Source organism: Copidosoma floridanum, unplaced genomic scaffold (genome assembly GCF_036245765.1).
Source record: "Copidosoma floridanum isolate Cflo_tuat_1 unplaced genomic scaffold, Cflo_Japanese_pri ptg000014l, whole genome shotgun sequence".
Classification (NCBI taxonomy): domain Eukaryota; kingdom Metazoa; phylum Arthropoda; class Insecta; order Hymenoptera; family Encyrtidae; genus Copidosoma; species Copidosoma floridanum.
Window position 1 is genome coordinate 6,851,162 of NW_028321891.1, and position 70,398 is coordinate 6,921,559.

A 70,398-nucleotide genomic window follows, 5' to 3' on the forward strand; every position below is an offset into this window, starting at 1 on the left:
TTTTCAATTAGAGAAGGAGAAAGAAAAAGGGCGCGTGTTTCAGATTCAATTTCTTAAAAGTCGAATACGCATCGATAGATCGTTCACCTCCCCGTGTATCCGGATATGCAATTTATGCTAACGCGCTTCTCTGAAAGCGACAACTTTTGGGTTCTGTATATAATATCTATGCATACGTGCGGAGGCACCACTTGCATTCGTGATAAGAGAACCTTGTGTAGAGAGAAAATTGTCCCAAAGAAATGGAAAATCGCCGATTGAACAAATACTGTTTTATTGTTTCTTGTCAATATCCTTTTTTTTTTGTTTTTGTTTATTTAACTAAACATATACAATAATGCACAGTCACTTCATACTTTTAATAAGTCTATATTACATATCTTTCGTTTCTTATATTGTATATAAGGTTGCCGATTCTTTGTCCTAAAATGAGTGACCTCTTTAGTATCGAGTACTAAGTATATAGTTTAAGGATTTATCATACCGTTAACGATGCTATGCTTTTTTTTTTTTTTTTTAAATTGGCATTTAAGAAATACTTCGCAAAGTGTACACGAGCTTCTAATTTTTTTCATTTTCCATGTCACACATGAGAATGAGTATTGTTGAATAATCATTATTTTCAAAGTTCATGATGATTTTACACGTGTGTGTTATATTTACAATTAGGGAGAAATAATTTTCATTATTTCACAAATTGTTTACAAGACTTATTGGACATTTTCCGTCTGTTACCTTGTAATTCAGCTCAAATTGTCTCATTTACATTCAAGTAATACTTGTACATCCTTATAGTATTTATTTATTAAGTTGCGAAATACGATACGAATTAATGTTTTGAATCGTTTGGCAAAAATTACCAGAAAATCAAAAAAATTAAATTATCAATTTAACGTTTTAAAAAATGAATACTATAATAAAAGTAGTTATCGTTGATCATGATGTTCTACCTCAAGAGAAAAAAAAAAAAACGAGATCCACGCGGTTTGTATCACAATAGTTAGATGTCATGAAATAAAAAAAAATAAGCTGCCGTAATAACGTGCTATTTCACCGAGGTAAAAAATAATACTTGAAAAAAAAAAACAATGAATAAAAAATCATTGCATTAAAAAAAATTGATCATTTTATACTATACAGGGAACGATTTGTTCGATTTAATTATTGAGTTAAGTACTAAAATTTCTCTTATCTTTGCCGACTTGAGAGAAAAAACGTGAACGTTTTCACTAATGTGAAAAAGTTGAAGGCGTTGATGATTCGTCTGTAAAAAAACTTATATACACAAATGTTGAGAAAGAGTTTTTGCCCAAGACAAAGTTCAAAATTTCACTTTAGGCATTGGTTCGATGTATCCGAAGTGCTATACAGTCCAAATTTTACCGACACTTTGATTTATCAGCACATGTGTATCGTTATTCTGACAACTTTGCTCATTGATTATCAGTTCCACTTTGGTCGTCAATTAAAACATTTCTTGTTTCACAACGTGCGGCGATTACACGTGATTCCTCATCCTTCACTGGCTACTCCTTCATTCAAATCAACGATTCATCAAAATGTTCAGATCAACGACAAGCAATCACGCCAGTGTATTTATAAATCAAAGGGCCGGTAAAGTCGGACTTTGGCGCTCACTTAGCTCTGCTATTGCCGCTCCTTCGTCAAATCGAGCGACTCTCCGGAGTCAATTGTCTGGTGATGTTTGCTCTTTGTCGACATATTCAACGAAGTGCCATAATCAGTCTTTGAGCTGGACATTGACAGATCCTCCGAGGTATCCATCGCCTCCGCCACAGATAGCGAAATTTTGCATTTCTTTTCCGGCACGGAGTAATCTTCGGAGGAAATACTGATGGTTGACGAGTTCCTCGACTCCTTTATCGGAGCTGGTGAGGAAGCGTTTGGCGGCTTGAACGCTATTATTTCCGGATAGTCATTAGACGCGGATCTTCGGTCGTTTCTTTCCGGCGGTGGCGGGGGTGGAGGCAAGGGTGGCTCTGACATGCCTTTGCTGCCACCGAGCAGTGGACTGCCGCCAAACAAGTTTGCGATGTTGCGCATGTATGCGGACGAGGTCGCGGCTGCAGCGGCTTTAGTGAAGTCGTTCAGCGAAAAATCGGTGAGCTTGGCGAATTCGGCTGGAGAGAAGTTCGCTAGTTTGGCGAGGTCTGGGAACTTCATTGGCTGCGCTAGATCGGCGAGCGTGTAGTCGTTTCGACCCTTACCCATTGATTCGACTTTTGTAAAGTCCGTATGACTGTAGTCGTAATCGTTCTTCGAGTTCTTGAGCGACACGGTCAGTTCGCCAGTACGGAAGGTTGGGATGCTCTCCGGTGTGCTGATTAGGTGAGGCGAAGTTTTCGCCGAAGAATTCGTTTCCTTAACGTGGTTGTTCTCGGAAGCATTCTCGGCTTGCTGCTGCAGAGCGTAAGCCTTTTGAACGGCCGATATGGAGTTTTCCGGCTTGAAGTTGACTGGCGTAAGGAAGACGTTAGTTGCTGGAGCTGCGCTGATGGTTTGCGAGACAGGATCGTTGATCAATGGGAACTTCATGTTCGTGAACGTAGATTCCGTACCATCATTGAAGCCCGGCGCAACCATTTCTTTGATTAGTTCCCAGTACGAGTCGTTTGTTCGGTTGTTTCGGCCTGGAAGCTTGGCTGCTAGCGAATTCTGAAAATTATAGCACGTTTAAAATAAAGTATTTTAGAGCCCACTGTGACATTTCTTACCTTTAATCTCTCCAAGTAAGTAACGTTTTCATTGAATTTCGAGGTAAAATCAATTCCGCCGTCCAACTTGTAGTATTCAATGCACTTTTTCTAAAAACAGAGTCATTTTTGTAGGTAATTTTTGGAAATACGTTTTAATTATTCTTTCAAGTCACTGACTTACGATTTCTTCAAGAACATCTTGTGAAATAAATTGTTCTTGCGTTAAAGTATAACTAAGAAGCATTGGCCTAGGGTATTCGTGAGGCCTATTCTCTGGTGGTGGCATAGACCAAAATACATTAAAATTTGACTCGTAACAGTGGACATCTGTATTGTAAGGGGCTGAAAAAAAAAATTTATTTTTTTATTTTTAAAATGTCTAAATTTTTACTGATATTTCTACAAAATTTTTACGTACAACATATGAGACCAACACAGGGAGTATAGCCATTATCGCTAGCTCCCTTCATTTTAATTTGATAATCAAGCTGAGCATCTACGTCCCTCAAGGATGGAGATGCATGTGAACGTGGATGAGAGTGATACCATCCAACTAGAGTCATTTTTTTCCACTCCATAGCTTTCGATATTTCTGTTTCAACTGCTGCAGCTGCTGACTTGTCCTTACCGGCATAGCGACAGGGATAAGCACCAAGTATACTCAAATCTGTATTTACATGTGTTAGTTTGTAGGCAAAGACGATTTTTTCTATAAAATCAAAAAGTAAAAATCATACTGTGCGTATTAATGTCCCAATATCCACCCAAGTACCCACAAACTTCTTTATCCATAAGATGACAGTGGAGATCAACGAGGAGAGCGGCAGTTGCAGAAATAGTGACAAGAAAAGGCTGGATTTTGCCTAAATTACTGAAAGACGTCAATTCTACCATGGTGCTCATGTCCCTGAAAAAACAAAATCCCTGTAAAATTGCAATGATAAGAAAAAAACATCTTTTTAACGTACATAGCAGGACTTCTAATGCCCAGGTTGGTATGTTTAACGGGCACCCTAACTATTGGCAAAGGAGCCTGTGGCGTGGGTTCCTTTTTAGCCTCCTGATTCTCCTCGGCTGGAGCAGTTTCGCTGCTCACCTCCATCACCTCTTTTTCCATAATTGTCAATTACTCGCGTTAGTCAGCAAAAAAACGTAGCTCTCGCATCGGTTAGCGCCGTAGCACTGCACAATCAACTCGATAATGTTTACTTAAAAATATCACTCAACGTACATGTCACTCTAAAGTAACCTCACGAATTATGTTACTTTTTCATTGAAATCGGAGTTTTTTTTTTATAAAAGCGTACCGATCGACGTTGAGGTATATCTCGTGGAGAAACGAACATTAGAAAATCTATTTGTTTATTCCAATGAGTGAATTAATGACAGACGACGACGACGCTTACTGCTTTGTTAGAAAGCCAAAGCCTGTACCGCAGCGTTACGCTGGCCTGTATACACTACTAACTATAGGTAATATTACTATATATACATGCTGTACTATAATTCCTATTTAATCGGCCGACTGACCGGTCAGTCGGTATCGGTACTATCTATCATTACCGACTCAGTATTTTATAGTCAGCGCCATCTACTGGGTATTCATTTTCCCCCGACCCCGACTTATTCTGAGTTATTCCCCCACCCACACAACTCTTTTACTAGCGCTAGTGATGTAGTGATAGTACTGCAAAAATTCCCTAGCCTGCTAGTGGCACTGTATATTCTATACGTATCTCAATGACCTTCTTTAGGACGTACAAAGAAAGGGTGTATAAAAACGAAGATTGAAGTTGATTTCAACAATATATTTTTTCAATTATATACAAAATCAATTTATCATTTACAGGCAGCATATAATACAAACTTAAAAAACTTGTGTGCTTTACGCGCAATGTTTTTTTTCTTTTCATAAACGTTTGTTGAATATGTTTAGTACTTTGAAATATTTTTTACAGTTAATTTACGTACTGAGATGCTTGTCTGACATTCAAAACTAATTGATCATTTAAATTATTTCGCGACTGGGTGCACTCAAACTTGACATTATGCGGCTTTTTTTAAAAATGTGTATACATACATTTGCGTAACTAGGAGCCTAAATTAGAAAGGTTAATGTTCTTCGTTTGCGTTAACATTATACTTACGACAATAGTTCAATAACTGGTGCTCGCTAATTCTACGACCCAAATTTTTTTCTAATTTGGTTTAGCACAGCTTTACTTGTTTTGTTACAATGTGATTGACTTTTTTTTTTACTGAACACAGATTCACATTAGCTAGTGGTATACATGCATATTTTAATTCTCTCATTCTTTTAAGCAAGATTTTGGCATTACGATTATTACATAATTACAATAGTTTAATCACACAAGATTGAAGCTGTTTTATAAACAAAGATCCTTTGGTGAAATTTTCAAGACACAGATGTTTTGACATCAGGAATGATTTTACAAACACAAATAACGAAAGTATTGATCGAAAGAATTTATAAAATTCATCTAAAAATCAACAATTCGAATGGAAATAATAACAGTAAAAAAATAATAACATATAAAATTAAATAAAGACCTTTATAAAAATATATGTATATGCTTAAATAATAGTTTGTTATTCCAGTAAAATCTAATGACAGTCTAAAATTTCACCACGAGAACACATGTGCATTCTTCTTATGTCTGTACACTGGTTAGATGTTAAATTAGCCGTTTCTTGAGTCATCAATTCATTAAATTCCTCAAACCTTGTTAATAAACTCTAACAAGACAACTATGAGCAGAACACGTACCAAGAAGTTAAACATTTTTTTCTAAAAAAAAAAAATTGACAGTGGTATGTAATTGAAAATGTTTTAAGGAGTATGTCACCATATGTCATCACAGTAAATAAATTTGATAAAAAGACAAAGTAAAGTATTTAAACGAGATTTGAGAAGGTTGAAATAAAATTCTTTTTTCACAAGATAATAAGAATCAACAAACTGGACAAAATTTTAAAATCAATACTAAATTACAGTCAAAGACAAATGCACTTTTTTTAAGAGTTCATCGACGTAAACGATGGCTATACGTCTTTAGCGTCTTCAAAAAGTTTGTGTTATCGCGGATACACGCACGTGCACGCGCACGACCAAAACTGTGCACAGCAGTCCAACCAGCAAATATTAAATGATGCTCATCGATCGTCTGTAACGCTTCCTCGTGTTGGTTGAGTTATTGGGCTGCAGAGGAGCCGATATCGGTGCGGGCGGTGTCACAGGTGTAACTGGGGTCACAGGCGTCGTGAGAGGTGTCGTTGCTGCCGTGGTCGTGATTATTTCAGCCGAGCAGGAGCCACCAGCTGAACTGGGGGGCCTGAGCTACCAAAGATAATTTTCTGTCTGAGGCGCTCGCATCACGCCAACGCCACCGCCAAGACGTCTGTAGTTCATGCAGCCGCACAATCGCCACTGATTCTGTTCTGGATCGTAAACCTCGATCGTCTTTAAGTAGGCTGTGCCATCGAAACCACCCACTGCGTATAGCTGACCATTCACGACTGCCAGACCAACCTGCGAGACAGAGCAATTAATTTTTAATTTTATTTTTAATTACAACTAAGAAAAAGCATATACACATATTCGCGAAAAATTATAAAGTACTTACTCCGCTCCTCCTAGAGGTCATAGCGACAATCGGGCTCCAGGAGTTTGTATGTGGATTGTAACGCTCTGCACTAGATAATTCCATGCAGTCATCTCTGCCGCCCACTGCGTAGATTAAGTTATTAAAGACAGCGCAGCCCAGGTGCTTTCGTCTCGTTGACATCGGCGAAACCTGGGACCACTTATTCTGCCGCGGGTCGTATCGCTCGACCGTGTTGAGTGGTGATTGGCCATCAGATCCACCAATGGCGTAAAGGAAACCACCGAGTACGGCTACGGCAACGCCTAGACGTCTCGTCGTCATGGGCGACACTTTGGACCATTTGTTTTCTTTTGGATCGTATCTGCAAAAAAACATTGATAGATTTCAATTTTTCGGACATAAAGTAAACAGGGATTATTTGTTGCACAAAAATTCTTCATCTACCTCTCGACATGGTTCAGGCATTGAACACCGTCCTGTCCACCCACGGCGTACAAAAAACCATCAAGTACAGCAACACCAACGCTCGTCCGGCAGGAAGTCGTTGGTGCTACGTCGCAAGACCATTGATTCGTCTGTGGGTCGTACCTCTCGATGCTATTCAAATAACTTTGGCCATCATGCCCACCAACAGCGTAAAGCAGGTCGTTTAGAACTGCTACTCCAACCCCACACCTGCGTTTACTCATCGGTGCGACCATTTTCCAGTCTGACGTATTGGGATCGAATCGTTCGACGCTTGCGATTGCGTCACCCGAGCACCAGCCACCCACCGCAAATAATACCTGAAATTCATCAAGTACCATTGCAGATGATGTTATGAGATAATGAAATCATGAAAAGTAATGATAGTTTTTAACAGTGCAAAGGAAAAAATTGCAAGCACGTACCTCCCCCCGGCGAGTGGGCTTCCGAGGCCGCGTCCTTGGGCCCTGCATGAGCGGCCGTTCCTGAGGCAGTAGCAGGTAGTTCTTAGCCTCGTCAACGAGATCCCGACACGCGTCGTCCGAGCGCACCAGTAGATCCGAGCCTACCGTGCCCACGAGAAATTTTGGACTCAGCAAAGGCAGACGCACGTGTTGGAGAACCTGAGCCAAGTGCTGTCGGCGCTCCGAGACATTGTACTTGACCCAGTTCATCACGGCGTTGAAAACCTGCTCCTCGGTGCGGACATTCAGCTCGTCCGACGATATTATGTCGACGAGCTGGCTGACAGGTAGAAGCAAGAACTCCTCGCTCTCCATGACCTCCTGGAAGTTGTGCTGCGTGAACTTGTCGGCGATGCGTAAAAGCTCCCGGCAGGCGTGCGTGTCGGCGAACGCGCGGATGCCCAGGCAGTTGGACGGGTCGAGCTGCCGCTTGAGGAACTCGCAGCACATGTCCTGGATCTCGGCGAGCTGTAGCAGACAGGCAGCGGGCAAGAGTGTTTGGACGTTTGCCTCCTCGATGTCGATGCGGGCCGTGTAGCAAAAGTCGATCAACAGCTCCATAGCGATCTCGTCGATATCACGAATGGTCACCTCGGTCTGGCGTGACTCAGCCAGCTCGCCCGTGAACATGGCTCTGCAAAAACACGAGTAGTTAAAGAACGTTGTATCTCGTCGATTTTATTCATGCGCCACTTTTGCGCACTCACGTTTTTTCTTTTATTACAATAATTGCAGAGAAATTTTAATACGTAATCAGAAGGTACAAAAACAATTGACACTCTATATTCAAGTTAGTGTGGTGGCCATTATTTTTACAATTGAGCGTGCTTACCGATCCGAAATTTTGATTGTAATTTTGTTAGGTGTACCATAAAACTGCTTGAAATACCAACCTGAAGTACGGACTGCACGCGGAGAGTATGACCCGGTGACAAAAGATCTTTCTGTTGCCGACGTTGAGGACGACATCGCAGAGCTCGCGGTGTCGTCGGAGAGCCGCGAGCTCGCCCAGAAGGCCGCGTGGATGCTTCTCCGAGGTGTGACTGAGCCTTGCCGGCGAGGGAGCGCGATCAACAACCATCTCGCCCATCCTCTGCTGCGACGAGGTGGCAGACTGGTGATGGGCCGCGCTCCCCGGCCCCAGTGCTCCACGAGCCCCCCCGGCGGCGGCTACCTGGAGGCGCAGCGGGGGCGACGCCCAACCCCACACTGAGTCTATCTGTTGAATAATACAAGATCTTTTCATACGTTTTACACATTCTTTATTTTCAGTTTTAGCTTTATTGTATCCTATGATCATCAGTTTATTTCAAAGATTTTGATGTTCAAGTGCCATGTAGTTTAACACTTGGTATAGCTTTAACTAATAAAATCTAATCTTGAAGAGAACGCAATTGTACTTGTTTGACGTGTTGTTATCAGAGTTTAGTGAACCCATTATATCAGCTGAACTGTGATAGCATTGATTGTGACAGTTTGCAAAATAAGTTATTAAGTTTACTATTTATATTTGTATTTATGATTTATTATAATGAACGCACTTAATTTTTATATTTTCAATATTAATTAAATTATTTCAAAAGAGTGATTTTGAAAGAGATCTTCCATTTAAAAATAGAAGTATATTCTAATTTATGCATCACAGTTGGATTATTCTACACTGACGACCTACTTTGCAAAAATTTTGGCAAGATCATTCACAGTAATACTGCATGAAAACTTGGACTTTAAAAATCAAATACCACATCTTTGTACTCTAAAACAAAACAAAAAAGTTTTAACTATTGAAAAACATGTTCTGAAGCAACTAATGGAGCACAAAAAAAAAAAAAAAAAAAAAAAAAGTGCAATAAAACATAAACAAGTAAGAATGTAATCACTCCTAAAGTGTAAATAAGAAAGAAGAAAGTGCTGCCCTAAAGTACTGACAAGAGAGACAGATAATAAATGTATGAAAAAAGTGGCTATAAAACAGCATTGATAAATATTTCCAAGAGCTGCTTACTCATCTAAAAGATAAATATTAGGCCCAAGGTGAATGCAAAGAGGCTTAAAACTGCACACGCGAAATCCATCGCTGAAGCTGTACCTATATATGTATACAATATACATGTAGGCTCTCTTGGCATTAAAAACAACGTTTTTGGGTCAAACAAAAATTTTGCAATGCACGCGTAATCGAGGAGATTTTGTATGTATACATGATAGGTACTCATTGCATAACGCGGGTACCCCAAGTATTCATGACACTGACCTTTGACACTTTTCTAAACGAGCGTGCGAGAAACGAGGGTAGTCCACGTAGGAGATGTCGACTACCGTGGCTACTGCTGCTGTTCTCGTGCTGCTGCAGGCTTTCCTCGTATTCCTCACCGGGAGCCTCAATCACCACCTCTTGCTCCGAAGCATAATAATTTTCTCGACGACGACGACAGCGGCGACGGGAACGGTGGAGTGGTGGACGGCATCCATAAGAGTCCTCCTCGAGTATCGTACACCTTTACTTTGTTTTCAGGTTGTGCAGCTATAGTTGACTTTTTTGTTTATCAATATTACGACCACTTGTGTAAAAATACGGCTCTTTTCATTGACTCGACAAACATTGGGTCGGGGGTTTGTGCGATCGTTGAAGATATGTCTATATAAATATACGCAATACACCACGAATCACAAACAGCGAGGGTCACCTCAAATCATATCTGGAGCACAGTTATCAAGTACACTTTTGCCACGTGGAAATCACTGGCATCATTGTATCTACTCTTCGTATGATCAGCAACAACCAGAGTATTTGTTACCGTGGCTTAATTAGCCTAGATGAAGAAGATCGAAGCGTCCATCGTGTAATTGTTTCTTAGTTTTCGTGTGCCACTGCTTCCGCTAAAAATAGGTTTTTTTGCGTTCTACGACTACTAACACTGCAATTGTTTATGTTTCCGAAAATGAGTTAATTTGAGACATTGTCTATCTATTTGAAAAGCTCTAATTTTTACACATGCACTGATGGTTTGTTGTAAAAGGGGAGCTCATAAATTTTAGACAGTTCAATGTTGCTTTAGTGCTTACTGCAGCATCGCAGCATGCTGTGTTAAAGCCAACTGAAGTGCACTGATAATGCGCGTATGTAAATATATCGATTGTTCATCGATCATCGACCGTGAGAAGAAAAAAGGCGCCTGGATTCAAAATTATCAAATCACATGGATTTTCTTACAGCACATTTGTGCCTTTTACAAAATCTGTATGTTATATACATTAAATATTTGAATATTTTCTTGATGTTATGCTTAATGTCAAACAAAAAAAAGTGTTTTTGACGGAAAATCAAATCAAAACAACTTGTATAAATTAAATTTTGTATTATTTTAATTATTTCAATTATTCATAAATAAGGTAGGTATATTCTAACTTTAAAATACCTAATTTGATTTATTCAGTTTTCAGTAAACAATATTCACTGAATTGTTTGTTTTTGTTTTCAATTTTTAGCAATTTCAACAAGTCTACTTCACATAAAATGGCAAGCCGGAATTGGACCAAAAGTGCAGCATGAGAAGGAGCCTTAAAGATTAAACCAATAACCCAATAACCCTTGACCACCCCACACAGCTGAGGTTGTCACAAAAATAACAATAACACTGAAAGAAATGAGAATAAATAAACAAATCTTCAGCATTGCTGTTGCAAATCAATGGAGAGCCTTTCTCTCATTGGACTTCAAACGTTGTTTGTGTGTGTAACGTTTTTGTCAAGTATTATCTGAACTGTCAAAACGTTGAAAAGTTACTTAAAAACTTTGTTAAACCATATACAGTATTTGAAGATTCATAAAATAAACACTTACTGAATATTAGTTGAGTTTGAAAAACATCAGTAAAATTATCAAAAAACCAGGAAAGTTTGTGTGCAATTGTGTTATCCTATTTGATTAAAATTTATTATTTGAAAAAATTTTTAAGTCATACTTTAAGATTTCTCACCTTGTACTATTATTTAATTAATATGATCTGAAGTGGACTTGAAATCTCTATATTTACAGTAGAAAAATTTTATTTATTTGAAGAATGCAGCTATAGATAAAAGTATGAAATCTCCCTGGCGGCTGTTGCTCTTGATACTTAGTTTTGGTGCTCTCTTTATTCTTTTTAATTATCAAACTCAAGTATTGAATAAAATCAATCATGAGCCAACAAAAAAACCAGCCAGCAAAAGCATGGGAGGTGAGGTTGTCATTTGTGTGGTTGCCTGTGGCATTAACCGGCTGGACGAGTCGCTCACAATGCTGAAATCTGCTCTAGTTTTTTCCAAAAGGCCATTACGATTTATTGTGATCTCAGATTATGCTCTTATACCTGCTTTTCATGAAAAACTCACAGAGTGGAAGCAGATTGTTAACAAGACATTCAACTTTGTCGTGAGGCCTGTTACTTTTCCCGACATTGCTGATGTCACTATGTGGAGAAAGCTATTTAAACCTTGTGCAGCACAAAGGCTGTTTCTTCCGGTAAATTTAACTAACTGTTTTTATTACTTTTAAAATCACGAAATAATATAAAAGATTTGTACTTTGACTGTTGCAGAGTGTGCTCAATGATACTGATGCAGTATTGTATGTTGACACTGATACTTTGTTTCTCACTCCTCCAGAAGATGTTTGGGATGAATTTGAAAAAATGAATAGTAGTCAGCTGGCTGCTCTGAGTCCAGAGCACGAAGATCCCAATACTGGATGGTACAATCGTTTTGCAAGACATCCCTACTATGGAAAATTAGGAGTAAATTCTGGAGTGATGCTGATGAATCTGACTAGAATGAGAGAATTCAAGTGGATTCAGTATGTGATACCCATCCACAAGGAATACAGACTGAAAATCACTTGGGGTGACCAAGATATCATCAATATAATTTTTCACTATCATCCTGAAAAGTTGCACGTGTACTCCTGTAGGTACAATTATAGACCCGATCACTGCATGTATATGTCTGTTTGCTCAGAAGCAGAAAAAGAAGGTGCCTTAGTACTTCATGGCTCTAGAGGAACTTTTCATTCGGAAAAACAGCCACCATTTAAAGCAATTTACTCAGCAATGGAGGAATACCAAATCCACATGGATCCTTACGAACATTTACTTCTGCCAATGAAGAATTATTTGCTACAAGATGACCATGCAAACTGCGGTAAAGTGTGGAAAGTTTTTATCATCCAACCAGAAAAGCATTTAGGTAAAAATGAGTTAACTAGACGATAATTTAGTCTTTAAGTATCGATTGAAAACTCAAAGTTCGATGTAGATAGTGAAAAATTGTTGAAAATTTGCTATTACCTTTCTAAGATAATTGCACTGTGCATAAATTTATATAAAATTGTTTGATAAGAATATTGATTATCAAAGCGTGTTTTATGGAAATGCAATCCATATGACATACACAGTCATTTTTCTTATCAAACAGACAATGAACGTAGGGGGTTTTTAATATCTGAATGGTAGTTGCAATAAAGAAAAAAAAAAAAAATTTCCGATCTGTAAATTTAATTACAATCATAGGTATGGTTGTTGATGAATGTAAATAATTTGTCCTACGATTTTTTGTAAGTAAAATGAAACTGTGGATAAATATCGAAAAAACAACACAATCAAGCCAACATCAAAAGTTACGACCTTTGAGGAGATTGTAAGCGTCATGTGAATTACTTAAGGGCGAATCTCAATTTGTACAGTATAGACATTGCAATCAATGTAGCACAAAAAAGCCGATGTTTAAATTGATTTTCAAATGTAATATACATATATTTATTTATTTATTTATTTAAATAAGACGGGTATCGAAAAATCACCCGTGCAATTTTTTTCACTCAATAAAATTAATACACCAGATAGATACATCGATGATCTCTCAATCTTATTTACCCAGAAGTATAACGTGTACATATTTCTCACAGAAACCTACTTTAACAGATCAAAGCGTTTTTCCTTCCCTCCTTTCACTCACATATACTTATTATATTGACACGTTAGGTGCACACGATAATCAAATGGCAGACCGTCAAGTATAATTAATGTCACCTCGCGAAAAACTAAATAAAAATTTCCCTTCCTCCTATAAGTATTCCAATAACGTAAAAAAAAAAGGTTTTTTTTCTGCATCAAGTCATTAATCCCGAATCCCGTTGGACAGCCTTTTCAAATTGTGCATGAAAAAAAAAAAAAAAAAAAAAAAAGAAAAACCGGAAAAATTGTTAGAAAATCGGAAAAAAGGAACGAGGGATTCCTCAGAAATAGGCATAAGGTAAAACGCCCAATACTTGGACAGATTTTTCGAAACTAATTTTAACGCTCATATTCCGAAGTTAATGTGCAATACTTCCATATTTTTTAAATAATTACTTGTAATTAGGATGCCTTAGGATTATATAACACACAAAAAATGTTTTAAAATAGCTCTTAAATAATAGTTATCGTACATTTTAAAACATGTCAACTTATCGGAGTAGTTGGACAATCATTCTCGACTGTCGTAGTAGTTGGACAACCTTGAAAACCAAAAGTTGGACAATGCTGCAGTACTTGGACAAGTTGGAAAGCAGTACTTGGACAATACTAACTTAAACGATTTTACAGTTGTATAAATTACGATAAGGCACAAGTACTTATTAAAACTAAAGTATGTATTTAGATAAATACCTTATAACGAAAAAATGTTAACGAAGGGGATAAATAATAACAAATTTATTACGTAAAATTCGTAAGTAAAATTATTAATCTTTTTTCCAAAAATAATTTATTAAATGCAAGATAAATCCCTCAGGGTGCATTTTGATTTTCAACATTTTCAATTGTGAGGAATCGCACTTCTCCTTCTTGATTTGAATTTTCTTTAGAAGGAACTGCATCTCTTCAATAGCAAACGAATTATCCAACTCAATTAAGCTCTCACCTCGGTACTCAGTTTTTTCAATTATTCTATCAGTGAGATAGTGTAAAACCAATTTTACTGTTTTTTTTTTAATTTTGTTATTTAAGATTTATTTTTAATAAGACTATAATTTTTCTTACTTTTCTTTTTTGTTTTTGTTGTATGACCTCCACTTTTGTTCTTTTTCATTATTTTATATTTTTTTAAAAACATTTTTCCTCTTTTCAGAACCCATACTTCATCTGTATTTACAGTGAATTGGAGGTTAACTTTTAAAAATGTTGAAAAAACAATTTTCTTAAAGCGGTGCACCCCTTAACAACAAAACTGATTAGTAAAGTGTTTTTTTTCTACAAAGTACTTCACTTTTTATACACTTTTGTTTAAAAAATTCGCATAAAAGATTAACTACGTTAAAAGGTAAACAACTTTGATTGTATGTCCATGTACTGGCTACGACGTTTTTGTGCCTATGACCTGAAGTTGGACAAGAGCTCCACGTCTGTCCAACTACTACGAAATCGTGAGGTGTACTTGGACAGCTAATTTTACATTATAAAAATTTTTTTTGTCCACGATTACATTAGAAATATTGTTAATTAATGTAAAAGTTGTAAAATAATACCATACAGCATTTATACAAATGCATTGGATTAATTTTAACGAGCATTACCTATTATCAAAATCATAGAAAACGGAGAAAAATTATCGCAGTCTTATGGCGCCTACGGTGAAATTTAGAATCATTCGCATGTATTAAATGTTGCTGAAATTTTTTTAAAAATTCAAGTATATCATCAATAATAATCATAGCAATATTAATCTATTACGTTTTTTAAAATATCTCTTTTTTATTTGCTACAATGACTGATTTTCCACTGTCCAAGTATCGGTCTGAATTTCAGTTTTGTCCAAGTATTGGGCGTTTTACCTTAATAGACCAAATAACTGCGCGAAGAGGAGAGTGCATATGATACGTCGACGAGACGAAGAGGGAAGAGGAGGAGGAGGAGGTGCGGCTCGCGCTCCGCTCCGAGAGATATATATACACACGTAGGAGAGGCGCAGCTTTTCAAGTAGGCCGCGAGCCCCGTCGCGCACGCACGTAATTTTTCAATACTCCAAGTCGCATCGATCGCGTTATTTCCCCCGTGGATCGGTAATAGGCTTTTTCCGAGATCGCGATTTTTTCATGCACGACGAAAAAAAAAATCGGCACGCGCGTGTCCAAGTGGAAGAAACAACAATAATGATGTGTTATCGCGCGGTAGGTCCGACCAAAGTGCCGTAAAAAAAGCCATCGAGGCGGGCCAAAAAGAAGCTGCGACTTTTCGGGGACCAACGCGGCACGAGCATACGTGCACCGGAATCGGGTGAGCATATATATATACATACCGATGGAATGCAAACGATGTACAATCATGATAATAATATTTATATTGTCGCCTGCGAGAGGCGCTATTTATTTTTGGTTGAACGACTGGTTTTTACAAGTGCGTGGATGAAAATTTATCCTTAAAGCGCGCGTCTTTTGTTTTCTCTTTGGTGCATGTGCCTATAACTGCGTTCGAATGATAAAAATATTTTTTCACAATATTGAGAACTCGACAAGTGCGCTTGGATACTTTAAATATATATCTCTCTCTCTCTGTTTTGCAAATAATGGGGCACATGTCCACGCGCATCACGTAATGGAATTTAATGCTACGTTTCGTTTGTTTGCAAAACACGAATCTTGTGAACTCGGCATCCTTGAAAGAGAGAAGAAAAAAAGGTCAACGCGGAACTTGGCGCTAAAAAAATCGTCGTGCTGATTATCACTGCTGCTATAATCATTTGTGGCGCTGGACAACTTTCCGATTATTATAAACGTGCAATACTAATTTTACGCGATTGCGATTACAAAAATGGCAGTTTTTTATTATTAGTTTTATGATTACTACAACATTTTATCCTGTACTGATGGTTAATTTTTGTTTTCGAGTGCACGGTAATCAATTTCCGTGCAGTGTGTTTATGTACCGGACGAAAGGTGAAGTATTAATATAACAGCACTACGCCACTTGAGTCATTTTCAATACAAATTAAGAAAAAAAATTAGTCTCCTGTTAGGCAAAAATCCTATTTACACTTGAATTTTTCTGCCTCTCGCGACCCATCGTTAACCGGATCAAGTATTTTGACTTAATGAGGTCGAATTGGTATTTTTTCGAAACACGCAAGGGTAAAAGAAAAAGCTTGGAATTTCACAAAACCTGATGATACTTATGTACGCGCACAAACACACAAACTGTTACACAATTGTTGCGCTTCGAGTACGAGTATAATACACATCTTCCTTACCATATGCGTGTATATAATACATGTTGACGAGCTATACATAGCTGATGGCATTTAAGTGACTCATGCGAGTGTATATTGTACGCTGAGAAACCATTCGTGTACTTATACACATCGCGAGTAACGTGGAGGTTTTGCATTACCATCTCGTCCTCTTGTTCTCCCGTACGCAAGAAAGGGGCTTTTCATTTAAAATACTTTGCCATTTAATACACGCGTTTTTACATAATACGATAAGTATAAGTATTGTACACGCGCGCATAATGGCTCTAGGAAATGTAACAACAAAATCTGTCCTTGAGAAAAACTCCCTCCCCTCGGGGGAAAAGTCTTCCTTACTCCGGTAATACTATCTCTTTTTTTGCCACTTTTCCAAATGATTTTTATTTCCTTGATCTTTTATTAAAAAGAATTTCAAAAGAACGGCTCGTTTGAACATGTATGAAAAAATGTGGAGGAAGAAAAAAAGAAAAAAAAAAAAAAAAAAGAAAAGAAAAGTGTTAACCAACCGGGCGTGAAACGGTCGCTAAACGCGTCCGTACGCCGGGGAAATTCGCTGAATGCTCAGCAAATAGATACACCTCTATACGTATAAAAATACCCATACTCGCAAAAACGAGAATCTAAAACTTGTTAATACTTTCTCCCGATGCCTTCAATGACTGTGAAATTGATTTCACCATTGCAGCTTCGGCTCGGCCGTACGTATCACTCGAGAGAGTTGTCTTGTTTGCGCTAAACAACCGCGGCCCAGTCAATTTCTCTCTCCTTCCGAACGTATAGGTACGCGTCTTTGTGGTACAAACATATAAAATGCTCGACGTCACCTGTCAATGGTACATATTTTTAACACCATAGCCAGTGATGGTTCGCCAAAATGAATGACCTTTTTTTCCTTTTTTTTTAATTTTTTTAGATGAAACTCACGAGTATCGCGAGCAAACATCGGTATGATTGATTGAAACAAAATACACCCAACGGGTCTAAACAAAACGGCTCCTCCCATGCTCCATGTATTATATAACACGCGCCGCGCCTCTGTATATGCGCAGCAAAGCGAAAAGAGAAAAAGAAAAATCGCCGTGTGAAGCGCGAGCTTGGGAAAGAAAAAAAAAAAAAAAAAAAAAAAAGTGGGCAATAACTATTATTATATATTTTTGTTCCCCGCATCCGTAGGTTACATAGGGGTAGAGCTTGCGTGAGCGACCGATGGGATCCACATGCTCGGCATCAGCAAGAAAATGCCGTTTTTCAAAGCCCTCCGAATACCATCCTCGTCGTCCGAGAAACAACAGAAGCAGCAGCAACGATCGAACAACGGGTCTTCTTGCCCGTTGACGCCCACCGGGAGCCATAACTGCAACGGCTACCGGGGAGTGCAACTGCGTCAGGAGGAGCGACAGCCTCAGCTGGTGTTTTATTGCCAATTGGCGCACGGTAGCCCGACCGGCCTGATATCCGGCTTCAGCAATGCGCGCGAGCTGTACTCAAAGATCGCCGAGTGCTTTGCCATCCTTCCCGATGATGTATGTGCATATCTACATAATTACATACTTTCGATATACCGTCATGTATTTTTTTTTTCTTTCATTTACTTAACTAGTTAATATTATTGATTAATTTTTATGTGTTTGACGATATAATATATGATCACAGGTATATTTTGCTCTCAGAGGGTATCGGTATGTCGTTGGTACTACGACGAGTTAATGCGTGCACTGAAGTATACTTACCTTCTTTGAATGTATAAAGCACTGAAGGAAAAGGCAAATAATTTCAAGAGACTTTTACCGTATGCCAATCGTGTTTTTTAATTGTCGATCGGTTACTCTCTTTAAAAAAACTCAGAGTCAATCAAATTTTAATCCGCGGTAATTGGTTCGGCTGTACTTTTAACAGAAAAAACCGTTACCGATGCGCATTTCTTCGTGGTTCCTTTATTGGATTGGGTTAGATCGAATTGCCAATCACTGTCAGAATGTCAAAGATGAGGGGGAGGCAAAAACATTTTATAGCCAAACTGACGGGCACAATCAAACCAGTACTTTAATCGCAGATATTTCGTTAAAAGTTTTTAACGTTGATTTACCGATCCATATACTATCTACTGCGGTTCTACCGATTCGCGTCAATCGAGTTTTTATTCTGAGAATCAGCGAACAATCTAACGAGCGATGAATCGGCAATCGATGATCCTCTTGTATCCACGCTCCATTAGTCCCAAATCACTGTGCGTGCGAAAATAAAAGTAATCCAGGCCATTTCCACTTAGCATTATCCATATAATATCCGTATACGCCAGTTTTCTCATTCGAGGGGGGAAAAAAAGAGCAACAAAATCGGGCACGCGTTTCGTGCGTGTATGTATGTCCATGTAAAAGACAAGACAATCACCAAGTGTGTGTCGGGGAAAAAATTTCACTCCGAAGAATGAAGCCCAAGTTTTCCTCTCTCGATGCTTCGTCCAACCGAACAACAACCTCCGCGGTTCACTTTCAAAAGACGCTATATACGCGTCGCCGCGAGGTTTTCCCCCGGCCCGCGAGCATGTTTGTATATTTATACCGATGTGCGCTTGGAAAATCGCGAAGCCGTACGGTTTAAAACAATCCGATTTTTTTTTTTTTCTCACCGAGAGAGATCAAACCAGGCCCTTTTACCCAAAATGCTGCACATACTTTGATAATAACCGCCGGACACAGAAAGAAGAAAACCGGTAACCGACAGGTGCGAGCCGCTCTAATCCTTACGGGTTTTGTTTATGTGTCGACGAACGCGAATTTCTACCGATTGTTATTCCCTCGATCTCGCGTGAGACGCGTTTACAAGAGAAAATGAAATGCAAGACAAGCGCGATGCTGAGAGAGAAAGAGAGATAAGTGTATACATCTTTTAACAAGCGATGAGTAATGCGCATACATTATGAACCGCGAGCCGTTCAATCGAGCGCATCACTAACGGAGCTGCTATTTTCATCACCACGACGAAGCGTATACTTATCGTGGCCAATTGAAGTTGTGCGACTCTTTTTCTCTCTCTTTCTTAATCATACCAATTAAAATAACTGCTGATTCCTGAAATTGCAGATCATCTTCTGCACGCTCAACACCCACAAAATCGACATGGGCCAGTTGATAGGAGGCCAGATCGGACTCGACGACTTTATATTTGCCCACAAGAAAGGTTCGTTTTTCTTTTTTTGTACCCGATGCTCTTACTTACTTTCTCTTTGCTTCCTGCACGTGACAACCATGTATTCGCAAGCTATATACTCTGTCAATTGTATTTGTTACTTGGTCGGTTTATTTTCAACCGAAACTGTAAAACTAATTAACGGGCACGCGCGAGCTAGTATCTTGATGGATAACATAATGTGTTCTTGGTGCATCACTCATCGTCACCAGAACAAAACTTTGGTTCATCCGTGCATTTCGGTTTTGCGCTGTTATTTGTCGATGCATGCGAAAAGCGACGTATACAATATGTACATACATAACAAAGTATCCACCCATGGTTGAAACGAATCTCGTGCAGGTCGTGCGAAAGAGGTCGAGCTGATAAAAACCGAGCCGGCGCTGGGGCTGACGTTGACGGACAACGGCGCCGGTTTCGTCTTTATCAAGCGGATCCGCGACAACTCGATAATGGACAAGCTGGGCGTCGTCCAAATCGGGGACCACCTGGAGAAGCTCAACGGGGCCAGTCTGGTGGGCAAGCGGCACTTTGAGGTCGCGCGCATGCTCAAGGAGATCGAGTGCGGCTCGAGCATGCTGCTGCGGCTTGTCGAGCCGGCGAGTCGGACCACCGGCTTTGGGCCCATTGGGCTGAGGGCTGCTGGCCCCAGGAGCAGGGCCAAGTTCGCTGGATACCCGACCGGCTGGGAGACGCTGAGGTTCAAGGCTGACGGCTTTGCCAGGATCGAGCAGCTGGTGAGTGCGCTTTCATGTTATACTTACTGATCGGCGTATCACTATACCGATGGCTTTTTGCTTTTCATCGTGTAGAACGAGACTGACAAGGCGAGGGAGCAGATCGAGAAGATCAACAACGCCCTGGATGTGTACATGGGAATCAGCGATTACGTGCTCGGTAAGGGGCGTTCAATTTATTTGTGCACTGTGGTAAAATGTAGCGTGAGAATTTTCAAAGCGATTTTATTGATTGCAGCGAGGAGGTTGTGGGAGATTGCGCAGAAGAAAATCAACAGTATGGATCTCGCCAAAGCGATGGACTCGGCGCTACCGGACTCTTACGATTTTCCAAAGGATTTTATCTTCGACGTCTGGAAAATTGCATTCGAGACCAGAAAGAATCCGTGAATGCGTGTATTTTGTAAATACCTTATTGGCCATATAAATTTGTTTTTTTTTTTTTAATCAAAGTCCATTAATATTATGTTATATTACGTTTATACAGTTGTGGTTAATTGTGCGTGCATTTATGTGTATATAAATATCGAGTCCACTGTTGGATCGTTCAAGTATTCTTATAACATTAGCGATAATGTAAAATTGAAAGTAACAAACAAACGTTTGTAAGTACACGCGTGTACTGTTACATTATATAAATAATATTTGTACACTTCGTATAAACATCAAATTATTTTCAAAAATTGTAAATTATGTACAATAAATATAGTTACATTCCAATTTTCACTGACTCGCAATCTCAAATTCAATTTTGAATCTCGCGCCATTATATGCTAGCTACGGGTATCTTTTTACAGATGGCGCTTTGGGTAGCAGAGGGGGCCCCCACACATGCACGTGTGCCGCGAACTTGTCAAAAATCATTTCAGTTTCACAAGTTTTAAGATCGATCGATTCGTAACACTTGTTTAGTTACATGAAATCAATAAAACAGGTAACACCGTACCACATAGATGTCGAATATCTCTGCTCATTTGTATAAAACAAGCAAAGTATAAGATGTCAAATGCTTCTCAGGTCTCATTTCTTACCAAAATACTCTCATTGGATGACTCAAATCATCCGGAACTCGTGCCTCTTTATCGACGATCGACAAACAGACGCGTATGTATGTATAATACTTATTGCTCGACTTGCTGCCACACTTGATCACGAAAGTACTATAAATACAACAAAGTTCAAGGTTTGAAAGAAAAATTAAATTGTTGCACTATTAATTTATACCCATTCGCAATTCGCAATATAATTGTCGTATCGTCTGCTACAGCTTTTGGTGTCCCCCGTGTCCCCTGGCCCCTCCAGCCATCAGAGCTTGACTCGGTCACCAGAGCAGTGTACATCGTCGTCATTATTGTCGACGCTGATGAATGATAATATGATATAAGTGAATACAAGTATATTATTATCCAGTGAAAATAAAGTTGCCGCTGACAGTGACTAGTTGTCCAAGCTACTGTACATTTCTCTCATCTCTGCCTGTGCGTGTGATTAATCGTCTCTTCGTTTTTAAGGTTAGTGAAGTTTGTGTCGTATTTTCATATGTATTGCGTATTGGCGTTTGGCATCATCATTCTCGCGTGTTAGCTGTACATAATTTACCAAGTAGGTACTTGAAAATCACAGTAATAATAAAAGTTGATATACTTTTTGTACATATAAATGATAACGATGGTAAAGAAAACGCACGAGACCGAGGGAGGACAGAAGGATTTTATTACCAAAATCACAGCGCATGGTGAGCAGCGGCGCGGTATACTGCGTTTTTCACCTACAGTGCTACAGTATCGTGGTAGTGTAGTACTCGTCGCGCAGTGCCGTCGGTCGGCTCTTTTCGCTCTCGCGTGTACTCTCTTGTCGTACAATTGGACGGCATTTTAGAATTAAATTCGGTGTTTTAATCCCGTATCACACGTACTGTCTGTTCGTCACAATTGGCAGCTCAACAAGCAGAAAACTAAGGAGAGGCGGTGATTGTAATAGCACGAAGATACGCAAAGAAAGTGCCCCAGCGGAGAGAAACAGACTCGAATAGCCGCTCGTTCAATCTTGAGGTTAGAAACTCACTTCCGCCAACATATAATCTCGTTTTTTTTTTTTTTTTTTTTTTTTTTGTTCCCCATATTATACACGCGAGAGTGCCCGATACATTCCCATTTTGATGCTGCTGCACTCACTCACGAGCGCGTATGTGATTTAAGTATTGTGAGTTTACTGCATGTGGGTGAAAATCGTGCATACATTACGTGCTCGTATCTGATTATTGAAAGTGCTTGGTGCGTAAAGTGCCGCTATAGCCGGGGCATGCACGGGTGCGAGTGAGACAGGGCAAACAGAGCAAGAGAGTGCATACACACACACGCGCGCGATATAATGTGCCTAAAATATGCGTGATGAGCCGATGGGTGCGGGAATACTTGGCCGACGTAGCCGAGGAGAGGGTTTTTGGGGAATGACGCAGCGCCGCGTGGGAGGGCTACGGAAAATCGCGAGAAAAATAGCTTTATACACACACGCGCGTCACCTACGCATGAGCGCGAAGATTTCGCGAGTCGCGTGTACGAGAGAGAGCGAGGGGCGGTGGCCGTAAGCCGATTGTCGTACGTGCGCGAGAGAGAGACGGGACGCTATCTTTTTCTCGGGTCGGCCATGTTACTTATATAGGTGGCAGCGACGGCGGCAGCAGCTCCTCGCCGACCGTAGGTATACCTACTTACACCGCTCTCCGTCGCACTGCTGTGCAAAGTAGCTCCTCCGATGCATTGTTCCCCTGCAATTGCGATCTTGCGTGAAAAATTGTACCATTTGAACAGATTACCAAAGAATACTTACTACTTGAACACGTAGTTTTTCACGTAAACAAAACTGCCAGAGTTAGAGCACATTAAAGTTCATCCGAGTAGAGAGAGGGGGGGGGGTTATGACGTCATAAGGACTCGTGTATAATCTGTGCCCTCCCACTCCTGAAACTTGATGTAAATTATTTCTTTCATTTTTTCCTTGTCTACCAAACAAAATGGACCGAATATACAAGATTCCCATTGGATGGGAACGTACCTAATGAGTGGTCCTTGCGGACAATTGATTTCTCGCACACGATTTACTTATAATCGAACGACAAAGAGATGAGTGAGAGGTAGAGCGATTTTGCCATAAAGATCGGTGTTTATTGTTTTCACGAGAAAACATGCCCAGAAGTTTAATTCGCTCACCCCCCTTGCTTTGTACAAAAGACTTTCATCAATGTCAGACACTTAACCATCAAAGTTATCCAACGACAATTGTTTACATGATTTTTATGTATTTATTAAGAAAGCACATAGTTACGTTCTCTTGAGCGGATATATTATGTAATAAGCCAAGCGTTAATCGCTATTCCGTACATTACCCGATAAGCATCCTATTTACCTATCGCGCGTGTAGTTAAAAATCGATCGAGACGGATGTTCGTTATCGCTGTTTGAACAACTTTTTAGAGTAAACCCTGTGTAATATGCGTTCAAATAGGAAAACGACTATTTTGTCTCACATTTCAGTCCAAGGTTTTTTTTTTTTTTTTTTTTTTTTTTTTTCGAAGTCATCCCGGTTTAATATTCTCCGTCACTTCCGGGCATGTATCATGCGATCATCGAGGTGCACCACGTTGTTCGTTTGCGGCCAAACTCCGCAGTCAATTACAATTATATAATATTATACGCTTCAAAGCTGCTGACGCCGCAAGCGCTCGATCGATTAATAACCACGTATATACGCTTATGCGTACATTGGATCATTACTCGTGCGTCCGCGAAATTCGCTCCCCAAACAAATAGTAATACTCCCAAACTCAACTCGTTATCTCGCGATGACTATTATCTCGAGTAAGCACTGGTTTTTAAACAATACATCAATTTTACAAGCACTTTTAGCTCAGATGGGCACGTACACGAGCTGTTAGCTCCGCTTTGATTGTTCGTCGTGCACAAGTTTGGCGTGTTATTCTACATGTAGGTAGAGAGAGAGGAATAAGGTTAAGGACACCTAGTTTAAACTCCACGCGTATCAAATACGGGAGAGTTTGAACGAGCGACTCGGCGTTTAATTAAACCGTTGTAATTTGCGTGTACACGTTCAAGATTTCGTGTACGGCAAATCTTTTGGGTTAACAATTTGTCCAACCGTTGTGTAAAAATGGAGCAAACGTAAGAGAGAGAGAGAGAGATTGATTAAAGAAAAGATACGTATACAGGCGCCTTGAAAGCAAATGCAAGTAACGCAGTTGTATCGATTAATGCAGAAATGGGGGAGAAGAAACGACATCGAGCCCCAAAATGTGTACATGCACCCCTTCGCCGGAGGGGGAAGGCAGCCGGTCATGTATATAATATCCCCGATGGCCTTACAAACACGTCAAAAGTAGAGTTCGTTGTATAATACTCGTAGAGAGAGAGAGAGAGAGAGAGAGAGAGAAAGTTGTACTTATCTCTCGCCGAGAAAAGAGAAAAAAAGTGTTTGACGGGGGTGGTACGAGCATACACCACCACGTGGTGGATCAATAAAGACGTTGTGTGTATACTATCACGCACGAAAAGCCCTCTCTCGTTTACTTACTCCCACAATCTTGTAACGCGAGGATTTCGTCCTCCCTCTCCCTTCCACTACTGTGCAGGGTATATGCGTAATCTCTCCTCCTCCTCCTCCAGTGTGTCATCGTCAAAGAGCTTATAAAGGAAGAGGAGCCGAGATACCGCCCGTCTGGGGACCCGAAAGCGCTGGCCCCATAAAATTGCAATGGCAGCATCGGCTTTGGAATCGACGCGGGGGGCTACTTATGGCCAAAAAAAGGTGGAAAAAGTTATCAGAGGAATAGCCCAAAGGTATACATTAAAATCGAGCGTCTCGTGTAGAGTTCGTTTACCTTTCGACGTCGTTTCTCCATCTTTTTTTTTTTTTTTTTTTTTTTTTTTTTTTTTTTTTTTTTTGTTATCCCTCACATGTACAAGGCGTTTTTTTGGAGTGGTATAATACTACCTGAGCATAAGTGCCATTCTGGTGTTGGTACTTGAGCCTACTCTCTGCCACTACACTATGTGGGTGGGAGTAGGTATGTTAGTGTACGTGGTAAAAGAGCAGCGAACAATCTCTGCGCTCTTGCGGACCCGCTTGGCATCAGGTATAGCTATTCAAAGACTGGTGACGCATTAAAAGTGCGGGGTACTCGTACCAGACTTGGGCATCGATAAGTAGTAACTTCGCATACACATGTAGTCGAGCGAATGTATGGGACGGTACGCTTTTTTATTATTTTTTTTTTTTTTTATTCATAAACACTTGATTTCAAATATAAATAAAGATTTTAATTTGAAACTTTTAAAATATAATTAAGTATTTTGAACTATTGTTTGCGACACGTATTCCGAGTAAAAATATGTACATTTAAAAGTAATCCCTCTCTCTTTTCTGTCTGACTGTCTTTCACCCACTCAATGAGCAAGGAAGAGATGACGATTCCGTAAGCTGCTGTTACTGTGAAATAAAGCCATAAATTAACAACGATTTCTCTCTCTCTCATTCTTTTTTAATACAAATGAACATGACAAAGTTGTAAATCGTTTGCGTCATGGATTTCCCCTTTATTATCTGTAACGTACCGTTAAGTTTGTTTACACAAAAAAAAAAATGTAAATGTATTCATCGCGTTATGTTTATTTTAAAAACCTACATGCATTAATAATTGATTGATCGCAAGTACAAATATGTGCCAAATAAGTTGCACTCGAGAATTTATCAATGCCAGCGAAAGTGTGTCCATTAGACTCCTCGCCCTCTACCCACGAAAAAAAAAAAAAAAAAAAAAAAACGCAACATTTAGCCTGGACACATAAACATTACATAGACGGTCCAGCTGGTACAGCTTTCACCTGTATCGGCATGTGTAATGGGCGCTCGGAATCTGTTGGTCGGGTTTCTCTGTGTGCAATGCCGTACGTACCTACGGATTTTATTGCAGATGCTTGGCATTGCTCGAGTGTTATCGAATATCATTGAGGTTGGCGCATTCTTTCGCTCGCACGTATGTACCTACCCGCGGCCAATTTCCACATTTCACTCGTGTGCAGGCGTACCATCCACCACTCGTCCGCTGCAAAGAAAATCTCGTGAAATGTTAACACTTGAGAAAAAAAAAAAACAATTTTACCGCCACTGCGTTGTGTTTGAAAACAAAACAAAAAAAGGGGATAAGAAAGAAAACGAATTTAACTTTCTCGGCAGGGAAAAAGTTGTAGTTGTAGTGTTTACTCCGAAGCTCCGTGTCTCAGTGGCGTTGATTCGAAGTTTCCGAGTTACACCGAGCCATTGGAATTAATCCTCGAGACTGCGACTTTTTTTTCTCCTCCAGCCAGCATCCCCTGCCGTTAACCTACATTTTTGTAACAACGTTTACCCAGACGAAATGGGGAGCAGCGCTAAAAGCCCCCCCTCTCTAGTGCCATCTCTTGTATTGGTGGCAATTTTTTTGTTAGCACAAGTCTTTCTTTCTTCTTCTGATTGAAATACTTATGGGAGAAATATACGAAATAAACCCTCTTTTTTCATCAACTGCTGACGCAAATATTGCTTTACAAATAAGACGTTGGGGTGTTTTTTCGTTTGTCATACCCCTTTTTTTTTCATTGTAAGAAAAAAAAGGTTAAGTGTAGTCCGTGAAAAAAAAATTGCGAGCAAAAAATTAATAAGAAAAGATATTTCAAATATTAAATGTACACTGTTGTGTTTGCTCTTGTGAAAAACTTTTTCCAATATCTCGAGATTTCAATAAAGGCGTGCTCAAGGAGAGCTCAATCATTTTGGGTGTGTATCTTTTTTTTTTTTTTTTTCTTCTATTCAAGTGCCCGAATGTATCCATCATTTTTTTCCAATTACTCTTTCAATCCAAGCAAACTGGAATTCTACTTATTTTGTCGTTAGTACAACGGAGTTCTCACTAAAAAAATTGTAAAAATGTACAAGTTCGCCAATAGAATATTCAGAAAATTGTCTGTCAGTGACTACTAACTGATTTGCAGTTGTATTATTTGCACCTATTTGATAAGTGAACGTTTACTTTAAATTAGTGCAACTAGGTATATTTTAAATTATTTAAAAAAAGGTCCCTATGCTATTATAAGAGCTAATCTTGAAGTAAATACGCCATAGTATACCTCATTATTCGAAATTTTCAGCAACTCGTTTTGCTTGTTCCTCGATTCTAATACCAACATCGTAAATGGCCAATCTTCCCAGTGGTCTGTTGAATGAGGATTATTAAGCCCTTATTATTGGAGAAGGTTTTACCCTTTTTTGCTTTTTTTAAACATCAATTGGTATTTTTTTTTTTTTTTTTTTTTAATAACTTAGGTGACTGGATTTTTGAAAAAGACTACGTTTTTACACAATTGTGAGACAATTATTTTTATAAGCGGAGCAAACTATTTCATCACCACTGAGATGAAAGTATTTACAGGAACCTTTTTAATACAAAAGTTAAGTTAAGTACTTGATACTTGTCTTGGAATGTCAACTAAAATAGTAACCTTTTTAAAACAATATTTTGCTCAATTTGGAAAGATTCAGTATATAGTAATAGAGTAGAAATAATTTATGCTCAATTAGACGTAAATATTGAAACTGTTTGCTATGGTCCGAAAATTATATAAAAAGTGCATATTTGTCGTGTTATATTAAAAGAAATTAAAAAACCAAAATCTCAAATTGTACACCTATTACAAGACCAAAAATCCTCCGTTGTGCTGTACAGGTAACTAGCTATAGAGTCTCAGGCTTACATATTTTACGCCTATATCTATAATTTACAAGCGCAACAACTCGAAATCAGAGAGCAACGAGACGTACTGATAAAATATATTATCCGTGCAGCTGGAGATTAGTCAATCTCGAAAGTCCCTCTGGAGAACGTGTTGTCGATCGGTACGGAAAATACAACGAGTCGAGCTTGTCATATCCCTTTCTCTGTCTCTCGGAGCAAACCGCAAGCTCCTACCGGGTATACAACGCGAGAGACCTACAGTGACCTTGACCAGGAGCTCTTTGGCTTATACACATACGTGCACGTGGGTGTGTTTTTGAGCAGCGTAACACTGCGGTTGTCCTCGCAAACGGGCACTGCCGCGGGACCGAGCCGGTCGTTGATCCTTCGAGCACATTGGGCGCAGGTGGGATTTTCGACGCAGTTGATGTCCATCTCGGCTTTCTCGAATCTGGCGCACTGCCGCCCCCTCCCCCCCCCGCCTCCTTTTTTTTGTTCTCATACTTATCACCGAGTGCTCCTCGCACGTTATACCTATACACGCGCTGGTCAATTTGATTGGCCAGGCACCAGCTTTTGGCCCGCCACGCTTCCGTACAATGGCTATACTTACTTGAGGTCGGATTATTTTCACACAAGCTTGTACAATAGGATCGCTCGTGTATTTTGAAATCATTTGCTGGTTCACTCATTATCGGAGATTGGTTTTGTACGAATGTTTGATAAAAATGACAACCACATCTAAAAGGATAGCGCATTATATACAAGGGTAGAAAAACAATAAGGTTAATGTCTATTTGCCCCCCCCCCACACACACACACACGTGTCATATGAATAAGGTATTATCCCGGCAACATGGGTTTTCCATTTGTCGGTTGTACACATTTTATGTTGATGTATCATAAATACACATACTGCCCATTACGAATAATACATGGAAAATCGTGCTGGAATAATGCCCCATTAATTTATATAATCACACGCAGATTTATCGATAATTCTGAGTATCAACCTGGCATTGCAACAAAACTATAATTTTAAGAACATAAGGTTATATGTGCACACCCATGGTGGATCAACACTGCAAGGTCATATCATCAGCAGCGGCTTCCGGTACGACGCACACGCGCGAAATCTCATCTGCCGCGCCCACGTGATCGGGGGGGGGGGTGCAAGGGAGTGGGAGAGAGCGCGCGAATTAATACAAGCCACCTGTAGCACAAATCCGCGGAGAAGCGCGAGGGGGTGGGAAGCCCGACACACACACTGCCTCTCTCTCTCGTGGCTCTGTGTAATTTTCGCACTTGTTGGAAAACCGATAGCGCTATACATGTGTACGTATATATATGCATATATTATACTTGTATACGCGCTTGTGCGCGCGTGTGTATATACCTAAAGGACCACTCGACTTTTTATCCCTTTTGTAGTGAGGTAAAGTACCCTCTCTCTCTCTCTGTTACGTATGTATGTAATACGCAGGAGGGAGTGTAGCTGGTACACCGGTGAGGCTAAACAATTTTCATCGAGAGGGGAGAAGTCGCTCCTCCAACAACGCGGGGCTCGCCCTCAAAGCCGATTACTTGTACCAGCTGCTTGCTCTCTGTACGTTATTTGGGAGTAGCTATATCGTACGGGTGCGTAGGTGATGCTACCGTTGGATCTCGTGCCGTCGTCAGTTTTTTTGCGTATTTTAATTTTTTTTATCACTTCAAAAGTTGAAAGTTGGAATTATCGTGGCCGATGTTTTAAGGAGCCCTTGTGGCGTGTATGTACGCGAGAGTCAGCTTTGTTATTTCCCGGGGTACGTTGGTCTTTCCTTCCCCTCCGTATACTTTTTCTTCTCCTCTTTAAGAAAGTGATGGATGGCCCTCCTTTACCTTTGTTCGGATACATCACGTGGAACTGTGTGTATACATCTGCACGTGGACGACAGAGAAAACGAGCGATCGGGGCGAGGGTAACACGTTCTATAGGCGAAGAGAAAATGGTGCTCTGGAATAATTTTTCACGTCGCTCGCAAGGGGTGCAAAAGTGACGAATACCATACCTCGAACGTGCTTCTATGTATAATTCATTTTTATGTGAATTTTCATTACCAAAGCCACGAAAGGTACCTACTCTCGAGCACCGATCGACCGGGTAAATATAAACAAAACTGAACTAACGAAGAGTAAAGCGGGGAGTGCATGGCCACTGTCCACGTAACACGCGGGAATCGAGATGCGCCTTTTGTACGTATTTTTTTTTTTTTTTTTTTTTTTTTAATCGCCTCTCTTTCGCGCATCACTGCTGCTTTGTTTAATCAAGCGCAAGGCAGAAGCTCCCTCCCTTCTCCGGGGGAGGGGGGTGGGGCGACAATAACAAAAGTAATCGATGAGAAAAACAACGACGCAACTTGCGCGCGCGTGCGAGAAAGGTAAAAAAAATTGTTATATCAAGGATGGGGTGGTTAAAACAACGGAGAGAGCGAGAGGGCATAGGGGGGGGGGTAGTGGAAATTGAAAATAAAACAACAAAGCGAAAGACACGCGAAACGAAACGTGTCAAGGCAGCAGCCGTACAGCAATGATCGGCTGTTGTCTATACCACATGATGGGTAGGTATGCCTCTCCCGTTTGTTTGCTCGATTTTTCCCTCCCTTCCCTCCGTAATTCAGATATTATTATTATTATACGTGATGGTGCAAAGTGTGTTTATTTCAATTTAGCCCCTCCCTCCCTCAGCCCCAATTTTCCCTTTGACCCCGAAAATCACGTACTTATTTATCTCGGGCAAACTTGATACTTCATGCCAAGAGCCGCCCGTGTTCAAATAAACTTTAAAATACGTCAACGCGCCGTCACACCCTGCGATAAATCACGGCTTCGCGAATCTTTCGTGCTCTGCCCACAATAACCCCCGTGTCGGAGATGTTGAAACTCATTTTCTCGGATGATCAAAAGAAGGCCATGGTAAAATAATCCTGTACCAAAAGAGCGCATGTACTGTTGATCCTCGTGGAGCACAAATATAGAGCGATGATAATCGGGGGATGAGCAAATGAAAATCAAGCGCAAAGCCGGCGTACCGCGTCACCTTGTGCGTCCTCTCTTTTCTCGACGCGACGACGTATATAGGCGTACGAAAACCCACGCGAGCAAAGATTCCCATTCCCACACCGTGTATCGTAATATGTATACACGCACCCCGTAAACGCCGCAAAGTGCGCCCCGGTGGTGGTATCATCGATCGTCTCGCGCCTCTCTCTCTCTCTCCCTCGTGCACGCGCTCTTTTTTCTTTCTGCCTCCACCCCTCCTCGCGCATCAGCAGTATTAACCGCAAGAGAGACGGAAACAAAGCTCCGCACCGTGTCCGGGGTGGTGATACAGATCCAGATGGGTGGGAGGGGGATTATATTGTGCAGGAGCAAGAACCTACTGCATGATTGGAAGAAATTTATTTTATTCTTGATATCCTCGCGGAATCCGTCTTTTTTTTCCTTCCCCATGGGCACGATGTGGTACAGATGCTGCGTGTAATTGAGGGAGGAGGAAGATTTTATGTATATTATATACTGGCACCCGAGAAGAAGGAGAAAGAGAAAAACGAGTGCGATGTGTGTATGGAAGGAGGGAGGGAGGAGTATATAGAGCGGCGTACGAATCAAGGGTGGGTCGCATGGCTGCAGGTGTTGCGCGCGCCTCCCACGATCAATATTTCATCGGAGAGCCTACGCGTATACCTATATACACAGCTCTCTCTCTCTCTCTCTCTTTCGCGTGCCTCGTTTCTTTGTATTTTTCGTTCTTTTTTATCATGCGTACGTCTATAAATACACACCTACGTGTGTCCTCGCTGTATATAGATATACGTATAGGTCTGTTTGCCCGATCGAGTCATCAGTGGTTCTTTACTTTTTTTTTTTTTTTTTTTTTTCTCTCCATATAGGTACGCACATCGTCGTCGCAACTCGAATTTCGACTACTATCGAGACGACGTATTAATTTTTTCATTTATTTTGGCAGGTATGTGTATGTTTTTCGAGACTGCTACTGCTCGAGAGAGGAGCTCAAGCGTCATCCCTTACTTATCATTCGGAGCTTTTTCTCTGACGTTTCTTCGTTCCATGCGCGAGACAGTTCTCTCCGCCAAGGACTCGCGTCCCGTTCAATTCCGTCGCCGCGGCGACCGGCTTTTCATTAGCTCGGCTTATTTTCACTCATTACGATCGATGCTTGGGATTTTCTTTCGCTCTAGTGCCTATAAAATCCCTCCTTCCCCCACTCCCTCCTTTATTATTATTATTTCATTTTCTCCTGCCTTAAAAGACCAATGGTCGCGTGATTCAAGTCTTTTTTAGTAGGTCGATTAATTGGTACAAAACAAGTTTTATTTGTCTAAAAATGACCCGAAGTAATGCCATTTCATTTGTTTACCCATCTTACAAGACACAACTCGACGAGTGATTTTATTTGTTGAACGTTTGCATGAAATTAAATATATATACAAATATAAATTAGAAAATAATACATATAGGGAAATTTTTTTTAGTGCGTCCAACACAGAGCTAGCAACATTAAAAAAGAAAAAGAAACACAGCTAGCTAAGTTTATATCATTGTTTTGCCTTGAAACAAATTTTTCAGGCACAATCTAAAGTTACAGATAAACGTGAATTAGTGAGCAGCAGCCAAAGAAGGATAAGCCCTTGGTAACTTCTCCCGCTCAAAGCGGATAAATGCGAATAAATGTAAAGAAAGGGGAAAAAAAAAAAATAAAAAAATAAGATAAATCCTCCTATTGCACTCGAGATCTTGAGCCAGCAGTTCGCTTGGTACACAATCAAATTCATTTGCGTTCGTTTGATTAATCCTCAATCCCGCGTCAAAACGCAATCGGACTACACAGCAACAACAACAACCCTCCGCTCAAACTCAATTAAACACTCGACTAGTTGAAACAAAAAAATATGGTGTGCACATCACCTTTTTCTCTTCGCAGTCCCTCTCAACTGGTTGTAGAGTCCAGAAAAGCTCAGGAGGCAAATAAAAGCTCCCTGCCGCTGTCCACCTCTGTCCTGTGTGTGTCTCTCGCCATTGCTGTAAATAACTCGCTTGGAAAACAAGAGGAAGGGCGGGCGGGAACGGCGACACTTTTAGCCCCGGAGCTATGTGCTTCCGACTTGAAAGTCGGCCCCTTTTTTTTCTCTTTATCATACTTTTTTTTTTTTTTTTTTTTTTTTTTCTTTTTTCTCTCTTTGCCTACGCTGCGCAAAAGCTCAACGAGGTTTAATTCCCCGGGACGTCGTCTCCATCGATAAACGCGCGTATATACGCAGGAAGTTTGTGGAATTGCTTTTTTTCCCATCTCGTGTTTTCTATCCGTGGTGGGTACACCGATGAGACTTTTTTCTCGTCTCGGCAAATAAGTTGGGGAGGATTAATGTAATGACGGTTTGTTTGCAATTCTGTGTGGCTGTGTACACGTTTTACGTGTATTCGCATGTGTCTCGCAAACTGTGGAAAACGTAATATAGAGAAGCTCGATTGCCATATTGTTCAATGGTGTCCTATTGTAAGTTTGTCCTACAGTCGAAATGAACTAGAAAAAAAAAAGTTTTTAAGGGGTAAGTACCTCACTTGAGTAACTATATATACTTTAATACGGCAAATTTATGATAATGTACCATAGTGCTTTTTGTTAATAAAAGTTTTATACCAATATTTTAACGTGTAATGAATTGGAGCTGATGAAAGAGTTTCTTTACGTAAGAATCTCCAGTCCAGTGTATCAAAGACCTTGATTGAATCAGCTGACCTTCGGGACGGTACATAAAAGTATCGTGTGCCCCCCGTAAAATGTTACGACGCAAAAGGTACGTAGCTGAGGAGCCACTATGGTCGAAATTTAATGCGTTTACCTTTGATACACCACAAAATATCACGTGGACAAACAAAATTGAGAATATAATTCTTCTGAAAAAAAAATTTTTTTTTTCTCTAAAAATTGAATTAAATGCGGGAGGGGGGTACATGCGAAAAAAATTAGGGTGGAAAATTGAAACGTTAGACACTGCTCTCTCAAAATCTCTTGTACAATGGCTTACACTCAATTTTAGTGAGCGCGCCGTCTAAATTTAGCCTCGAGTAAAAAGGGTTTTTGTGCACATATAGGTATAGACGCGCGTTTGGAGTACAGTGTCACACACAGAGATAGATTGCACGTGTTTGTACATCCGTACAACCTTCGTTGGTAGCTCTTTCTTTCTCTTTCCCGGCGTTTTCCCAATAAAGCACTCATCGACTCTATCGCCAAAATGAATTACTTTGCTCGGCAACTTTCACCTATTGTTTTCAAAAAATTATTGGCACCCACGAGTGTCCCGTCGTTACGAATAATGGTGTCGAAAATTATATTACTTGATTGTGGTTTTTTTTTCTCCCTCGAATGGTTCATGAAATAAAAGCTCTGGCTCTAAAATAAACAGATGAATTATAATAGTATGAAAATTGCTGATTTGAAAAATAATTCTTACTCGAATAACTGCTATACTCAAAAAGTTATACCAAAAGTAGTACGTTTTTAATTTTTTTAAATGTCTGCTTTTTTCGATAATCTTTTACTTTACACGTCACAAAGGAGTATCAATGTAAATTACTTTCAAAAAAATACATTGAAATGATTGAGTGCGAACAATAACGTCCAAAATTAAATTGTTGATTGAAATCTAGTTCTGTTTCAGCTAATATTTACTCAAAACAAATAGCCCATATGTCTATATGTATTATAGACATGTCAACAAAGAAAAAGAGTTCATACTCCTCGCATCACTATAATAAACAAATATCACCACTTGAAGGGATAGACCATCGAGGATCCAAGCTAGTATTACGTAATTGAGTAGAAGCAGTGCTTTGCGCGATGTGTAAAAACAAGCGCGGTAATAATGATGCTCATGCTGATGATGACCTGCCTTCTCCCTCTATCTATCCTTGTCTCTTCGACTTTGCGAATCTTAAATTCTGCGGTGCTTCGATCGCTTATCGATTTGCAATTTCCAATCCGGGCTCATTATTTCCCCCCCACAGAAAGGGAAAGAAGAAGAGCTGGAAATAGAATGAGAGGGTATATATTGTGTGTTATGTGCACGTGATACGTACTCGTCAGAAAACTGCCCTCATTAGGGCCTCGATTTCCCCCGAGCTAATTCGCAATATTTTCATACATCAGGTGTATAACATATAATATTAACACCTTTGGTTTTTTTTTTCTTTTTTTTCCCCCTGTGACTTTGGCGTAAAAATTTATTCGACTATTGAATGCACAAGCACGTGCGTAACACACATTTTACGTCAAGTAATTACGCACCGCGAAATTATCTGGTACTTGTTTCCCGAAAATTTTGTTCATTGCGTTGAGATATCAAACTTCCAAGTGTTTCACATGGCATCTTCGATATTTTGTAATAGTTTGAAGCAAAAATACAAGTAAATCAGGCACGAGTTTTATTTGTCCAATTATTTTTCGTGTAAGGCTCCGGTGGTACATTGAGCCGTGTCGTGGCTCGTCCTTTGAGCTGCTCGCAATTCATCAAAATAAGCTCACTTAGAGGTTCCCCTTCCCTCAACTGTTCCCGAATTTGTGGTGATTAGATTTACATGAGGAGAATTCCCCTTGATCCATCCTGTTTTTTTTTTTTTTTTTTTTTTTGGGAGTATTAAGTAATTGATACCGCTCTTTCTTTCTTCGAGATAATTTATTGATAATACCAAATCCAATGTGCACGAAATTCCATTGTTTCCAAAATAAAATGAGAGTGATTGATACGAGGCAGTAAAATCGACTAAGCCCTCGTTTATTGCATTTCATCGTCAAAATCTGCCGGCTCAAAGATAATTTCGATAACGAAAATTGCGTGAACTCAATATCATGGATCAATTGTTATTACTCGCTCATTTGAAATTCTTTTTTTTTTAATTAACAGTGATCCATTCGTTACAAATTATTATCACTTTTGTATTCAGCGCAGGTACAAGATAACGCTCGTACACACAAAAGTGGCTTTTACACTGAAAATTGGATCATTAATTGTTTGGAATCAATTGAAATGTATATGAATCGATGATCGAATGTATATATGTATATATTTGTATGACTATACCCGATTATGTTTTCTGAGACATTTTTAATAGCATCTACAAAGTAAGTTGTTATAGACAGTAAAGTACGCGATAAAAAGTGCAAATAACGAAATTAGACGCTCGAAAGTTGCGCATTAGCGTCGCACGATGCGAGTATAATAAAATTGAAAAAACGCTGCCTCGGCGATCAAGTAACTCGTAAGTTAAACAACCTCCTTGGGCTCCTCCGCGGCAAAAGATGGAGAGAAATGAAAAGTATGTATATATGTATAATACGCCGGTAAAGTGCCGGCAAAAGTGTACGAATGATCTTTGGCCGGGGATGTTTCCTCCTCGCGTTTCGCGAATAAAACTGCGAGACGTGTTTGTCCCGACTGATGGGGATCGAAAGAAAAATAAAACGCTTCGACGAACGACAAAAACAAACGGAGGCGAATATTGTGCGGAGCAGTTGTCAACTTTCGAAACAGAGAGGGAGAGACCCGCAATTACACAACACAAAGATCCAGTTATTCGTTCGTTACAATGAAAAAATAAAAAAATAAAAAGGTATAACGTTGAAACGGGCTCGGCTCGTCAGTCGCATGGAATCCCTATACACACACGTACACCACCCGAGTACAGAGCCCGCGCGCCGGGTGTGTACACCGTGTACGTTATACAAAGTCGCGGTAGTGATAGTAGTAGGACAGAAACCGCGAGCCCCGCCCTATATGAAAAAAAAGTAGAGTTCGACTATTCCTTTATTCCTTCATAATCTCCTATCAAGGCTTTGTCGAAACAAAAAAAGAGGAACAGTAGTAGATGCGCGCATTTTTACATACTATCACCCACGCGCGAGCTCTAGAGTCATGAGTATATACGAGCTTAGCTCTAGTGGTGGATAGCTTCGACACGTATAATAATATACTCCCGAGGTATATGGTGGCAACGTAGGCGGACAAGAGGACACGACACGGCAGATCGAGTTTGGGTACCATCCGTCTCTCATGTGAATTGATTGACTCGTGAGAGGGAAAGAGGGGGGGGGTGGTATTACCTACAAACTCGGTCTGCCGTGTCGGACTCTCCCCCATTTGGATGAATACACCTCGTACGTTGGACTTACGCTCGAAGGTGGATGGGGGTTTTTTTATCGCGGGGTACTGGGGTAAGTGGGAGCTGAGCCTGGGAGATTTCGATTTTCCGAGTTTTCACGCACGTTAAGGCGTGCCTGAATGGGTACTGGGAAAACAACCGAGGCTGAAAAAAAAAGATCTCTATAATAATTCCTTTGATTGCTTACACTAGAGCAAATTTTAGATGAACTGTGTTGAAACAACTCGTTTAGGTTTTCTACCAATCCGGAAATTATCAGAATTTTTTTTTTTTTTTAATGATGGTAACCTGGGAAGTAACTTTGAGATTCCCAAAAAACTTAAGGTCTTCCCATTATGTATGATAGAGATTTAATTGGTTTTATAATCTGATGGTTGAAAAAATACGTTTGACTTGTTTGCAATCACATATTTTAAAACAATGAATTGAATGACCAAAGCCCGCTTTAATTAATTATCATTATCATTATAACTAATAATATACTCTGTCGTATTTCTTCGATCATCAAATTGTTTTACTCTCGAATAAAACATCTGGGAAAATTTTGGATTACACTCCTGGAAATCAAAAATACTTTTTGAATTTAGAATTGTCACCTGTTCGTTTTGATGAGTTAAAAATTTAAACAATACGCTTGAATTTATAATTCGCTCGCAGGAACGAATGAGCTGGTAAGCGTATAATATACACAGGGTTGGACACACTGCCTCCGTTCATACGTATAGCCACAGGGTGGATCAATAAAGTTTGGGGGTGAAGAGGTGAAGGAGGAAAAGAGGAGGAAGAGGCGCCGCGGCGCTCCGTGTTGTGTATAGGAAACCTCGATTGACACGCCGGTGACTCGGTTGAGGGACGGTAATCGGGACCGGGTTGCCCCGCGTATGCTTGAATTACAAAAAAAAAAGTCCTGTCGATTTCTTTTGTTTTTTCCGTCCTTGCATCTGCAGTGGGAGCTTTTTTAGTGGGTCGTCACGTGGGCGGTGTGAGGGGGGTACCCTCTTGGGTTAGCAAGTTACCCCCTTCTCTGTCTCGTTTTACCCTTCGTTTGTCGACTTTCTCAAGGAGGTGTATAGTGTAACACGCGCGAGTCCTCCCTCGCTTGATTTCTCCTTCTCGTAAGGAGCTCTCGAGGGGACCATCAAGTACGCTCGTTTGTACCTTTTTCGGCTTTTTTCGTTGATTTGAAATTTTATTCCTGTGACCTCCTCGGTTCTTGCAAAACTATTCATTTACGTAAAAAAAAAAAAAAAAAAAACATCCACACACACTCGGTGTGGTTTAGCGCGAAAATCTGTAGTGAATCATAAAGATAATAACGCCGTATTTACTAGATGACCGCGGTATGATTCACGTTTTTTTTTTCTCTCTTATTTACGATAAAATAATAATAAAATCGATGACTCTCTCCACTCAGTGACAACGTACACTGCTTCAATTAACTTTTTTTTTTTTTTTTCTTCATCCACTGCTTCATACAGATAGATCGGTGATCGTTTGGTTTTTTCGTATCAGTTTCATGGTTGTTTCTATTTTGGCATTGTAAAAATCCTCTTGAACAACCAAAGATGTTTTGGGTTATTCTAAGTTATTATTTGCCTGGAAGCAAAATATGAAGAAAAAAAAAGGCGTCTGTACACCCCAGGGCTTGTTTAAAAATTCTTAGCAAAGACAGAAACTCCGAAATGATAATTTGTAGACAATAAACCCTCGAATGTGGGGTGACGGTCACTTTGCAGTCTCGCGACGGTCCCCACGTGCCCACAACACAGCCGGCACCGGGGAGAGCTCCACACACACACACACACACACACACACACACTCTCGTGTATATATGGTAGAATGTACACACACGTATGCATTAAAATATATTATCCCGGCCGCTCCTCTCTTCTCCTAGGCACGAGCGCAGCAATGAAAAGCACACTTGGGAGCAAGCGCGCGGCGGCGTCGTCGGCGGCGCTCCTCTCTCGGGCTGGCTCCCTTGCTTCAGTCGCTGTGCGGGAGTGGCCACCGAGGGATGTGCGCAACAGTGCCGTGAGAAAAACCAAAGACCGAGCGAACGAACGATAGACAGAGATAGCTTAAGTCAGTCGAGTCGAGCCGGCGTTATATACACATATACATATATTATATACAGTCGTGAGTGTGCGTGTGTGCGTGTACTCTTGTGCGGGACGAGGAAGAGAAAAAAGTTGGATTCGTGACGTTAAAAATTTCTTCGTTCTGCGGTATACCTGATCATCGGTTGGATTTGGTACATTTGTACGGCAGCTACACACACGAGAGACCTCGGGGAAAAAAAATATATATATATTTACAACAAATCCGCACGATCAGAAACTAAGTATACGGAAAAGGAGACGTATACGGCGCGAGAGTACACGGTACATTTATCACAGTGTATGAGTGTACGTCTATACGACTCTGACTCTCTCTCTTTGCTGCCGCAGCCGCCGTTCGTTCGAGGGCTCGTAACGACGGCGACGTCGTCTAGCAGTGCGATTACAATAACTACGCTCGGTGCAGGTGTACAGATAACAGGATAGTAGTGCCACAAGTACTGCTATACCAACGGAAGAGAAACGGAAAGAGAGCAGACCAGCTCCCCCACGCACGCAATCACGCATATTCTTCCGAGGGGGATAGCACGCACATAAAAAAAAATATAAAAAAAAACATAAACGTACGTGCTAATGTATATACATGCGTGTGTGTGTGTGTGTGTGTGTGCTTGTGTCCCCATATTCCTCGATGTAATCGCTTAGCTACGTGTTCGCGTACACCCATCGTGTACTCCACCCGCGCACACCACCCCCGTACGGCATTTGTACATTTTTGGTGTCGCAGACATTTGCCTAGGCGGCTCTCCTCCTCGCCTCGCCGTCGTCGTCTGTCCGACATACCCGTCGTGTGTGTGTGTGTGCCTATACACAACGAATTCACACTCGCACGCGAGAGAGGAGTATGACGCACGTCCGTCGCGAGACTCGCGAGTCGAACGTACAGCCGAGTTATCTCGCTCGGGCTGAAAAAATTCTTTTTTTTTTTTTTTTTTTTTTTTTTTTTTTTTTTTTTTTTTTCTTTCTAATGTTATTTTCCTCTCTGCACCGAAAAACCAAAAGAAAAAAATCGCACTGTCAATCAACGCGAGACCGATCAATTTGTAAGTCTCGAGTGATTAAAAACTCGAGTCTGTCGGTGTACAAAATCGAAACATGTCGATGTCGTCGTGCGTGCACGGCCCTGTTATTGTATAGGTGCATTTTCTGCGCGCCTCCATCAACTCGATGCCGTTCGACTCGCGAACGGTCCATCCTATGTGGCTACGCGATGGGAACTTTGATGCTGTGTACTCGATTCATTACCAACACTTTAACCCTTGTTAGTTCCTTATTTTATTTTATTTTATTATTATTTTTATTTTTTTTGTTTCAGTCCACCGTACATGATAAAAATTACCTCTGCTCTCTTCCACACGATTTTTATATAGATTGGCTTATCGTATCCTCGCATTCCGGAGCACACGCTCGCGCATATACATACACCTAAACCATATTATACCCACATATCTCTCTCTCTCTTTCCGTGCATTCGCGTGCGCACGAGAGCGGCGCCGGTGTTCTCTTTCTCTCGTGTTCCCTCGTTCGCTTTCTCTCTCTCTCTGTTCTCGTGCTTTTCGAGAAAATGGCGATCGCACGAGCCACCGAAACGTGGGTCGAAAAATTACGTGCCGATCGTTGTTTTCCGCATCTCTATCCTCTCGAGACACTAGACCAGGGCCCGGTCCGGTCCGTGCAGCCGCGTATGGGGTTGATACGGCACCGTGGAATACCCACACAAACTCGCTGGTTTTGGTTCCTCCCGAAGCCGGCTCGCGGTACTTTCCAGCTAGGGGCACGTTGCGTACACACCGTGCTCCGAAATCGCAAAGTACAGCTCTACACCGGTGCAGCCGAACGCGCGGCGGGTTGTTGAAATGATCCACTCGAGGTTTGAAACACCCGTACGGGAGGTCCGTTACGCGTATCAAATGTCCGATATGCTCTTTTCGCCACCTCGTCGACATTCAACGCGAGAGGAGCAAGCAAAGAAAAGAAGAAAAAAAAGAGAGCGCCGAGAAGAGCGGAGGGGCGCTTCTCCGCATTATCGATTCTTTCTCGCCGGCTGCGGTATAGGTTCACGAGCGGTGGTGGCCCTCGGCTGTAATACACCCGAAACACATTTTGAGGCGCAAAAACGTCGGTTGTTCCCTTGGGTCCGCGATGTTACACCTAGACGACGACGTCGGAGAAGGAGTGTATAGGTACACTCACAGGGGAAAATGCGCGCGCGCACTGCCCTCAGCTTCTCCGGGTGTGCTTATATACATACATGCCCTTGTTCCTTCTCCTCTGCACCTTCGTTCGATTACCAAGGGTCGGTGGAACGATTGAGTTTTTATTAATTAAACATTTCCCGAGTACAATATCTCGACCCGATGGCTATATACAATTGACGACGCTCCGGCGTATCGATTTAACGAACTCGCGGGAGTTATTTCTTAACGGCTATATTATTACGGTTGCAGGGAAAATAATTTTAATTTACGTGGTGGTCAGGGTGTACGGTATATTAATAACGTTATTGTCGTCAGTGTGAGGGAACACGCGATGTATCATTCGAGTCATAGGTGGGTATTTTTATGCATACAGTTCTCAATTGTTTCCAAGTGCGCGTGATTATTTAATTATTGATTAACAAGGCGTACAGCAGAATAACTTTTTTTCAAATAAACGTTCAGAGCAAAGTTGACTTTTCCTCGTTTGCTCGAACGCGTCGTTCGAATTTTGTTTTTGTTTTTTTTCCTCGCCGCTCTGGTGCGAAAGTTACGGCTATTCGATATTCATTCGGCAACGCGAGTATAGTCGTGATTCAAAGCTAATTGGTCGCGTATGGGCGGTGCAATATGAAAACTCGAGTTTCTCGAAAGGAATATTGATTTCGAGAGACGAGGGATTCTTGGCACCCGATCGAGTAAAAAACGTTTCCGCTTGACTGCGTTTTTTTTTTTTTTTTATACCGCGTATCGAGGCATTTTCAAGGGTTGTTCTGTAAATTTGCACATTCCGCTCGTGCGCGTGCCAATATTCGATTCGATGTTGGGCAATTTTTTGTAAAGAAGTAAGAACTTTATACGTTTTACGAAAATGACATTCGCGTTGGGTGCGTGTAATAATGTAATAAAAAGTTCCGGGAGAAAGATCCTCTTCGTCAATCTAATCTTGGACGTGCCAGCGAGACGACAACGGGGCGAGGGGGGGCGGGTGGAAAAGCTCGAGCCACCGACAACAGCCGCGAGTCTCCTGTTCCATTTTTTTTTTTTTTTTTTTCAATCCAACTGCGAGCACGTGTCGCCGACGCCGACTTGGGTCTAAAATAAAACTTTTTCGGGTTTGGTAGCCCCGCCCCTACGGACGCTATACATACCGCTTCCTTTTCAACAGCTGCCCTTGCCACCTATTCGTTCGGGATGTATATATAGGCGTTTCCTTTCCAATTCTGCGACTCGAGAAGGCACCCTTGAATTGAACAGCGCAACGAGTCACCATCGCCAAAGCGCCGAAAGGATTCATAAATTTAATTTAGGTGCTTGTATAATATACGTTACGTGCGTGAAAAATCTGATTGTTCGCTCGATGCCAACTGCAGGGTATATAATCCGATTGCCGAAGCGTTTTTCACGTCCACGCTTCTTGAAACATTTTCTAACGCGTGACTCACGCTCGAAGCGCGCACTTCCTCCTGCATCGCAGAAAGATGGAGAGAGAAGCACTGAAAAACAATTGGCAGATAAAACTCTGATGTATATTATATACACTCTCGCGGTCGAGCTTCCAGCCGTGGGTGCTTTTTTTAATTATAACGAATGGAACTTCTTCACCCTCAAATCTTCAAAAACGAGAGAGCCAAGTGGGGGTGGGGGGAAAAAAGGTTGAGAGTCTCCTCGATCTCGTGACCTATCTCTCCCGGTGTACTTCGCGTGTTACGTGCGTCTACTTCCTTATCAGCCTCTATATGTGCTCCACGTATATACTCAGAGGAGGAAAAGAGACGCAGCTTATCTCCCGATCTCCTCATGCATAACGTTACAATGGCACACGTGACAAGATCTATACTAGTGTGTGCACAGGCACCCCCTGTCTTTTTTGCTGCTCCTATATCACTTTGCGTTTTGGTAAAAACATATGTGTAATTACGAAGGTACACGCTACTTTTGAGTTTTCAGGTATTTGGCGTTGGTGCGCACATTTCGTGGGTTATCGAAGCGATAGCGCTATTTTTCGAGCTGTTGTTGTTGATGACGAGTCTTTCGGTATTTCTGAAGCTTTTTTTTTTTTTTTTTTTTTTTTGTTGATCACGCGGTGAGCTCACTCCTGGGAGGTGATGAATCGTGGCGGTGTCGTATCGCAAAAAGTGATGGTATATAGGTACGACACTGCACTTTTTTTTTTAAATTTCGTGTCACGTTGCATTGATTGGGCACAAGCGCTGTAATTACATCCAAATAACTCGTTACAACCGGAAAATCCTTACTTACCAATGGCAGTGGTGTAGCATGATGCATTTAAATTATTTGTTCGACAATATAAGCTTGTACGATGCACCTTGGATTTTGCGGTTTTTTCTCTCTCTTTTTTGTACCCTTTCGGTGCGGCGAGAAGAAAAATTTCCAGCGCCGGACAGCTCGTAAAATTTTATAACTACTTTACAACTCAAATGAACAAAACACACGTCCATACACTTTAACTCGTGTACATCGTAAAAAAAAAATGGCCGTAGGAATATTTTTTGTGACGCGATAGACTTTTCCGGAAAAAATCGTACTTTACCGTACGATGACGTTGTCCTCGATGCGTGTGTTTGTACTGCGCACACAATTATCAGAGCAACAGCAACGCGATAAAGATAAAAACTGTTTAAAAAGCGCATCAGATGCGTGTGTGTAGGTACCATTAGGAGTTGGTAACGTTGCACCACCCATCAGGTGGTTAGGCGATGTACCATCGAGCAATTATCTTGAAAAGACACTGCGTGTCACAAGTAGTTGTTGGTTGTCATTGGTTCTAGTAATAAGTGTTGAGGACGAATGAAAGTGTTCAATATTTTCGACATGAATTGACCTTTTACAAAATATATAAAAATACAGGTAGAAACTAAATTTAAAAATTATAGCAATGCAAGAGAGTTGGGAGAAGTAAAATGTTTGTTTTCTACGAAGCATTATTTTTCGTTACATACGTGCATCCGTAACTTAAAAAATGTTAAAACTTGTACACGATGATATTGTATAGCACCATACTTACCCAAATGAGTAGTTAATATTATATGTACACACGTATACCAATACGTAAAAAGAGAGATACCTGCACGTTGTAAATATCTTCCCAAACTATATATATACTTACTCATACGTTATAGGTGCACAATAATGAGCACAAACATATGCGCAAAGTGGGTTATTTTACATACGTAGCTATACTCACGGGGACAGGAAGAGCCAACGCGCACGTTTTTCCCCAACGATGCATACAGCATATCGAATATGTAGCGGTCAATCGTCTTTTTAGATTTTTCATGCACGCAGCTTTTCACATTGCGCGTACTCCACATGGTACAGGTATACAATTGGAATTTTAATCGGTTGGCCCATAATAAATGTGTAGGCGCGTTATATGAATACGCCGAGGCACAGGCAGTATCATCTTGCTGTCCTCTTAATTGGTGTACGGCGAATCGTCCGCTTCGAAATTCTCGGGACAACGTATACATATACATATGCTGTAGGAGTAACGAGCGTCGTTTTGTCCCCGCGCTCCCGATAATTGGCGCGTTTCGCGAACCGCCAACGGTTCGTTGATTAATGAAAACTGCGAAAAATTACGCGCGGGTGATCGCTTCCGTTCGATTTTCCTTTCTTCCTTCAATGATCGGTACAGGTGCGCACGAGAAAATCGGAGAAACAAAAGTTCCATCGGTCAAGTCAACGGTGTTATCTTCGTCGTGTTTTCGCGTGTTTATCATCGCACACGATAAAATAAATTTGATTGCGCGAACTCTCCTCCTCCTCCTCCCCCGTGTGCTTATTCGAGACTATGACGTCTCGACTGCGGTAACTGTAAAACAGCCGTGACGCCAACTTTTCAAAAGTCTCGGCCTTTTTTGTTTTTCCAGCGAGGCGCCAAAAATAAATGGCCCAGCAACGTTGCGTCCGTTTAATTGTCTGGCCATTGCATTTTATACATTGATTTTTAATATAGCGTAAAAACGACGGGAAAGAAGAAAATTAATCGAGGGTCGTTTGATTATGTTTCTAGCCAACACACAATGTCCGTCGTCGACAAAGAGGAATTGGTGCAGCGCGCGAAGCTCGCCGAGCAGGCCGAGAGGTACGACGACATGGCCGGGGCGATGAAGTCCGTGACCGAGACGGGGGTCGAGTTGTCGAACGAGGAGAGGAACCTGCTGTCCGTCGCCTACAAGAACGTGGTCGGAGCGAGGCGCAGCTCGTGGCGGGTCATCTCGTCGATCGAGCAAAAGACCGAGGGCTCCGAGCGCAAACAGCAGATGGCCAAGGAGTACCGGGAAAAAGTCGAGAAGGAACTCCGCGAGATATGCTACGACGTACTGGTAAGTACATATCATACCCTCTTCTCTCGTTTACTTTCAAGGGGTATATTATCAAGTCAGCTTATCGCCCCAATGACATTCCTCCACTAGCCGACTCCTATACCTTTTTGACGATGGTGTAGTTACATGTCCACCTAATTGGCATTAAATCGATTTCACTCATCCGCAAGGTGTATGAATCCAACGTACATACCCATCGTGGATAATACCAAACGATCTCCTTCTTACAGGGCGTGTCGATGAAATTAAAAGCGCAGACAAATATAGAGCGACTCGATGTCAATTGAAGAAATCCTCGTTGTACACTTCACTCTGTAACAGGAAGTCACGGAGCGTAGCGTCGTCTATGCCTGCAGTTCCGACGTAGGGGGGGGGTAGGAAAGGGGGTTCAAAAGAATCGCTGGGGCCTTCCTTCTTTCATCCACAATTCGAAAGATCCAAGTGCTTGGGTGTCTGCGACTGATGTGCAGGCATGTGTGCCGTTCGAGGGTACCTATATGTAGGCCAGCGAGTTATTTTCAAGGCCGCGACATGTACACCGCTCTCGCGGGTATGTAACGTAGCTTTGCTCGCGGGAATTTAAGACTATTCGGATGCCAGTCGCGGAGGGCTCTTGCGAAACTTGTCGGTTCTCGAGAGAGAAAAATTAAGAGGAACTATGTTATCGCTGGCGCAGTGTACGTTGGTATACGTTTCGGTGAATTTTACCTAGCTGTCGCTGAACAATGATTTACGTACGATTTGTTAATGAAACGGTGTACGGATTTATCGCGATGTATCGCCGTGGAGATAAGATTTTTTTAAACGCGCCGCGATAAAGGCCAATCTGCACATAAGCGTGACGATTGACATCGACGAAAATCGACCTTCGTGTGCGAAGCATGCGATAAACACCCGTAATTTGTTGTACAAATTCTTGATGAGGAAAAATGGGAAAAAAAGGAGCGGCGCTCGGGAAGGCATCCTCCGTCTTTTTTAAAAAGAATTGTGTCATTATTGTTTTTCGCAAACAAGTTTCTGACGTACGAACGAGCAAAATATCATTTTTCTCTCTTGCATATCGCTTCTTCCCCCGGCCACGCTGAGTAACATTTTACCAGGGGAGATGAGATTCAAGGAGACGAGATCACCTGCCCGACTTGAATTTCACACGGATCGATTACCCTTTTTTTTTCCCCCACTAGTTTGAGTTGTACACCGTATTAAAATCTTCCGTGCACGCATATGCACTGTATACCATGTTATTTTCTCGCCATGTGTTTATAAAAATAGTTTACTGTTTTTTTTTTCATCTCTGGCATACACGTATATTACGTGTGAGGCTTTTGTCATTCGTTCAAAAACCCGAGAGAAAATAGGTGCGCGCTTTTGGCATCGGACCATGTGACTCGTCTATCTTAGTATTTCATATACTTACTTTGTCTTTCTCTCGCGTTTCACGGTGGGCTCACATCTAGCACCACTGGGCCCAATATATATTTATAATGTGAGATGTAATAAACGTCTCTCACGAGTACATTGGTACATTGCTATGAAAAATGGTTTGCAATCATGGCACAATGTGTTAAAAGACAATAAATTTTGGATGGAGAACTACTTGGTTGTGCATATATACATGTAAACGAACTGCACGGGCAGTGGGGTACCAGTGGTTATACTCCCTAAGTGCAGGTGTATCGGTTAAAGCGCGCACATTACACCCGTCCATCTATTGAACGCCCAAGACAAACACGCGCGCATACGTACGCTCAATACGGCAGAGAGAGAATCCGGAAATTGTGTGGAAACGGAAGCGGATGCGACACGCCCGATCGACGTGTATGCCTCTCCCCTCTTCCCTCATATTGTCTTCACCAATACCGAGCACACCCACACACATGTGTGTATAAATAACAGATACGTTTGGTATATCTGATGGATCGGAGTGTGCCGCGCATCGTTGGAATTATTTTTTCTCTTTTTTTCTCTTTCAATTTATCTGTTTTCCCACTTTCGACAATTTTGTTTTTGTATAGCTCACGCGCAGTGTGGAGAGCACACCTCTTTGATCGCTGCTTGTTTGATGGATTTCACCCGAATTGCCTTTTTTCCAAGGGCTTTTCATTGTACGGAACAATTGGAAACAAGTACACGCGAATGCAGCGCAGCTTGGTTATTCTCTTTAAGATCTCTCGATATCCGCGTGCGGTTGCAAACTTTCTACCCAGCCCGTGAAAATCATCCATACTTTTGATCAAAGTGCAGCAACCAACAACACGCGGTCAATTTTATTTTAGTTGACCGTCCGTCGATTAGCCGTTGGTTTGCATCGGAACAAGTGCAAGTCAAATTGTATTCCCAGTTCGGGTGCGTCGTTTTTACCGAGGACCGACCGTGGAAGTAGAAGACGCAAGATCGCCGTCGCTGAAAGTTTTTTTCTTTCTTTCGCATCGTTGCGCTGTATTAAAATGACTTCATTTCTACTGCTTCCTTTGGCCCCATCTAGTTTCATATACTGATGATCGATTTACAGAACTTGCACGTGTCTGTATATCTCCTGTAAGTACTTGGGTACGGTTCCCTTGCTCGTTTGACTGATTAAACAAACGCGTGAAGAAAAAAAAATGTATTTGACATCGAGGGTCTCCGTCATACGTTTGGCATTTAAAAATCCCACCGGCCTCGGTCGGTCCGTGTTGTTTGTTTCTAGTTATTTTTGAGGAAAAACCGTGTTACGTTTTTCATGCTCCGATTTTTCACAGCGTCTCGACGTGGTTACGTTATTAATAAAACAAAATCGGTCGAGAAACGAGTATTGAATATCTTGCTATTGCGATTTCCCGTCTGATCAGCCGTGCATTTGCATTGTTCGTGATGTGGATCGAGTGCAGTCGACAGGGAAGAAAAAAAATACAGGCAAACCCGTTGGCACTCCCGTGCGCGCTGTTGAATTAAATACTAAAAACAAAAAAGAATGGAAGTATAACACAACTTGGTTGAGAATGTAGTTCGCACACGCGCGGCCCCAGGGCTGCTGGGCCATTTCTTTTGAAATCGAGAAGTAATCTCCCCGTTTAATTAAGCGGGCCATCCATCCATCTTTCTCTCTTTGCAGAGTGTCGTCTCGTTGCTCTTACCTTCGCGAGCGTCTGACCGTGAACGCTTGATCGAAGCGATCGTTACCTTCGGAAAATCGATAGCTCCGCTCCTCCAATTCTTTTTTTTTCCTTCTTCATAATGGTTTATGTAACCATTGCTGCTCTCCAATCCTTTTTTTTTTTTTTCTATCAAACACGTGCGGGCGTGGGTTTCCGATGGACGTGTGTGACGCGTGTGGGTTTCTTGGAAATTTGATTCTCTCTTAATCTACATCGATCTTTCGAAAATCCAATATAGTCTACTGTTTTTCCAGCAAGCTGACTTGATCCCTATGGTAAAAAGAAAATTTCAAGTTGTACCTATAAACACATGTTTTTTTTTTTTTCTTTTGCAGCAACTTCTCGACAAGTTCCTGATCTCCAAGGCTAGTAACCCTGAAAGCAAAGTTTTCTACCTCAAGATGAAGGGCGATTACTTCAGGTATCTCGCGGAAGTGGCCACCGGCGAAACTAGAAATGGTACGTTAACCTGCACACACTCCTCACTCCTGGAAATTCCCTTTTTCATCTTCTTGACCCTTAAAATTTTTTTTCCATCGGAAATCCCTGTGACGATTAATAATACAATTATCGGTTCCGTTTTGCGTTCGTTTTGATGAAACAAGTAAAAATTCTCGATGGGAAATCTGTTCGTTTATTCAGTAGCTTGTTGAAAATTTTACAAATTAAATTCTTCACTTGGACGGCTGCCAAGATTTTTGTATCCAAAGATTTGTGAGTATTATACTCTGTTTCACGACCAGAGACAAGAATGTCGCGTAATTCAACTTAATTTGAACCCAAAAATGTTGATCAAATAAAAGATACTCTGATCTAGTTTTCCGTTTTATTCGCTGTAACCGCGTATTTTTAAACTTGAAATGCATATTTGACAATAAAAAGTCTTTATGTCGACGTAAATGCCTCTTAAAGTAAAATGAAAAGTTATGCGTCTTACTCGTGAAATGTACTTGACATAAAACGTTGCTTAAGAAAGAAATTTTTTTTCATTTTTTCGAATTCCAAAGATTGCCCAAGATTCCTTTCCGTTTACCGAGTTAAAAGTAAAAGTTTCTACAAATCAAATCGAGACAGTTTGCCTTGGACAACACACACCTTTTGTAAAACAAATTAAACTTTCACTCTTTACCTCGGAAATCCTTTCCAACAAGTTATAAAGTATGGTATCACAACTAATCGAATACTAAATGAAATTGCTAACACCCTTACGGCAAAAAAAAAAAACAACAGCCGTCGTAGAGGACAGCCAGAAAGCATACCAGGACGCGTTCGAGATCAGTAAGTCCAAGATGCAGCCAACCCACCCGATCAGGCTAGGCCTCGCGCTTAACTTCTCCGTCTTCTACTACGAGATCCTCAACTCGCCGGACAAGGCCTGTCAGTTGGCTAAACAGGTACAAGCTGATACACCCCATCAAGAGGTGTCGGGACAACAACGGCGATTGGTCCAATGTGGCGCAAATTATTATAATCTCATTCTATGCCGAACACGCACATACACGCATTTTTTTACCAACTCCCCCCCCCCGTTTTTTTCGATGATACCCCATTATGTGTCTTACGTTATATTTATTTGTTGTTACTTTATACAGAAAGTTTACTTATCGACGCTGGCTCGGGTTTTTGTTTAATGTAAAGTTTCTAGATTTGAGGCATTGCATGGATCTAATCTTCTCAGAGCAATAAAACATCTCGATCGTCGTTAGCTGCATATTCTACTTTTTTTTTTTTCATGCCTTAACGTGTAATAAATGTCCACAATTTTTTTTTTGTGCAAGAAATATTTATGACTGCAAGCTGTCTCGAACTCCTGTGTGATGTAATAAATCACAATACTCAGTAAACAACGACGATCAATAGTGCTTATCCGCTCTTTACTTTATATTCATTGCCTGCAGAGAGTATGAAGAAAAAAAAAAAAAAAAAAAAATTTTAATATCAACTACCCAGCGTCGATAAAACAGTAAGAGTTTCATGTGAATATTCGCAATATAAATATTAGAGAGTAAAAAAAAAAGATATGCGGTGGTCTTGTATTCGTGCATCGTTTACGTTACAGCAGTTGTGGAAGATTCGCAAAAAGCCTACCAGGAAGCGTTTGACATTGCCAAGGCGAAGATGCAGCCGACGCATCCGATCAGGCTTGGCCTGGCCCTCAACTTTTCCGTGTTCTATTACGAAATTATCAATTCCCCGGCGCGGGCTTGTCATTTAGCGAAACAGGTCAGACGAGAGAGAATGTGCCTTTTGTGCCAGAGTGAGCTTTTGTCAAAACTCATGAGTCATGCAGGCCGAGCCTTTTTTTTTTTAATCGAATTTTTGGATGTTGTTATGGCCCTTTCTATCCTCTCTTTGACTATCCCTAATACAGTAACACGTAAAACTCTTTAACGAGTTGTGTCGAAATAATATAGTTATAATAACAATAATAATAATAATAATAATAATAGTAGTACTCGAGTTTAATAACTTGTGCGCCTATATAAGTATGCATCTCTATCCAAGTCTGTCGATGAATCTTTTTTTAATTATCTAACGGTATCTTCCTAATTTCTCTACATGCTTACAAGTAACCCATAGGTTTGTGAGTTAGTAAAAGCAATGCGTGTGTGTTCTTGTGTCATTTAAATTTTCTTACAGCATCACGTGAGCGCCACTAACCATCGTGTGTTGTTCCTACAACTCTTGTACATGTTAAAAAATATGTAATAAAAATTTTCTTTGCATCAGTTTCTTTACTGATTGATAAAAAAAATTCAATTTTGCAATGGCACGTGAATAAGTCTAATCTCAAAATTTCATCGATTCATTATTATTTTTTCTGTTCACGTTTTGATGTAGGCGTTCGACGACGCGATCGCCGAGCTCGACACATTAAACGAGGACAGTTACAAGGACTCGACGTTGATCATGCAGCTGCTGCGCGACAACCTCACTCTCTGGACCAGCGACACGCAGGGCGACGGAGACGAGCCACAAGAAGGCGGCGACAACTAACCCTCATAAAGCGCGCGCGAGTCCTAAGAATTAAAGAAGAAAAAAAAAATCCTTCTCACCTCTCCTCCCAGTCCAACTATCCCATCCATCGTTCCCCTATTCCCCCTTCCTCCTACTCCTTCGACAAGAGAGAAAAAAAAAAAAAAAAAAAAAAACACGTCATCCCTCCTTTTTAATCTTAATAATAAAAAGAAAAAAGAAACGAGGAAGCAACAGTAAGCAGAGCAAAGAAAGAGCGTCCTATTCTCTACCATTTTTCCAACCCTACTACAACCCTCTTCATTTCCTAAACCATCTCAACACTCTTTTCTTTACCCTCGCCGCTACCTCCAGCAATACACACACCACACCACTACTACCGCCTTCTCGTTCCTTCCTTCGTATTTTGCGCACCTCCCTTTTATTTGTCAGATAGCAAGAGTCATCAACACGAAAAACACAAAAAACTATTATTACTATTATTATATATGATACATGGACTAAAAATTATGTTTTCTTTTTTCGATTACTGAAATACATACACATACGAAAAAAAAAAAAAAAAAAAATTTACACTAAAAAATTACCCCAGTGCACTTTTTCTCTCGGGCTCGCAGTGACGGGTACGCCGATGCGCTTTTGCAGGGCTGTGGCGTTCCGTCCTTGTGAACCTCGAGGCTGTATTTATACGCTCCCCCTTACTGCGTGTTGTATTATCTCCACCCATCGTACACACATATGCAAGTATGAGAAAATGAAAAATGGATCATCAGTGATGATGAACATCAAAACTCATAAACACGTAACATAAATGGTACGATATATTGAGATAATTAAGGAATACAAAATTTGTTGTAATCGTGCGATGTATTATTTAACAGCGTTGTCTCTTTGTAGAGACTGGATATTAAAAAAAAAAAATACAAAAAAAAATTGGAAAAATATATAAACGTGAAATCACGGACTCGTGGAAGCCTGTATATTCAGCCTTTGCACTAAATCTCTCTTCCCCTTTTCCCATCTACTGATCGTTCAACCTGTATGAATAAGTAAACTATGAGACCAACAAACAAAATCACAAAACATCAATTCATCTTTTTTATTCAATTTTTTTTTTTTTTTTTTTTTTTTCTTCATCTTCAAACGTTATCATTGTCTACTTGCCATTTTAAACATTACAAAATATTTCCCCAATTCCACTTTTAAATTTATTTTGAGTTGTTGACGAAATTTTGTGTTTCTCCTCTTTTCTCGTTTTCCCTCTTCCTCTCCCTATCTTTCTCTCATTGTAGAAAGAGCGGAAGAGCAATGGGTTTTTCGTGTCTCACTTTTCTTGAAATAATGGAAAAAAATTAACAAACAGTGGGAGAAGGCGAGAAAAAGGAAATGATTGATGCGTATGAACAAACAGATGTAAACGTTGTGTTTGCGAGGAACACGAAGACTGGGAAGAAGAAAAGGTAGAGAGTCAGGAGGATCTTTTTTTGGATAGAAAGAACTTAGCTTGAGTTGCTAGAGAAACAAGCAAACAAACAAATCAATACTTTACTACTATAGAATTATTAATTAACGCCCAGCTGTCATCGTTTTTTCATTAAATTAAACAGATTCGCAAATTGTTCTTGCATGTATTTATTATTATTATTACTATTATTATTAATTAAAAAGAAAACATGAGAGAGGAATAAAAAAGATATTATAAGCAAAGAAGATGGAAGGAAGAAGCGACGAGATTATTGGTTATTTAAAAGATTGAGACCTGCTGCAAAAATTGTATCACGTGGATAAATTATTGTCACTTGATTAATATAATTCATAAATATTGTAATTTGCTGCTTGATCTCGAATTCGAAGAGCAAAACTCCAAACCTATTTAAAACTAATCGTTTTTTTATTACTTTAGTGTGTTAGTTGTCCGTCGTTATTATAAAAATAATTTATTACACTATTTTTCATTGATTGATATTTTCTCCTTTTCTTTTATTATTAATGAATGCAAAAGTTTATTAACATTGTCGCGAAAGCCTTGCAAAGACCAAACCAAAATCCAAGATTTGTACACCTTCATTGCTTTATAATGAAAGAGAGAGAGAGAGAGAGAGTCATGTAATCGTGCATTAAAAAAAAAATCACATTCGTTCAACGCAAGACAACAAAACAAATCATGTGCAAAAAGTATGCATAGATGTTGTTATATAGATAAATACGAGAAGATTATGTGAAAATTTTTACATGTGCATTACAGAAGCACACTTTGTAAGTCTACGATAATGGAAAAGACAACTAATTATCTCAAGCCTCCTTTCCATTGTTCAGGCAGCGAAATACACAACACTGAAATACAAAACAATCTCTTGAAATGTAATTTTTACTTTTTGTCGTTAATTATTCTTGCGGTCGTTATTACTTTTGTAATTACTTTAGTAACAAATTTAAATAAGGAAGATTAAAATTCCAGATAAAAAAAAAAATTGAGTGTCTTTTAAAATTAAAAAAAAAATTTTCAATTATATTTATAAGTGCATCATTACGAGATAGAAAGGGAGTGAGAGAGAAGGTCACTTAATTAGCTGTGGATTGTTGCATTCTGATGAGATCTCTATACGTTTGCACGCACGTATAAACGCACTTAGTTTTTGTACGTAATCAACTAAACAAAACAAAAAAAAAATATTTTACCAAGGGAAACAAAAAGTCGATGCCTCATTTTTATCGTAGCTTAAAGCACGTATGGAAGGAAAAGAGAAACAGTTTTGGAAATAAAAGTTTTCAATCTTCTGTCGTTCGCTGTATCCGTACATGTATATTCGTTTATATGTACGTAAAGGACGATCACCTTTTATATGTGAAACAAAAAAAAAACATCTTTCAAGTAAGCCACGTGTGTGCATGCATGTATGTTCAAATTTGTGACTGCGTGCGTCACGTCTTTAATACGTAAGAAAAAAAATCCTTCCTGAAAGATAATAAATGATAATGGAACAAAATTATGTGTTAAAAAACCACCGCGTTTTTTCGAAGATAAACGTTCTATTGTCGTTGTGATATCGATATGTTTCGGTGTATCGGTGTATTTGTCTCACAACATGAATTAAAAGTCACGCAGAAGTGTTTTAAAGAGAAAATGAAAAAAAAAAAAAAAAGGAAATAATATTTCAATGAACGACACGAGGTGTGTGAGCCTGACGAAAAATCTGTGGTATAAAACCAAAATTTGATGTCTCGATCGATGTTGCTGGATGAATAATCTTTAAATATAAAAATTAATAAAAATCAAAGGAAATCTACAAAGGATTGACACAATTGTCCTCGCTTTTGGGATACATATTAGGTGCCTATTCTTGTATACGCATTGATGGAAAACAATGTCGAACGTTAATTCTGTCATCTCTTTTTGAGAGAGTGCGACGAAACGAGGAAGGAAAAAACAAAAAATGTGCAGGATGAAGGGCCCAAGGATCAGTCATATAGTCGTTTCTTTCTCTCTCACTTTCTTCGTTTTTCTCTGCACTCGCCACCTCTCCTTGCTTCCTTTTTCTCTTCTTCTTTTGAACATACTGTTAAATCGCGCTGACCATTTTAATTATTTTTACCGAGTTTCTCCTTTTTTTTTTTTCCATGTACGCACATGTGTATGATGTATTTGTATACGTATGACATATTATCATGTGCAACGTATGTGCCGAAAGCACGCGCGCAGTGTATCTCGTAAAATTTTTAAGTTTCTATTATTACTTTTATCTTTTCCTTTGCATAGAAGTGATATTAGAAAAAGAAAAAAAAAGTTGCCTTCCATCGCTAATTTCCTCCCATTTTTTTACATATTTAAGTACATCGCACCTAGAACCAAACATGAAAAAGTATATTTAGTCAAATGAAAAAAAAAAATCTCAACAAACGATGCCTTGTCAGCGATGCGCACAGACAGCCGAAGTAAACAATGCATGCAAAGATGTGCTTGTTTCTTGTTTTTAGCTTTTACTTTTTTTTACAGGAGCAAGTTTGCAATGGCAAAATTCGAATGCGCGCGCGTGTGTTCGGATTTTATTTTTTTATTACCTCATCGTTGCCATTATCATCCTATTCTACCCTTATCATTATTATTTTTTTTTTTTTATTTATTATACACATACTGCGATCATTTTTTAACCAAGAACAAGATGTATTGATTAATTGATTATTATCAGTGTGATGTGACGAGATAGAACTTAAAGAAACGGTAAACAGCATTTGGTGGTAGGAAAAAAGAACAGAGGCATGAGCGACCAAAAAAAATTTACAAGACTTGTTACCACTACAGTCACCAAAGTTTATTTAAACTCACCACGTCTTTTTGGATCGAATGGAAAATCCAAAAACAGGCATAAATAAAATTACGTTGTTCTCTATTTATAACCATCATCAAACCATCGTAATTGTAAATTATAATGATAATTATTATTATAAACGTTTACACAAAATAATAAATTCTGATAAAATGTCTGAAAAAAACAAGGCTTATACACATGCATTATATAAATATTTCTGAAATTTTTATTTTTATTGATTCAATAGAGAGAATCAATAAGTGTCTAGACCTCAACGAAGAACGAATGGTCAGGATATAACCTGGAGATCAAAGTATTTTGAGTTTTTACATTTATAAAGTTTTCACTCAGTCTTCACGACTTTGAAAAATTGTAAAAAAGAAAATTTTTTTTAGTTCGTGTGTTAAATATTATTGATTATTTCGAAATTTCAAGATTACATCACACCTGCAATGGTAATATTTGTATAAAAATTGTCAAATGTTTTTTAATTTCAGTACGAATAATCTACTTTTTTTTAGCTTGAGCAAGTACTTATCTTTTGCTTGAATTTAATTTTGATTTCCGCCGTAAAGATGGAATTTCTTGTGTTTAGTTACTGCATAATAAAAGTATTTTTTTTTGTGTTTCTTTTTGTTGTGGTTTTTAAATAATTTTGTTGCCGGTAGAATTTACGTCCGAGACTACACAGGACTAAGGTATGTATGAATAATATTAGCCAAATTAAAAAAAAATTTTTGTGTCCAGTTTTCGAGTAGTAAACCAATTTTTAATAAAAATTACATTATTAAGACTTATTTCGTTGCTTTTTTTTATTAGAAAATGCTGAAGTTATACGTATATCTTAAGAAAAGACCAAATAAATATTTTTAAAATTTTGCAAATTATTATTTACCATTTTTTACTCATACATCTTAAAACCCATATTGTTTAATAATTATCCATTATATAATTTAATAGATATTAATGGGCAGAAGGGAGTCAATACGAAATTTCAATACATTCAACTAATTGTTATTAAGATATAGTTACATAAGTTACTCATTTTTTCAAAACGTTACGTCGCAAAAGATGAAAAAACAAATTAGTTGTATTTAAAGAAAGTATGAAAATTGAAAGAAAAGACGAGGCCAGAGTACTTAAAAGAAAGTTAAAAGAAAAAAAAAATCTTTAGTCAGCCAGAAACGTCGATCCCTATGTGATTTAAGACAAGTACGTTATGGCGTCACGTTATTAAAGTGAACGAGAGTATTGAACTGCAAGTACTTATAGGTAGGGACGAAAACGCTATGATATGGAATTTTCTATACCTCGTAAGGTGGATAAAGTAATAAATAATTACTAATAATTTTTAATAAAAAAAGGATAGCATTACATTTTGAAAATGATCATTCGCTATTTTTTTTTAATGTAGGGTACACTTTGGTACTGTATTTTATACATATGGTAAAAAAATAAAAAAAATTCCATACGAAATACATTTCAAACACTAAGTACGATTCCGCACAGCATAAGTACCTAAGTTTCGAAAGGCGAGAAATAAAAAAAAAAATTAAGAACTTAATAAATAATCTGCAGAGTTGATCCAACCTAAAAATATTCCCAATTTATAAGGAAACTTTATAAATTGTTAATAACCTAACAAAAAGATTAAAAATCGTAAAAAACGAAGTAAATAAAAAAAGAAAAACTAAGCGCCTGCAATACCTGCTACCCGATGAGCACGCGCGCCTCATCTATATATGTACTTCCCCCACCTCGAAAAATTCCCCGCCCCCACACACAATCGTCTGCTCTGCATGGCAGCGGCTTTTAGCAGACGGCACGGGTACCCGCTTACAGGCGCGTGTGTATACATATATATAATACACTCATCGTATAGGGGGAGGGTACCAAAGGTCACCTTCAGATCTCTGCTCTTGGACGACAACGTCTAGAGCTAGAGAGGGATATCACACGGTGGGTGCATCGGTATATCAGTAATCGGCGTCGAGCCCTCTGATGCGACTGTCCGATGCTCGGTTGAGTGTGTTTGCCTTTATAAACTATTCGACTCCAAATAGTTCCTGAATTTTCTCAGTTTTTCTACACTTGCACGCCGTTTTTTATATAAATTTTCGTTTTCACCTGGTGAGTGGGATTATCAAGTGCTTATGTGCTCAATGAGGAATACTATACTTTTCGTATCTGTTGTGTCAGTGAATTTTGCGTGCAACCTATTGCCGACCTTGTCCTTTTGCTAGTGTGTCACATATATTATTACGTCTTTACGTCGTAATTTGTGGTGGTTTGATACTCGAATAAACTGCTTTTTCAGTCGAATTTCGCATTAACGAATGCTGATCTTGTTTGTTTTATAAATTGGTGATTTTTATTAACAACTTCCACTAAAGGATGCACCCAACTTGATAACTTATTGGGTAATTTTGGGAGAATGGGTGAATCAAGGAGAAAGAGGGGTGTTTTGGCTATTGAGGAAACGCTTCTTAGTGCATGGATTAGTCTCACTCTCACCGTGACCTAGTTTCTGTGGTCAGACCTTGACATTGAACACATGTGCAGTGTGTGCGTGTGTGTGCAGATGAAATAGAAAGTGTTGAGTGTAGATCAGAACAAAGGGGTGCAATCTATTTTTTTTTCTTTCTTTGATCTGTTGCAGATTTTACAATCTAGTGCTGCTAGTCAATACATTGATCAGCAATCATGGATGAAGAACCAGTTGCACACAGGTTTATCAAACCTGGCAGTCACAGGAACAAAGGTCTTGCTGTATTCACCAGTGGTGGTGATTCACAGGGTTTGTATTTTGCTTGTTATCTTGTGTTGAAATTTCAATTTTGAGTATGTAGATTTACGTAACGCGGTGGTTCATGACTGTCATGAAAGTTTTAAGTGAAAATTTTTCATCTTAAAGTTTAATGATTGACAGATAAGCATATATTGTGAATTTCTATTTTTAAATAACGAATTTTATACGTATTTGCCAATGATGCAACACACCACTCTTGGTAGTATGAAAATATAAGAACCTTTTGAACAATATAAATAAAATTTGTTTTTATTTTAACACTTGCTTCAAACTAACACACGTAATTGTATTATGAAAAGGATATTTTTAACTAAAATTTTAAATTCATTTCTCAAGTATTATGCAATACTTTACAGGTATGAATGCTGCTGTTCGTGCAGTTGTACGTATGGGCATTTACCTAGGATGCAAAGTTTTCTTCATCAGGGAAGGTTACCAAGGAATGGTAGATGGAGGCGAAAACATCGTGGAAGCCAACTGGTCCTCTGTATCTTGTATTATTCACAGAGTGAGTTCTGATTATTCGAAAAGCTAGAATAGCTTTATAACAGTTAATCGATAATTCAATTTATTAAGCTTAAAAAAAACTTGAATAAACGATGTTGCAGCTAGTTTATTAATAAGCCATCAATTATAGATCCCAACTATTTTTAGACCAAATAAACAAACGCATGAATAAAAATTTTTATTGGCAATCGACGCGCCTCACTCATCGAAATTGTTCACCGTCACTAGTATACAATGATTATTGGCCATTGCTAACTTAAAGTTTAAAATCAAGCCGAAAATCATACTTGTGTAATGCAATTTGTTTACTTTTGCCGCTAACTACGGGCTTGTGTGCGTGCTGCGATTTCAGGGTGGCACTGTCATCGGCTCAGCTCGTTGCAAGGATTTTCGAGAGCGTGAGGGCAGGAAGAAGGCGGCCAAAAATCTGGTGACGCGTGGCATCTCGAACTTGGTCGTCATCGGCGGTGACGGTTCGCTCACCGGTGCCAATCTCTTCAAAACCGAGTGGTCCGATCTGTTGAAGGATCTCGCTAAAGATGGTGCAATTAATTTTCTTTCTTTTCGTCCAGCACATCGAAGAGAAAGATCTTACTTTTTCGACAAAATGATTTGCAGGTGAGATTACAGCCGACCAGGCTGAAAAGTACAAGCACCTGCACATCGTCGGCATGGTTGGCTCGATCGACAACGATTTCTGCGGTACTGACATGACGATCGGTACCGACACGGCCCTCCACCGTATCATCGAGAGCATCGATGCCATCGTCAGTACCGCCTACTCACATCAGCGTACATTTATTATGGAGGTCATGGGCCGTCATTGCGGGTAAGTGATCGAAACAACTTGATCATATTTAAAATTAACCTGTATTATACTAGTGGTATTTATATTTTTCACGCACGTTACGCAATTGTGATTTTTTTTTTCTCGTTATTTAAACGCGCGATTGATTTTTTGTATTGGAATGTGAAGTCTCTCCGTTAGAAATATTGTAGACCCAAACAAAGTTCTTTTGCTCTGTGTACAAAACAGGTTTAGTCATAGCCAAGAGTCGTAATAATATGATTTGAGTGATCCTGAACTTGCAACAATCTACCATTATGTAAATTTCAATCCAATTACTTTGAGTGTGTCTAGTAAAAACTTTTTTCACCACATAGAGGTAGTTTACTTTTTCGTTTTTTTGTTCATCGAAACATAAACAAAATTTATAACTTAAAACAATCGTTTATTTTTTCGTGATCACTTTTACATACAAAATTAGATAATTACAAGTCAAGTTCGTTCAAGTTATTTTTTTATCAATGTCAATTTGATACAATCCGTGCAAACTAAGGAAATACGCTGTAATATACTTCAACACGCAAGAAACACCACAACATCAACGCCTCTAACTATGCGCTAACAAAAACAACGAACAGCACAGCTGCTTATTAAAGAATACAATAATTCTGGAAACGACATATAGGTACTTGGCGATCGTGGGTGCATTAGCCGCGGAGGCGGACTACGTATTCTTCCCGGAATGTCCACCTCCCGTCGACTGGCCTGAGAAACTTTGCAAAAAGTTGGAGCAGGCATGTCACATGAGTTTTTATTTTATTTTTCACTCCCAACTTTGATTTATTTATTTATTTATTTTTTTTATCATAATAATTTTAATCCCTGTTTATGTTCCCTATCTTCCACCCTTAAAAATCGCCAAAAGTAATGGACATTGGCCCCTCCCCACTACCACGTGCTGTCGTTGTGTTTTTACCTTTGATTTTTAATGATAAATGTATACTAACTACTTTGACTTCTTTTTTTAATTATAATTATTATACTTAGATAGGAAAAAAGTTTGTTTACATGTATATCTTTGTGTATTTTTGATTTGGGAGATGACTGACTGCACATTGATTAATACAAATTTGTTTTCCTCCTTGAGATTTGTTTAGTTAACTGCGTGTACATTCATAACAACTAAATGAGTGTTTACACGATTAATGTTTGAATGTTTTGTATTTTGTTTCATGTCATTATGCGAAGTCTACGTACTAATCGCATGTAGATAATATCACTACAGATTGGTGTAAATAAAAACTTTTTTCCATCAGTGAGATTACGTAATTTTTTTCTAGGCTTGCGTTTTCTTTGACCCCCTTTTTTTCATTGGACCACCCACAGATAATAATAATTCACCCGATTTTTTTGTCTGTGCTTTCATTCGTACAAATCGATTAGAGAATAAAAATAAACTACATAATCGTCGAGCAATATTTACATAACACGTACGAGAATCTTTACAACTGTACCAAAAGATTGACAATCATACATCGATAATCCAAATACTAACTATTTTTTTTTTCTCTCTCTCTCTCTCTTCACAGTTTAATTTTCTTCGTTATTTTTCACTTCACGCAGCCCGCCTTATGCATCGGACGGGATTCATTACACCGAAATCGCGCGAATTTCTATCTGTACATGTATGCATTTATCGCTAGATCAGCTAGCCTTGGGAATTATTGTTATTGCCAGTGATGATGAATCAAGTATTGTTCCTTTACACGCATCAGCTAGTACTTAACGATTAATAATATCATGTCGATTGATTGAGTATTTAAATAAAATGTGTATTGCACATAACGTATTATTGTTGAGTAGAGCTGCTAAAAGAGATGTGTATATCACGTAATGTACGTATATGGCTGGTCTTTTATTGCGCGATAAAAGAAAAAGTTTGATAATTGGAGGAGTCGGCAATTGGCGGATGGGATGATAAAACGCAAATTATTTAGGAATTGGCGCGCTTTCATTCAGTTGAGTATTGTAACATTTTGCAGCTATCTGGCTCTGGTGACAGCTATATGTAGCGAGGCAGACTATGTTTTCATCCCAGAGTGGCCGCCGGAGCAGGATTGGCCGAACAAGCTCTGCAAAAAGTTGATGCAGGTTCGCTAAAACAACCACCACACATGTATCATGAAAAAAAAAAATATTTATATATATATTCTTATTTTTCTCTCTTTATTTTCATTTCTCTCTTTCTCTCTCTATATCTATAATTTCTCTTATCTTTTCTATACTCGTTTGCATTTTCTGTCGCCACTATAATTATACATCATTTTATAGATAAAGAGCGCAGAAAGATTGCATACATAAAATGTATCTTGCGCTTTTTTGCTTGTTTTTATTTTTTTATTTTTTTTTTTCTTCTTCTTCTCCAATAACACTGTTGCTTATTTAAATTCCCCTTGTTGCAATGCTGATTTTTTAAATTTTTTTATGTATGTTGCGCCTCGATATTCAAGTATTGTGAGTTTAATTTTTTTCTTACTATGTATATATACGTCTCGAAGCGTGTACATAGTTAGTTTTTTATAATGCAGTTTTGAATCTATCAACTTAATGAAGCAATAAGGGTTTTTGGAAAACAAAATATCATAGCTGGCCGAGATGAGTTCGAAAAATCGTTGTTCACGAGTTTTGTATGAAAATATAAAAATCGGTATCCTCGTGAATGCGCATGATTATGTCGTAACATATGACTTATCTCGCCGTATTGCTTGGAAATTTCATACTATACTAATTGGCGCCTTTCGATGGACAAGATCTGCCGATTTTCGATTAAATAATTTTTTCCTTGTATGGTTTGCGTTACGTCAAAATATTTCCGTTTCACGTTTGCTGCCTGTTCGAGCACTTGTTCGCGTGGGAGGATTATACAAATACGATTCACAACACCTCGCGATAAATAAAAAAAATTGAGATTTGTTACACGAAGAAAGTACAATACTCGAAGGGCTTCGCGAAGATAAATACGGTTCGTGCCCTACTACAAAAAATGTGATTTAAGTTTCCCACGAAAAGCATAACGATTCCCAGCTGTAAGTGTACTCTTTTAAGAGTCTTTCTTGTTTTTCGTTAGGAACCTAATACAAGGTTTTTCAATTGTACTTGTATCTGCATGTATATGTACGAGCCAATATATTATCCATTCAGATTCTGCTATCTTTTACATTTTTATTTAAATGCACTGCACTATTGGAAAATCGGCGTTTAGCTTTGCCATTGTATTTTATACTATTATTAATAATGTTGTCGCATTTGCTTGGCTGTTATTAAGTCTCCCGATATTTTGGTGCGAATGATCTGTATGTTGAGATTCAAACAAATCCATCAATTTTTCATTTCTCATTTTTTCTGCATACCTATGTGTATATAATTTATATACACATCACTCATTCGTCTTCACTTTACACGGCCATTTGCGTGTTATATTCAGATAAAACGCGCCACTTATACGCGGCTGCTGTGTCCGAGAGTCATATGCTTTTACCGCTTGTCTCTCTCTTTCTTTGTTTTTTCTCTTTATATCCTAACAAAAAAAATGTTGTTGTTGTTGTTGTTTATGTAAGTGTTCTTTCCTGTTTTTTTTTTTTTTTTTTGTTTACCAGTTGTTGCTTAAGTAAAATAAATTGCGGGCATACACTTGAATGTAATGATTTTCGCCAAAAAAAAACTTTCACATTTATTGTTCACTATTTAAAAAGGGATGCCCATGTTTTTGCGGGAAAAAAAAAAATTCGCACACGATTGAATTCAAGCATAGCATTGTCGTGCGCTTCTTGCTCTTGCTCTTCCTCGCCTTGCGTACTTCGAGCACCAAGTATGAGAATTCCTCCGTGAGAAAATCAAAATTTTCCCAAAAGCGCCTATATTTGAGGGGTAAAAAAGCTTGTAAAACATGTAACACTCGCCTTTAAAAAAAAAAAAAAACAGGAGCGTCTCACGGGCCAGAGGCTGAACATAATCATCGTAGCCGAAGGCGCCGTGGATAGGAACGGCGACCCCATCACCGCCGAAAAAGTGCGCGAAGTCGTCGTCGAAAAGCTCCAGCAGGACACCAGAATTACCGTTCTCGGCCACGTGCAGCGCGGTGGCAACCCTTCGGCCTTCGATCGTGTCCTCGTAAGTCCAGATCTTCGCAATAATGTCATCATCAGCCATGTGGTCCTGTGCACTTATTGTTTTTCCTCAGGGCTGTCGTATGGGTGCCGAGGCCGTGATGGCCCTGGTCGAGGCCTCGACTGAAACAGAAGCTTGCGTGGTCACCCTGGACGGTAATCAGGCGGTTAGGCTGCCTCTGATGGAGTGCGTGCGCCGAACGAAGGCCGTGGCTCAAGCTATGGCCGACAAAAACTGGGACTTGGCCGTGCAGCTCCGTGGAAAGTAAGACATGGGTGATACTTTTTTTTTTTTTTTTTTTTTTTTCGTTCAATCGGCTTTTACGAGCAAGTTCCTCATTCGATTGGTTTTTACAGGGGCTTTGTTCGGAACTTGGAGACTTACAAGATGTTGACGCGCTTGAAGGCTCCGGTCGACGTTGATCAGAAGGTGAGATCCATGTTGAAAACGATGAGGAATTTTTTTTTTTTTTTTTTTCATACAGCAGGTTTGACGATAAAGTGGAGGAGGGGTACATGTACGCATATTGTGATTTTATTACCAAACGTCTTGATCCACTTTCGATTGAACCTGTGTGTAAATTTAACTGCGACTGTTGCTGTTTACCCAAATAAAAAAACACCCATGTTAACCATCACTTTTTTACAAACACGTGTTTTCTTTAATATTGCTTCAGGAGGGAGGTCATCCTACATTGACCAAGGTAATCCAATCACACTTTTCGTCTATTCGTCTATACCAAGTGACTTGAATGATCCCAAACGAAACGTCTATAACATTTTTTCACACGTTCGTTTCCTTTTGTACACCTATAGTCGTCCATATGAATAAAATTCTCACTATAGTTTTCCCCGTCATTAATAATGGTCTTTTTGTTCCTCTCTTACGATATAGCAATACACAATGTGTGGACAAGTAAGTTTACATCAGACATACCAAAATTGTTTTTCGCTGTTTGTAAAAAAAACTAGGAATGCCATTGTCTTTTTTTTCAATTTTTATTATCATTTATGTACCAACTTTAAGTTTTCAAGTTATTTCGAATGAAAGCTTAAGCATAAAAATGAAAGTTCGGTCGTTAGGACAGTCACCGAAACCAAAGAAGCTACAGGACGCTTCGATTACGTTTTATTCCTGTTAACGTACGCTCTTGTGATACCTAACTTTGGTTTCAACAACTCACATAGGGTGGTTTTTAATACAGTCCAACCCAGAAACCATGAATGTTTATTGTCACCACTGTCAAATAAATTAGATTAGAAAGCATTACTAAAAGTGTACCCAAAGGGTTTTTTTTTTTTTTTTTTTTTTTTTTTTTTTTTAATTATTTTGATCGTTCAAACTTTGGCGTTGACGCTTAAAAACGCTCGTTATATTTTATTTTTCTTATTTTCAAGCCTTTCAGAGAACCATATAATTTTAATTTAGATATCGCAACTAGGTTTGCACGCTGCTATTGTTCGCACTTCTGCAATGTTTATTATCAAATGTTAAGTGTCGCGACTAAACAATACGAATCTTATTTACAGGACCACTACACATTGGCGGTAATGCACGTAGGCTCACCGTCGTGCGGTATGAACGCTGCGGTACGTTCATTCGTGAGGAACTGTATCTACCGTGGTGACAAAGTACGTAACAGCTGATTTTGATGTGATTTCAAAGACGGAGAAGAAATAAAACCAATCCTTCCAGGTTTACGGTGTAATGGATGGCGTCTTGGGTCTAGCCACGGGCAAACTCAAGCAGATGGATTGGCCGTCTGTGACCGGTTGGGTAGCCCAGGGAGGTGCTTATTTGGGTACCAAACGAGCTCCGCCAAAGGACGAACAGTTGCCCATGATAGCACAAAAGTTGAAAGAGTTCGGAATACAAGCTCTCTTGATCATCGGTGGTTTTGAAGTACGTACGCCGTGGATTTATCAAATAACTCATTCGCCTGGATAATACGTCCCTTGTAATTTAATACCGTTTTTGTTCGAAAGGGTTTACAAACCGGTCTCAGCTTCTACAACGCCAGAGACAAATTCCCCGAGTTCCGCATCCCGATTGCCATGATTCCAGCTACTATAAGTAACAATGTTCCTGGAACGGAATTCTCTCTGGGTTGCGATACAGCTCTGAACGAAATCACGGAGGTACTAAATAAAATATCATAAATAGATCACTAACTGAGCATGAACTTCGTCACGAGTTTACGTTCTTTTTTTTTCCCCCATAAAGATTTGTGATCGTATCAGACAGTCAGCCCAAGGTACGAAGCGCCGAGTCTTCATCATCGAAACCATGGGTGGTTATTGCGGCTATCTCGCCACGCTCGCGGGTCTGGCCGGTGGTGCCGATGCAGCCTACATCTTTGAGGAAAAGTTCAACATCAAAGATCTGAACCAGGACATCATCGCCATGGCGGCCAAGATGTCCGAGGGCGTTCAGCGCGGTCTGATTTTGCGTAACGAGAGCGCAAACTCAAACTACAATACCGAGTTCATGCAGAGGCTATTCAGCGAGGAGGGCAAAGGTCTGTTCAGCTGCCGCATGAATATTATCGGTCACATGCAGCAGGGCGGCTCCCCTACACCGTTCGATCGTAACTTGGGTAAGCGAGCATTGAAATGGGGATTATTGGTGTTGCAGGTGTGTAAAATGATAAAACATTTACGAGTGGTTTTATTTAGGTACTAAGATGGGATCAAAGGCCGTGGAATGGTTCACGAATCAGTTGAAAAAGGATGCTCAAGCTGATGGAACGACAGTGTCAAATTCACCCGACAGTGCCGTCATGCTGGGTATCGTCAGACGTCAATACAGATACACGCCATTCAGTAATCTCATCGACGGCACCGACTTTGAGTAAGTCACATGTTGTATGTTTGTATGAAAAAAAATTTTTTGGACACGTTGAATGCTCGAATCCTTGGGTTTTTATGTCATCGTGTTTAGCGAAACTGCAGTAGAATAAACGCTACTTCTTATTGTTGACAAAAAATTTCCAAAGAAACATTTGGCCGTCATCCAGAATCGTTATATTTTCTCTCTTACACCGAGCTGCTCGCATTGCACATGCAAATGTCAAGCGCGTATACACCTCTAAAAATAGAACTCGTTGAGGTTCGAAAAGAAACAATATCGATTTTTTAAAAACTTTTTTAAAGTTAAATTTCAAAGATGTTTCGGAAGGTGTTATACGATTAAAAAGAAGGAAGCCCCCATTAAAAAAGAGAATCCTCACTTGTATTTTTGCAGACACAGAATCCCTACTTACCAGTGGTGGATGAAGCTGCGCCCGCTACTCAAGGTACTGGCGAAACACGATTCAACGTACGAGGAGGAGGGTTTGTACATCACCGTCGAGGAGATGGACAAGGACAACGACGCGCCTCTCGTCTAAATGACCGTCGTCTATTTCGCGTACGCCCCTCAACTTTGCTCTTATTATTTTTTCCTAGCCAGTATTCCGTTTTTTCTTTTACTTTATTTTCACAAAATCTCTCTATGTATGTACCATTGATAATTTTTTGCAAGACGAGCTAAAAATAACAAATTGCTATACTACGGTAAATGCTCGAAAATTGTGCTATAGGAAATTTGAATGGCGGCTCTTTACGTACACGCGCATGTACGTTACAATGTCGTTCGAGACGAGGAGCTGGTTACTTCGTCGTCGAGACGAAATGAGCGTAAATCAATTATATATAAATAATAGTAATAATTAATGAATTGACATGTTCCAATACATTATATTATTTAGTGAAAATTGAATTCAGTGACACGCGGACACTGTACTGCTTTGAATAGAAAAATTAAATATCCAAGTGTGTTCTGTTGCTACAAGGCGGTCGCTGTAAAGATAATAAATGTAGAAAATGTTGTTCAATTATAGAAAATGAGTACCCTCCATTTTCTGGAGAGTTATCGGTCAAATGTGACAAACAAATCGTACATTAGAAAAAAGAAAAAAAACATTACTTCTGCTGTCGATCAGCCGTGCGAGGACCTTGATTTTTTTCATATATATTAGTTTTATTTTACATAGATATATTGTATACGAGCCCTTTTTTAAACCCCATGAATAAAAAAATATATTTTAGTTTATGATTGATCGCGTTTAATGATTTTTGAATCCTATTATGAAACCGTAACTATCAATCATTCAATCGCACGGCTGAAAACAAACTCGACCATCGACGAATGTCCGCAACAGATAAATAAATGAACTTGTAATAGCCGTACCCAACGCGCGTCCACGCTATATGATACCTCGAAGAAAAGTACGTTAGTGCATGTACGTACCTATACGAAACCACTTTGGCACTGACACAAAAATCAAAGAAACGTACAAGTCACCTCCAAGGCTATGATGTGTATGCAAGAAGTATAGGTATCCTAAAAATTGATCGGGTCGATCCCGATCATATTTAATTGTTTATGGTGTAGAAATAGATAGAAATTGACAGTACAAGAAGCCGGCCGGTATAAGCATATTTCTCGACGATTATTATAAGGCGTAATTTTCTTTCCTGTGTACGTATAATTCTAAATGTTTACGCAAGTTATTGAAGCTGATTGCGATGTTTTTATTCGCTGATCATTAAATATTGTCGATCAAGGCGATGTTGTGTTGTTTTTTGGCCTCTACATATACGTGTTTCATTTAACTCGACGTGTCGTTGTTGTTGTAAAATCGAGTGTTAAGACTCGTAAATAATCCGAAATTCGGACACATCCTATGTGCTATACATAATGCCGTATTCGTTCCTTTCGTTCGCGCAAGTAACAAAAAAAAGTACACACGAGAGCCGATCGCTGCGCGTAACGAAATCCTCGACGAGCTACGCACGGATTACTGAAAAATCGTGTAAAGCTTGTTTGCTCGTTCGGAAAAAAAAAAAAAAAAATACGACAACCAATGGAGGATGTATCCCACTATGTCAATCTCTCGAGGAATTAAAATGTTATACTCTTGACATGGCGTAGTGTATACATGTGTAGGTATTATTACAATAAATATCATCTAAAAACCAGATATTTTCAGTTTGCATAAAAGAGCAGTATATATATTTTGTGAAAAGAACAAAAACGCCATTTGTTACAGTGGTGACTAGAACAAAGAAAAAAAGGATCGAATTGTTATATTTTTCGAGCAATAAATGTAAGTCAACTAAATGGTGCGCTTATTAATACAGGTATTAAGGAGGTTCGTTATTTCAAATAAATTTTAATTTGTTGTAATCAACAAAACAACTTGATGAAACCTTACGCAATTTTACGAAATGTTCTATATTGCTAGCAAAGATGTGATATCTTACTCGAAATGATTTTTAACGTGTTTTAATTTTTCTAAGCTTATTTTGTTTATCAGAAATTGCCAGGGGTTTTGAAAACTTATTTGATTTTTTAGTTAATTTCTGAGAACGATATGTAACGAATATTATTACCTCAATATCTCTGCCATTGGGTTTTATGAAGATTTTTTTGTTAATTATTACAATCGAAGGTTCTATTTTAATGTAACAAACCCCCACAGACGACGCAGTATAAGAGTAACAATTTACTGTGAATACTATTATTGCCTACTAAAAA

General features: G+C 39.6%; 6 protein-coding genes across 13 annotated transcripts in view; 4 read left to right on the forward strand and 2 right to left on the reverse strand.

Moving 5' to 3' along the window:
- Positions 1-386: 386 nt before the first annotated feature.
- Positions 387-4,109, reverse strand: LOC106638225 (uncharacterized). The gene is made up of 6 exons (XM_014351304.2): positions 3,686-4,109; positions 3,455-3,624; positions 3,136-3,384; positions 2,899-3,059; positions 2,736-2,825; positions 387-2,676 (listed from the first exon to the last, which is right to left on the reverse strand). The coding sequence occupies exons 1-6, from the start codon at positions 3,832-3,834 to the stop codon at positions 1,648-1,650; spliced, it is 1,848 nt and encodes a 615-aa protein (XP_014206790.2). The 5' UTR covers positions 3,835-4,109; the 3' UTR covers positions 387-1,647.
- Positions 4,110-4,577: 468 nt separating this feature from the next.
- On the reverse strand, positions 4,578-10,351 carry dbo (Kelch-like protein diablo). 2 transcript variants are annotated; one of them, XM_014349984.3, is made up of 6 exons: positions 9,527-10,351; positions 8,166-8,491; positions 7,234-7,906; positions 6,788-7,128; positions 6,362-6,704; positions 4,578-6,267 (listed from the first exon to the last, which is right to left on the reverse strand). In XM_014349984.3, the coding sequence occupies exons 2-6, from the start codon at positions 8,360-8,362 to the stop codon at positions 6,076-6,078; spliced, it is 1,746 nt and encodes a 581-aa protein (XP_014205470.1). In that variant the 5' UTR covers positions 8,363-8,491; positions 9,527-10,351; the 3' UTR covers positions 4,578-6,075. The 2 variants fall into 2 exon arrangements, with proteins under 2 accessions (XP_014205470.1, XP_023246789.1); XM_023391021.2 differs by lacking the exon at positions 9,527-10,351 and having other exon boundaries at positions 8,166-8,497.
- Positions 10,352-11,127: 776 nt separating this feature from the next.
- On the forward strand, positions 11,128-13,017 carry shams (glucoside xylosyltransferase 1 shams). Its single transcript, XM_023391016.2, has 2 exons — positions 11,128-11,776; positions 11,853-13,017. The coding sequence occupies exons 1-2, from the start codon at positions 11,357-11,359 to the stop codon at positions 12,519-12,521; spliced, it is 1,089 nt and encodes a 362-aa protein (XP_023246784.2). The 5' UTR covers positions 11,128-11,356; the 3' UTR covers positions 12,522-13,017.
- A 4,730-nt stretch (positions 13,018-17,747) lies between these two features.
- kermit (PDZ domain-containing protein GIPC-like protein kermit) lies at positions 17,748-21,114 on the forward strand. Its single transcript, XM_089591897.1, has 5 exons — positions 17,748-18,053; positions 19,614-19,710; positions 20,062-20,456; positions 20,532-20,616; positions 20,695-21,114. The coding sequence occupies exons 1-5, from the start codon at positions 17,748-17,750 to the stop codon at positions 20,844-20,846; spliced, it is 1,035 nt and encodes a 344-aa protein (XP_089448023.1). The 3' UTR covers positions 20,847-21,114.
- A 405-nt stretch (positions 21,115-21,519) lies between these two features.
- Positions 21,520-53,183, forward strand: 14-3-3zeta (tyrosine 3-monooxygenase/tryptophan 5-monooxygenase activation protein zeta). The gene is made up of 6 exons (XM_014352577.2): positions 21,520-21,639; positions 21,724-21,967; positions 45,816-46,128; positions 49,601-49,724; positions 50,496-50,659; positions 52,107-53,183. Exons 3-6 carry the CDS (start codon positions 45,826-45,828, stop codon positions 52,260-52,262), a joined length of 747 nt encoding a protein of 248 aa, XP_014208063.1. The 5' UTR covers positions 21,520-21,639; positions 21,724-21,967; positions 45,816-45,825; the 3' UTR covers positions 52,263-53,183.
- Positions 53,184-58,396: 5,213 nt separating this feature from the next.
- The window catches only part of Pfk (ATP-dependent 6-phosphofructokinase), a 13,499-nt gene continuing 1,497 nt past the window's right edge, over positions 58,397-70,398 (forward strand). The window contains exons 1-17 of one of the 7 annotated variants that reach the window (XM_014352971.2): positions 58,397-58,507; positions 59,208-59,345; positions 59,714-59,865; positions 60,217-60,406; positions 60,483-60,693; positions 61,337-61,445; positions 64,633-64,821; positions 64,892-65,082; positions 65,175-65,247; positions 65,495-65,521; positions 65,713-65,733; positions 66,348-66,449; positions 66,514-66,720; positions 66,804-66,956; positions 67,042-67,414; positions 67,494-67,668; positions 68,062-70,398. The exon at positions 68,062-70,398 is cut by the window's right edge and continues 1,497 nt beyond it. In XM_014352971.2, coding sequence (XP_014208457.2) covers positions 59,252-59,345; positions 59,714-59,865; positions 60,217-60,406; positions 60,483-60,693; positions 61,337-61,445; positions 64,633-64,821; positions 64,892-65,082; positions 65,175-65,247; positions 65,495-65,521; positions 65,713-65,733; positions 66,348-66,449; positions 66,514-66,720; positions 66,804-66,956; positions 67,042-67,414; positions 67,494-67,668; positions 68,062-68,206 — 2,412 coding nt within the window. In that variant the 5' untranslated portion in view covers positions 58,397-58,507; positions 59,208-59,251 and the 3' untranslated portion in view covers positions 68,207-70,398. The other 6 variants (XM_014352953.2, XM_014352962.2, XM_089592190.1 and 3 more) reach the window with 6 other exon arrangements.

What these genes read in the sequence shown, in the direction of transcription:
- LOC106638225 (XM_014351304.2), bottom strand. Translation starts at nt 3,834, where the DNA reads ATGGAAAAAGAGGTGATGGAGGTGAGCAGCGAAACTGCTCCAGCCGAG. An exon ending in TTGGGACATTAATACGCACA is followed by an intron (nt 3,385 to 3,454) that starts GTATGATTTTTA and finishes ATGTAAATACAG; the next exon opens with ATTTGAGTATACTTGGTGCT. An exon ending in CTGTGTTGGTCTCATATGTT is followed by an intron (nt 3,060 to 3,135) that starts GTACGTAAAAAT and finishes TTTTTTTTTCAG; the next exon opens with CCCCTTACAATACAGATGTC.
- dbo (XM_014349984.3), bottom strand. Translation starts at nt 8,362, where the DNA reads ATGGGCGAGATGGTTGTTGATCGCGCTCCCTCGCCGGCAAGGCTCAGT. An exon ending in GCGTGCAGTCCGTACTTCAG is followed by an intron (nt 7,907 to 8,165) that starts GTTGGTATTTCA and finishes GTGTTTTTGCAG; the next exon opens with AGCCATGTTCACGGGCGAGC. An exon ending in TGACCTCTAGGAGGAGCGGA is followed by an intron (nt 6,268 to 6,361) that starts GTAAGTACTTTA and finishes TCTGTCTCGCAG; the next exon opens with GTTGGTCTGGCAGTCGTGAA.
- shams (XM_023391016.2), top strand. Translation starts at nt 11,357, where the DNA reads ATGAAATCTCCCTGGCGGCTGTTGCTCTTGATACTTAGTTTTGGTGCT. An exon ending in CACAAAGGCTGTTTCTTCCG is followed by an intron (nt 11,777 to 11,852) that starts GTAAATTTAACT and finishes TGACTGTTGCAG; the next exon opens with AGTGTGCTCAATGATACTGA.
- kermit (XM_089591897.1), top strand. Translation starts at nt 17,748, where the DNA reads ATGCTCGGCATCAGCAAGAAAATGCCGTTTTTCAAAGCCCTCCGAATA. An exon ending in TATATTTGCCCACAAGAAAG is followed by an intron (nt 19,711 to 20,061) that starts GTTCGTTTTTCT and finishes AATCTCGTGCAG; the next exon opens with GTCGTGCGAAAGAGGTCGAG. An exon ending in AATCAGCGATTACGTGCTCG is followed by an intron (nt 20,617 to 20,694) that starts GTAAGGGGCGTT and finishes TATTGATTGCAG; the next exon opens with CGAGGAGGTTGTGGGAGATT.
- 14-3-3zeta (XM_014352577.2), top strand. Translation starts at nt 45,826, where the DNA reads ATGTCCGTCGTCGACAAAGAGGAATTGGTGCAGCGCGCGAAGCTCGCC. An exon ending in AGATATGCTACGACGTACTG is followed by an intron (nt 46,129 to 49,600) that starts GTAAGTACATAT and finishes TTTCTTTTGCAG; the next exon opens with CAACTTCTCGACAAGTTCCT. An exon ending in CACCGGCGAAACTAGAAATG is followed by an intron (nt 49,725 to 50,495) that starts GTACGTTAACCT and finishes AAAAAACAACAG; the next exon opens with CCGTCGTAGAGGACAGCCAG.